The 72,089-nt window shown below is 46.5% G+C and overlaps 1 protein-coding gene and 2 non-coding genes across 4 annotated transcripts; 1 reads left to right on the plus strand and 2 right to left on the minus strand.

The window, feature by feature from the left end:
• Positions 1–17,592: 17,592 nt before the first annotated feature.
• On the plus strand, positions 17,593–23,169 carry LOC125507821 (protein NAR1). Of its 2 annotated transcripts, XM_048672335.2 has the most exons (12): positions 17,593–17,871; positions 18,351–18,737; positions 19,654–19,736; positions 19,829–19,982; positions 20,145–20,331; positions 20,467–20,593; positions 20,988–21,138; positions 21,215–21,264; positions 21,494–21,665; positions 21,762–21,888; positions 21,992–22,083; positions 22,645–23,169. In XM_048672335.2, exons 2-12 carry the CDS (start codon positions 18,621–18,623, stop codon positions 22,795–22,797), a joined length of 1,413 nt encoding a protein of 470 aa, XP_048528292.2. In that variant the 5' UTR covers positions 17,593–17,871; positions 18,351–18,620; the 3' UTR covers positions 22,798–23,169. The 2 variants fall into 2 exon arrangements, with proteins under 2 accessions (XP_048528292.2, XP_087381598.1); XM_087525472.1 differs by lacking the exon at positions 18,351–18,737 and having other exon boundaries at positions 17,594–17,871.
• Positions 23,170–24,278: 1,109 nt separating this feature from the next.
• Positions 24,279–24,350, minus strand: TRNAK-UUU (transfer RNA lysine (anticodon UUU)). Its single transcript has one exon. It is a non-coding gene; the product is annotated as a tRNA-Lys (tRNA).
• A 2,743-nt stretch (positions 24,351–27,093) lies between these two features.
• On the minus strand, positions 27,094–27,165 carry TRNAK-UUU (transfer RNA lysine (anticodon UUU)). The gene has a single exon. It is a non-coding gene; the product is annotated as a tRNA-Lys (tRNA).
• Positions 27,166–72,089: the final 44,924 nt, after the last annotated feature.

Below are 72,089 nucleotides of genomic sequence, written 5' to 3' on the forward strand. Positions count from 1 at the left end.
AAGTTACACCTGAATTCAACCGGGGGTACCCCGTTGAAGATTTTTAGAATCCCCCAAAACCTAACAGAATAAAAGATATAGGGCTTTTAAGATCTAGAGGGGGGAAAATGGAAAAAAATCAAACTTAGTAATGGCGCACCATTTGCTAGGTGCGCCACTAGTAACAGGAAAAAAATTGGTTTCAATTTTTTTTGGAAAAAATGTTCAAAATATGATACGTAATATGACCGGGAAGTTTGAAATATTTTTTCAAAATTTCATCACACTCATGAACATGAACAAACTCCTAGACATCAACAAGGTTTAATAGGATTGATATGATAGATATATCAACAAGTGCCTGTTAAGTGAGCTGGTACTGGGGTTGGATAGAACTCTGAAGTTAAGCGTGTTTGGGCTGGAGTAGTGTGAGGATGGGTGACCTTCTGGGAAATTTGACCACTGAGTGTGATTTGACCTGAGATTAAGCCATAATGACCCGAGATTAAGTAAAAATTGAATATTGTAAAATTATTAGTAATGGCGCACTTCTATGTGTGCGCCATTATTAAGTCAGATAGTAATGACGCACTTCTAGGCATAGTAATGGCGCACTATGTGGTGCGCCACTATTATCTAGGATACTAATGGCGCACCAGAGGTGCGTCATTACTAGTTGTTACTAGTGGCGTGTTAATAGTGGCGCACCTATAGTGCGCCATTAATAGCAAAAACTGGTGCGCCACTAACAACCTTTTTTCTAGTAGTGAATACTAAAGTTAAAATTAATTTATTTGACAACAAAAATAATAATTTGTCAGAGAGGATTTGAGCAACCAACTGAGAGATGAGAGCACAATCATGTAAAAGTACTCATGTCAAAATTAATTTATGTGACACCAACAATCATGTGAGAGAGAGGATTTGAGCAATCATGTGACAGACCATTAACAGTAGAATTACTCTCAGCAATGCTACAATACCTGTTACACCACCATGGAACCCTAACCCTAGAACCCTAACACTAAAATGCCAATCGGGGAAAAGAGACAGAAGGAGGAGGATGAATTACTCCACACCGCCAAATGAGAGGCAAAATGGTGGCTGCCTGTCGGATTGGCCTTCACCGCCTGGGCAAACGTAGTAGCCGCCGCGTATTCCAACAACTTCGGCGGTGTCGGCTGTTGGGGAGGAGACAACGCATTGGAAGGATTTAAGCTCCCGCAGAACTCTGGTGGATCTCCATCACAACTGCCTGGAGCATCCCCACCGGCAACAGCTCTGCCGCCACGATCGACGCTGCCGGGTTTCGCCGTCGCCTTGGATTAGATCTGGAGGGAGAGGAGTCGGCGAATGTGGTGTGGTCAGGCGCGGCCGGTCGGTCTGTCCGCCGCGAGCCAACCGCGTCGTTTACATCAAACAGCTCCGTCCGCGCGACCGTTACGCCACGTCGACAGATTTTGGCCCCACCTGTCAGAAATGCCCTCAACCGCGCCAAATCACATGTTCAGTTCTATCTACAAACTTTTCACTAAATCCGCGGTGCATTTTGCAAAAAACTAGCGACCTGGTCGTTTTTCGCAAATGAAGCCCAAATGTGGTGGTTTTTTGCAATTCACTCTCGGATCAGGCGATGACGGTGCTTCGGTATCCTGTCCTTCTTGTTCTTGAAGGCATCACCTTGGAGTCCATAGGCCGTAGTGATTCAGCTTCATCTCTTCATGGTGGCTCACTCATGGTTGAGAGCTCCATCGACTCCTAGCGGCTCTCAGTTTTCATATTCGTTTGCTTAGGGTTGTATGGAGTGATGTCGTTGTTCAACACTCTTGTATCTTGCCTTAAATGTCTACGTGTTATGGTGGCGTGTTGTATGTGGGATGTTGTATAATGGTACTTGCTTTATTTATAAAATAGAGCGAAAGCCTTAGAGTATGTCATGAGGCAGATCGAGATGAATGTGCGCTGGACAATCACGTGTCTTGCTTGAAGAAACATGTAGTTTAGTTCTCCCAGAGCCAAGATGCAGGCGGTAAGTTGGTTCAGGTAGTTTCACTAGTGCAGAACTGGGCTATAGCACCGGTTCGTAAGGGCCTTTAATGCCGGTTCTGTAACCGGCACTAAAGGGTGGGGACCGACTAAAGGTTCCCCCTTTAGTACCGGTTTCGCACGAACCGCCGCTAATGGGCCACCATGTGGCACGAGCCAGCGCCGGGGGTGGGGAGCCCTTTAGTACCGGTTGGTAACACCAACTTGTACTAAAATGTTGGGGGGGGTTGGATTCATGATTTCTTTTTCCTTTAATTTTGTGTTTTCCATTTAATTCTTTTTCGTTTGGTGGTATTTTACGATACTACATATTGTACACGTTATGCATATATATAAATAGAATTTTTTTGTAGAACCGATTATATATATATACATCATCGAATGTCTCACAAGCACCATTGTTCACACACACACACATATATATATATATATACAATTAGGTATATATATACAATTTCTCCTACATGTTGCCTCGGTGCCTTCGGAGCACGATGACAATTGGGAGTGGTTCATGGGGGCGGTAGCAGGTAATGGTATTCTCCTTTGGGATCTATGACCCGGTCGAGAAAAAATCCCGTTATTTCCTCTTGAAGTGCTCGTATGCACTCCGTTGGTAGGAGCTGCTCCCGCACGTCTTTGAACTGTTAAGAAGGAGATCAATATGCATGTATATTAGTTGTGTGACTAGATATCGATAATCATGTAAAAATTGTGAATAGTGTTCTGGCAAACGTACCCATTGCTCTCTATCAGATTTGCTCCTTTCGGACGCCGTCATGCGAATGTTCTCGCAAACGTAGTATGCTCACACTTCAGTACCCGGCGCCTGCTTCAGGGCCTTTACGAGAATAGAATTTAATCAGATAATAATTAATCAAGCATGATAATTAATTAATGGTATTGAAACAAGAATTAAAGAGATGGTAGCTAGCTAGTACTACTTAATTACTTACCTTGGGTCAAAACCAATACAGCTTTTTTCGCCATTTGCCTGGAGTCACGTTGATGAACTTTGCCCAAGCCCTGCCCACCGGCAAAGAAAATAAATAATGGGGTTATTAAATAGTTGATGTCAGGAAATGACGAACTAAATAGGCCGAGATATAGTTAATAATGATTGAAATTACCTGTCGACTATCCCCTTCAAGATGGTGAAGTCACTTTCTTTTTTAAGTAGTGAGTCCAGTACTTCAACTATTCCTTCTTCAACTTTAATGATTAACAAGATCCAGTGGTAACTGCGTGCGCATATGTTTGCATGTCTTAATTAAGCGGGCATGTGCATAACACTAATCAACTACCCTAAACCCTATACACTTATTTATTAACATCTAGCTAGCTAGTAAGCAAAAATAGAATTTATAGTACAAGACAGTGTGACTCATAGGAAGTTGTAAGGAAGTAGTATATCTTCATTGGTATTGAGGCGCTTCAAGAACTCTAGCATTTTATTCTCTACATCTGCTTTATGCCATTCCAATTTCCATGTGTGTTCATTAATGGTATTTGGGTCAATGAACCCAATGCCATAGCGTCCAGCTTTTTTCATTTCATACATCTTCATCCTGCATAATACCACAGAAAATAATATAGTGAGGATAATTACAGGTAATGATCGATCAATGAGCACTACAGCTAGCTTGAGACTTCAATTACAGAAAGAAATCACTTACAAACAAAGCAACTGATGGGAGATTTGTCGAGTGCTTCTTGATTGAATATCTAAAATAGTTCTGAATACTTAACGGACAGAGCTAGCTTATGGAAGTAATGCTCTTCCTTGATGTTCACCATGAGGGACTCTCGATTGGAACTCTTGGTAATTTTCATGTACCAATCATGCAATTCATACATTCTCGTTGGGAGGTTGTTGACCTCCTCAGGCTCGACCAAAGGTTCGTCGCGAACATATTTCCGTTTTATGTCCTCCTCTCTAAGCGGAGACATGGGCTCGATCTCGAGGAGTTGTCCAACAGTGATACTGAGCATTTCAGCCTGCCTTCTATGCTCGTCGGTTATTACTAGCTGACCGACGCCGGTACTCTCATGTGTTGGTACAACAAGCGGGGGGATCGATTGCGCCGCCTGTTCTCCCAGCTGGGGAACGGTTTTCCCGCATTTTTTGCCAGCTGCTTGGCTCGAGCTCGAGCTCGACTCCTTCTGTAGTCGTGCTCGATGTGCCTTCCTGATTTGGCGCTCACAGTCTGAGTCAATAGGCTTGGGAGTTGGTTTTCTTGCCATATGAATAAAGTGATCAACGACTTTCTCATGCACTTTCTCCTTTGGCGGCGGTGGCGGTTTCGGTCCAAAATGGGCGTCCACTTGGGCCTTCACTATGGCTGTGTTTTGCTCCTCGGTCATGTCGTAAGGCCTCTGAGGAAGAGGAGTGAGGCTTGGACCATATGGATATCGCTTGCCTCTGCCTGTACCTCTTGTACTACCTCGACTCGTACCTCTATGCATCGTAGCTGCGGCGGCTCTCTTCCGCGATTGCTGAGGCGGCGGAGACGACTGACGTGGCTGAGTTGGAGCAGGAGGAGTGGCCTGACGTTGTGCCGGACTTGAAGCAGGAGGAGTGGCATGATGCGGTGTCGGACTTGAAGCAGGAGGAGTGGACTGATGCTGTGCCGGACTTGAAGCAGGAGGAGTGGCATGACGCTATGCCGAACTTGGAGAAGGAGGAGTGGCCTAACGCGTTGGTGGACTTGGAGGGGCGGAAGTCTGCTGACGCGGTGGCGGACTTCAAGGAGGAGTCGGCTGACGCGGTGTCGGTGGCCTTCAAAAGATGATGCAATCCTTTCTCCATAGGATGATACGATGTTTGGCCTCTCCCAGTGTGTGCTCCTCGTCACCTCCAGGAATGTCAAGCTCTAGACCTGAATATTGGTCCACCACCTCATCAACCACGACACGAGCATAGCCAGCTGGAATCGGGTTGCAATGGAAGGTTGCTTCGGGGGGGATTTGTATAAGCAATGGCGTCCGCCACCTTCATGGATATGTTCTTCATTTTGAAGTGTAGCTCATAGTTAGTGTTCTCCATGATGTCATCCACAGGGTATCTATCCAGCAGTGTGTCGCCCGGGGCGGAACCCACGTTGCTTCTCGGCATGGGTGGGACAATGCTATCCAATGTTGGATCATCCGCTAGTTGTTGCCGCCGCTGAGACCCCCTTTCCTAGCTAAGTGAGTCGATCTGCTGTTGTTGCCGCTGGATTTGAGTGCCATGTCCGTGTGCACTGATTCTAGGCCTTGAAGGCGTTCTGGTTCCTGCTTCCTCTACTCCTCCTCCAGTTTCTTCCTTCTCGCACAGCTTCTATAGTCGACGTTCCAGTCCAAAAAGCCCTCATACCAAGGAACAACGCCCTTGCCTCGTGTTCTTCCCGGGTGTTCAGGATTTCCCAGTGCACGCGTAAGCTCGTCGTTCTCTCTGTTGGGCGTGAACACCCCCTTTCAAGCATCTTCTATTGCATCAAGTAACTGATATGTCTCCAACGTATCTATAATTTTTGATTGCTCCATGCTATATTATCTTCTGTTTTGGACTATATTGGGCTTTATTTTCCACTTTTATATTATTTTTGGGACTAACCTATTAACCGGAGGCCCAGCCCAGAATTGCTGTTTTTTTGCCTATTTCCGTGTTTCGGATAAATAGAATATCAAACCGAGTCCAAACGGAATAAAATCTTCGGGACGTGATTTTCTCACCGAACGTGATCCAGGAGACTTGGACCCTACTGCAAGGGATCAAAGAGGAGGTCACGAGGGTGGGGGCCGCCCTAGGGCGCCCCCCCTGCCTCGTGGGCCCCTCGATGCTCCACTGACGTACTCCTTCCTCCTATATATACACATGTACCCCCAAACGATCAGAACAGGAGCCAAAAACCTAATTCCACCGCCGCAACTTTCTGTATCCACGAGATACCATCTTGGGGCTTGTACCGGAGCTCCGCCGGAAAAGGGTCGTCATCACGGAGGGCTTCTACATCATCCTAGCCCCTCCAACGAAGTGTGAGTAGTTTACCTCAGACCTTCGGGTCCATAGTTAGTAGCTAGATGGCTTCTTCTCTCTCTTTGAATCTCAATACAAAGTTCTCCCCCTCTCTTGTGGAGATCTATTCGATGTAATCTTATTTTTGCGGTGTGTTTGTTGAGACCGATGAATTGTGGGTTTATGATCAAGTCTATCTATGAATAATATTTGAATCTTTTCTGAATTCTTTTATGTATGATTGGTTATCTTTGCAAGTCTCTTCGAATTATCCGTTTGGTTTGGCCAACTAGATTGGTAGTTCTTGCCATGGGAGAAGTGCTTAGCTTTGGGTTCGATCTTGCGGTGTCCTTACCCAGTGACAGAAGGGGCAGGAAGGCACATATTGTATTGTTGCCATCGAGGATAACAAGATGGGGTTTATTTCATATTACATGAATTTATCTCTCTACATCATGTCATCTTGCTTAAGGCGTTACTCTGTTTTTAACTTAATACTCTAGATGCATGCTGGATAGCGGTCGATGAGTGGAGTAATAGTAGTAGATGCAGAATCGTTTCGATATACTTGTCACGGACGTGATGCCTATATACATGATCATGCCTAGATATTCTCATAATTATGCTCAATTCTATCAATTGCTCAACAGTAATTTGTTCACCCACCGTAGAATACTTATGCTCTTGAGAGAAGCCACTAGTGAAACCTATGGCCCCCGGGTCTATTCTCATCATATCAATCTCCATCACTTTAATATTGTTTTGCTTTTTACTTTGCCTTTACTTTTTACTTTGCATCTTTATATCAAAAATACCAAAAATATTATATCTATCAGATCTCACTCTCGTAAGTGACCGTGAAGGGCTTGACAACCCCTAATCGCGTTGGTTGCGAGTAGCTATCGCTTTGTGCAGGTACGAGGGACTTGAGCATGGGCTCCTGCTGGATTGATACCTTGGTTCTCAAAAACTGAGGGAAATACTTACGCTACTCTGCTGCATCATCCCTTCCTCTTCGGGGAAAACCAACGCAAGCTCAAGACGTAGCAAGAAGCATTTCTGGCGCCGTTGCTGGGGAGTCTATGCAAAAAGTCAACATACCAAGTACCCATCGCAATCCCTATCTCTTGCATTACATTATTTGCCATTTGCCTCTCGTTTTCCTCTCCCCCACTTCACCCTTGTCGTTTTATTCGCCCTCTCTCTCTCTCTCTATCCTCCCTCTCTATTTGCCTCTTTTTGCCCGCTTGCTTTTCGTTTGCTCGTATGGTTGAAATAGTCATTTATTTATTACTAAACAGAGAACCTAAGATTTATGGATCCTCATCCGCTTGCTAATCTTTTTAAGAGATCCAGTTATGTTGAACCAATTGCTAGTGAGTTTTGTGCACTAGATTATGTTTATGAAGTTTTGCTTGAAATTCGTGAATCTAAAAATTGCAATGAAGTATGTTATGAAGTGATTCACGATAAATCTTTGAATAGAAAGCATGATTGCAATGATTCTATTATAAATTCTATTAATGTCAATTGTGCTAATAATATGCAAAACCCTAAGCTTGGGGATGCTAGTTTGGCTATGTCCTCTACTTGTTGCAATGATCATGATTGGGGTGATTCTTCTTTTGATCTTGAAAATTTATTTAAACCCCATGATGAATATGAGATTGATTATAATGTTTACAATAATATTGAAAGTGGGTTTGGAAGAATGTCAACTTTAGATCCCACATATTTGGGGAATGTTCAATCTTATGAAGTTTATGATAAAAGTGGGTTTGGAAAGGTCATGACTTTAGTTAATGTTAATCCCACTGTTTTGGAAGAGTGTCAACTTTGCATGCATGTGGATCGTGTTGAAAATATTTTATGTGATAGCTATTTTGTTGAATTTTCTTATGATCCTACATGTAATTACTATGAGAAAGGAAAATATGGTGGTAGAAATTTTCATGTTATTAAATTACCTCTCGTTATGTTGAGATTGCTATTGTTTCTTTCCGCTTCCTTGCATACGCTAGTTTTTGCTTGCCTTGGTAATTTGATTGCTTATAAGATGCCTATGCATAGGAAGTATGTTAGACTTATATGTGTTTGGCACGTGTTTTTTGATGCTCTCTTTGTGCTTCAATTCTTGTCTTTCATGTGAGCATCATTGAAATATTATGCCTAGCTATAAGGCTTTAAAGAAAAGCGCTTGTTGGGAGTCAACCCAATATTTATCCTTGCTGTTATTTAATAAATAAATTATTTAGCCTCTGTTTTGGTTGTGTTTTTGTGTTTAATTAGTGTTTGTGCCAAGTAGAACCGTTGAGAAGACTTGGGGAAAATCTTGTTGAACTTGCTGTAAAAAACAGAAACTTTAGCGCTCGCGAGAACTGCTGTCATTTTTATTTGAAGAGTGATATTTAGTTAATTCTCTTTGAATATGATTAATAGATAAATTCGTCACGTCCAGAAATTTATTTTAGAATTTTTGGGGTTCCAGATTTTGCGCTAGCTACAGATTACTACAGACTGTTCTGTTTTTGACAGATTCTGTTTTTCGTGTGTTGTTTGCTTATTTTGATGAATCTATGGCTAGTAAAATAGTTTATAATCCATAGAGAATATAGAATACAGTAGGTTTAACACCAATATAAATAAAGAATGAGTTCATTACAGTACCTTGAAGTGGTCTTTTGTTTTCTTTCGCTAACGGAGCTCACGAGTTTTCTATTTTGAGTTTTGTGTTGTGAAGTTTTCAAGTTTTGGGTGAATTCTTTTGTTGGATCATGGAACAAGGAGCAGCAAGATGCTAAGATTGGGGATGCCCATGGCACCCCCAAGATAATCCAAGTACACCAAAAAGTCAAAGCTTGGGGATGCCCCGGAAGGCACTCCCTCTTTTCGTCCACTTCCATCGGTAATTTACTTGGAGCTATACTTTTATTCACCAACATGATATGTGTTTTTCTTGGAGTGTCTTGTATTATTTGTGTCTTTGTTTGTTAGTATGCCACAATCATACTTGCTGTACACACCTTTTGAGAGAGCCATACATGAATTAAAATTTGATAGAACACTCTATGTGCTTCACTTATATCTTTTGAGCTAGATAATTTTGCTCTATGTGCTTCACTTATATCCTTTGAGCTAGATAATTTTGCTCTATGTGCTTCACTTATATCCTTTGAACTAGATAATTTTGCTCTATGTGCTTCACTTATATCCTTTGAGCTAGATAATTTTGCTCTATGTGCTTCACTTATATCTTTTGAGCTAGGTAATTTTGCTCTATGTGCTTCACTTATATCCTTTGAGCTAGATAATTTTGCTCTATGTGCTTCACTTATATCTTTTGAGCTAGATAATTTTTCTCTATGTGCTTCACTTAGATCTTTTAGAGCACGGTGGTGGATTCGTTTTAAAGAAACTATTGATATCTCATGCTTCACTTAAATTATTTTGAGAGTCTCTTAATAGCATGGTAATTTGCCTAATAATAATATGCTTGGTATTCAAGATTTGTGAAACTTTCTTTTGAGTGTGTTGAATACTAAGAAAAGATTGAAGCATGATAATTGTTTTGAGATATGGAGGTGATAATATTAAAGTTATGCTTGTTGAGTAGTTGTGAATTTAAAGAATACTTGTGTTGAAGTTTGTGATTCCCGTAGCATGCACGTATGGTGAACCGTTATGTGATGAAGTCGGAGCATGATTTATTTATTGATTGTCTTCCTTATGAGTGGCGGTCGGGGACGAGCGATGGTCTTTTCCTACCAATCTATCCCCCTAGGAGCATGCGCGTAATACTTTGCTTTGATAACTTCTAGATTTTTTGCAATAAGTATATGAGTTCTTTATGACTAATGTTGAGTCCATGGATCATACGCACTCCCACCCTTCCACCCTCGCTAGCCTCTCTAATATCGCGCAACCTTCGCCGGTATCATACACCTACCATATACCTTCCTCAAAACAGCCACCATACCTACCTATTATGGCATTTCCATAGCCATTCTGAGATATATTGCCATGCAACTTTCCACCATCTAGTTCATCATGACACATCCATCATTGTCATATTGCTTAGCATGATCATGTAGTTGACATAGTATTTTTGGCAAAGCCACCGTTCATAATTCTTTCATACTTGTCACTCTTGATTCATTGCATATCCCGGTACACCGCCGGAGGCATTCATATAGAGTCATACTTTGTTTTAGTATCGAGTTGTAATCATTGAGTTGTAAATAAATAGAAGTGTGATGATCATCATTCAATAGAGCATTGTCCCAAATAAAAAAAGAGAAAGGCCAAAGAAAAAAAAGAAGGCCCAATAAATAAACAAATAAATAAGGGGCAATGCTACTATCCTTTTTTCCACACTTGTGCTAGCACCATGATATAGCGAGTCTCATATATTGTGCTTCAAAGTAGCACCATGTTCTTCATATAGAGAGCCTCATATGTTGTCACTTTCATATACTAGTGGGAATTTTACGTTATAGAACTTGGCTTGTATATTCCAATGATGGGCTTCCTCAAATTGCCCTAGGTCTTCGTGAGCAAGCAAGTTGGATGCACACCCACTAGTTTCTTTTGTTGAGCTTTCATACATTTATAGCTCTAGTGCATCCGTTGCATGGCAATCCCTACTCACTCACATTGATATCTATTGATGGGCATCTCCATAGCCCATTGATACGCCTAGTTGATGTGAGACTATCTTCTCCTTTTTGTCTTCTCCACAACCACTATTCTATTCCACCTATAGTGCTATATCCATGGCTCACGCTCATGTATTGCGTGAAGATTGAAAGAGTTAGAGTATGAAACAATTGCTTGGCTTGTCATCGGGGTTGTGCATGATTTAAATACTTTGTGTGGGGAAGATGGAGCATAGCCAGACTATATGATTTTGTAGGGATAACTTTGTTTGGCCATGTTATTTTGAGGACATAATTGCTTTGTTACTACGCTTGAAGTATTATTATTTTCTATGTCAATATAAACTTTTGTCTTGAATCTTTCTAATCTGAATATTCATACCACAATTAAGAAGATTTGCATTGAAATTATGCCAAGTAGCACTCCGCATCAGAAATTCTCTTTTTATCATTTACCTACTCGAGGACGAGCATGAATTAAGCTTGGGGATGCCTGATACGTCTCCAACGTATCTATAATTTTTTATTGCTCCATGCTATATTATCTACTGTTTTGGACTATATTGGGCTTTATTTTCCACTTTTATATTATTTTTGGGACTAACCTATTAACCGGAGGCCTAGCCCAGAATTGCTATTTTTTTCCTATTTCAGTGTTTCGGATAAACAAAATATCAAACGGAGTCCAAACGGAATAAAATCTTAGGGAACGTGATTTTCTCACCGAATGTGATCCAGGAGACTTGGACCCTACTGCAAGGGGTCAAATAGGAGGTCACGAGGGTGGGGGCGCCCCCCCAGGGCGCGCCCCCTACCTCGTGGGCCCCTCGGTGCTCCACCGACGTACTCCTTCCTCCTATATATACACACGTACCCCCAAACGATCAGAACAGGAGCCAAAAACCTAATTCCACCGCCGCAACTTTCTGTATCCACGAGATCCCATCTTGGGGCCTGTTCCGGAGCTCCGTCGGAAAACGGCCGTCATCACGGAGGGCTTCTACATCATCCTAGCCCCTCTGATGAAGTGTGAGTAGTTTACCTCAGACCTTCGGGTCCATAGTTAGTAGCTAGATGGCTTCTTCTCTCTCTTTGAATCTCAATACAAAGTTCTCCCCTCTCTTGTGGAGATCTATTCGATGTAATCTTCTTTATGCGGTGTGTTTGTTGAGACCGATGAATTGTGGGTTTATGATCAAGACTATCTATGAATAATGTTTGAATCTTCTCTGAATTCTTTTATGTATGATTGGTTATCTTTGCAAGTCTCTTCGAATTATCCGTTTGGTTTGGCCAACTAGATTGGTAGTTCTTGCCATGGGAGAAGTGCTTAGCTTTGGGTTCGATCTTGCAGTGTCCTTACCCAGTGACAGAAGGGGCAGCAAGGCACGTATTGTATCGTTGCCATCGAGGATAACAAGATGGGGTTTATTTCATATTGCATGAATTTATCTCTCTACATCATGTCATCTTGCTTAAGGCGTTACTCTATTTTTAACTTAATACTCTAGATGCATGCTGGATAGCGGTCGATGAGTGGAGTAATAGTAGTAGATGCAGAATCGTTTCGATATACTTGTCACGGACGTGATGCCTATATACATGATCATGCCTAGATATTCTCATAATTATGCTCAATTCTATCAATTGCTCAACAGTAATTTGTTCACCCACCGTAGAATACTTATGCTCTTGAGAGAAGCCACTAGTGAAACCTATGGCCCCCGGGTCTATTCTCATCATATCAATCTCCATCACTTTAATATTGTTTTGCTTTTTACTTTGCCTTTACTTTTTACTTTGCATCTTTATATCAAAAATACCAAAAATATTATATCTATCAGATCTCATTCTCGTAAGTGACCGTGAAGGGCTTGACAACCCCTAATCGCGTTGGTTGTGAGTAGCTATCGCTTTGTGCAGGTACGAGGGACTTGAGCATGGGCTCCTACTGGATTGATACCTTGGTTCTCAAAAACTGAGGGAAATACTTACGCTACTCTGCTGCATCATCCCTTCCTCTTCAGGGAAAACCAACGCAAGCTCAAGACGTAGCAGTAACTTATCTTCGGCTCCTTTAAGACATGCCTTCTTCGAAACCTGGTCTGTCTCGGGTCCAACGCTCCACCATGCGCATAGAACCAAGTTCTGCATCTGGGGGCCAGCTCTTAGTAACTGGAGTGACCTCTTCATCCAGCATCTCTTGCCCAGACTTATCCCACTTAGGCATTGCCACCGTGCAGCCACCTGGCCCCAGCCTATGGAACTGCTCCTTTTTTGCGGCATTGGACTTGTTTTTCCTCGACCGTTCCTTAGATAGTTCTGATTCCTTGAATTTCACAAAAGCGGGCATGTGTTCTCTTTGCTTCTCCAATTTTCCATTGAATTCTGGAGTCTTCTTTCCTCCTTTGACGTAGTTGGCCCATACAGTCTTATTGTGGGTGTTGAATGCAATTGCCATCTTCCTAAGAGCAGCGTCCTTGACTTTCTGCACATCTGCATCCGTGAAATGATCTAGTAGGGTGAAATGTTCCATGAGTTTTTCCCAAAGCATAGATTTTGCTCTGTCGTCAACAAAAGTAAGATCTGGACGTTTCTTTGATGGCTCTGTCCATTCTTGAAGGGAGATCGGGAGTTGGTCCTTCAGAAGAACTCCACACTGACGAACGCACTTGTTCGCAATGTTCTTAGGCGCTAGTGGTTCGCCATCAAAGGAGCTCAGGGTCGACGACGGGACCCAGGGCCGGGTTCCTCACCAAGCGGCGAGCCCCTAAAGGTAGCACCTCCCAGTGCCAACCCGGCGGAGCCCAGTCCCGGACATGGGTCCTCTGAAGCAGGACATCACGCGAACGGGTCGATGGCGAGGATGCGGGCCGGGCATCGTCAAGAACAAATACTATATGCAAACGTAATTTTTTAAATGATTGGATTGTGATTTCTTATATATATCTAGCTAGCTAACTCATCTAACATTTTGAAAAAAGTATAAAAAACTAATTCATCTAACATTAATTAATATATCTAATTCATCAAACTAAAAGTATAAAAAAACAATTCATCTAACATTAATATATCTAGCTAATTTCATCTAACACTTGACATTAATCTAATTAATTAATTCATCTAAAACCTTTGACATTTGACATTAATCTAATTAATTCATCTAAAACCTTTGTATATAAAAAACAGAAAGAACTAAAAACTAAAAACAGAAAAACACATCTAAGTGTGTGTGTGTGTGTGTGCGCGCGCGGCCGGCCATATGCATGGCGGCTAGGGTTCTTATAGTGGGGCGACGGGCCGGGGCGCGACAAGGCGATGGGGGTGGAGACGGGGGCGGCGGCGTACGGGCGGCGGCGAGGTGGCGACGACGGGGACGGGGGCGGCGACGGCGATGACGCGCGGCGGGACGGCGACGAGCGATGGCGACGGGGACGGGGGCGGCGATGAAGGGGACGACGACGACGATGACGCGCGGCGGGGACGGCGACGGCGACGGCGCGGGATGGGGCGGCGGCGATGTCGAAGCAGAGAGGAGAAGTGGGAGATGAGAAACTGAAATTTTTGAAAGTGTTGTTTATATAGGATTGACCTTTAGTACCGGTTGAAGCCACCAACTGGTACTAAAGTCTTGTTTTGGCCAGGCGGAGCGACGGGAAGGGCACACCTTTAGTACCGGGTGGTGGCTCCAACCGGTACTAAAGACCCCCCTTTAGTACCGGTTGGAGCCACGACCCGGTACTAAAGGTGGTGCGTTGCCAGGCGAGGGGCGCAGAAGTTTTGTCCCACCTCGCTAGCCGAGGGGTGCTCGCACCTGCTTATAAGCCCTGCCGCCGCTGCTGTCTCGAGCTCCTCTCTAAAGCAGGCCTTCTGGGCCTACCTCTGCTGCGATGCCCTATTGGGCCTACTCGACTAGCGGGCCTGCATCCTGACCCAACTGGAGGTTGGGTTTCTAGTCGTATATAGGCCGCTGTGGCCTAGTAGGCGGGCTTTTTTTCATTTAGTTTTCTTCTTCTTTTTCTTTTCTTCTTTATTTATTTTTGAGTTGTTTTTTGCTGTATTTTGAGTTTCTTTGTGAATATTTTTGCTTTAGGTACAAAAAATTATAAACTTTCTGTTAGTGTCGGTAGTTTTCAAATTTGAATAGTTTAAATTTTTAATTATTTGAATTTTGTGTGAATCACTAGTTTGTGAATAACGAAACTATACAACTAGGCGGAACGAGGAGGGCTCACTAGTGAAGGCCAGGCCCACGGGGTATAGGCGGCGGCCCGCTCCGTCAGAGCACGCAACAGGCAGGAAGGAGAAGGCCGAGAAGAAGAGCACAAATTGACATTGACGACTGCTCGCTCGACTCGGCTCGGCTCAACCTCAGCCTCATTCCACACGCGGAGAAGAGAAATCGTCCCAAGCGGATCGGTCCATCGCCGGCCGGGGATCTCTTCCAGCAGGTTCTCGCCGGCGCTGCAGGCGTCGGACCTCAACGACTTCATCGCCCCCTCGCAGGACTGCGTCGTCTCCCTCAACAAGAACTCCGCTGCCAGCCGCCTCCCGGTACCCTGCCCTGCTGCCCCTTCCCCCAAATTGTTTTTTCTGTCCTTTCCCTAGTATTCGGTTCCGGGGCGGGAGCTTTGGCCCGCCCTGCTCTTCGTAGCCGACCCGTGCCACCCCCCTGCAGCTGCGGAGCACGCGGTCTGAGTTCGCGCAGTATTGTAGTATAATTTTTTGCCTTCGGATGGTGATGCGCGCCATTAATCCTTGCAGTATCTTTCTGTAGTTATTTGTGCTTTCCCCAACTGTACTCACCCGTGGGTCATGACTCATTTTTTTTGTTTTTGTTTTTTGAGAATCTCTCACCCATTGTTAGGCTCGTATCTTTCTTTTAGAGAAAAGGCTCATAGGCTCGTTCGCACGCCGGCAGGCACGAGTTTGACCCACGAAAAAAATCTGAGCCCAACCCACCTGATCCCGTAAGCGCTAGGGTTAGCTTCGTCCCCCAATCTGTCCTCTCGTCTCCTCTCCCGCGACCCCTGCCGCCACCTCCCTCATCGTCCCCCGCCCTATCCAGCGACTGAGCACCGCGTCGGACGCCCCCTATTCCTCCCCTCCTTCCCCGCCGCCAGTCAGCTCGCCGTCTTCCCTGTGCGGCACTACCAAGCACCAACGACACCCAGATCGGCCCTGCCCAGGTCGCCGCCACCAAGCACTGGCGACGTCGCCCTAGGATCAGCCTCGCAACACAACAGCTCGCCGCCGTCAAGCACCATCGTGCCATCCCTACTCGCCTCGTTATTTGTAAAAAGCCCCCTTGACTATTGATTTTTTCGAAACGAAACTGTACAACTAGGCGGAACGAGGAGGGACCACCAGTGAGGCCAGGCCAACGGGGTATAGGCGGCGACCCGCTCCGTCAGAGCACGCAGCAAGCAGGAAGGAGGAGGCCGAGAAGAAGAGCACGGATTGACATTGATGACTGCTCGCTCAGCTCGGCTCGGCTCAACCTCAGCCTCATTCCACACGCGGAGAAGAGAAATCGTCCCAGGCAGATCGGTCCGTCGCCGGCCGGGGATGTCTTCCAGCAGGTTCTCGCCGGCGCTGCAGGCGTCGGACCTCAACGACTTCATCGCCCCCTCGCAGGACTGCGTCGTCTCCCTCAACAAGAACTCCGCCGCCAGCCGCCTCCCGGTACCCTGCCCTGCCGCCCCTTCCCCCAAATTGTTTTTTCTATCCTTTGCCCTAGTATTCGGTTCTGGGGCGGGAGCTTTGGCTCGACATGCTCTTCGTAGCCGACCCGTGCCACCCCCCTGCAGCTGCAGAGCACGCGGTCTGAGTTCGCGCAGTATTGTAGTATAATTTTCTGCCTTCGGATGGTGATGCGCGCCATTAATCCTTGTAGTATCTTTCCGTAGTTATTTGTGCTCTCCCCAACTGTACTCACCCATGGGCCATGGCTCATTTTTCTGTTTTTGTTTGTTGATAATCTCTCACCCATGGTCCATAGGCTCGTATCTTCTTTTTTTTTGGAGAAAAGGCTCATAGGCTCATTCGCAGGCCAACAGGCACGAGTTTGACCCACGAAAAAAAATCTGAGCCCAACCCACCTGATCCCGTAAGCGCTAGGGTTAGCTTCATCCCCCAATCTATCCTCTCGTCTCCTCTCCCGCGACCCCTGCCGCCACCTCCCTCATCGTCCCCCGCCCTCTCCAGCGACTGAGCACCGCGTCGGATGCCCCCTATTCCTCCCCTCCTTCCCCGCCGCCAATCAGCTCGCCGTCTTCCCTGTTCGGCACCGCGAAGCACCAACGACGCCCAGATCGGCCCCGTCCCAGGTCGCCGCCACCAAGCACCGACGACGTAGCCCTAGGATCAGGCCCGCAACACAACAGCTCACCGCCGTCAAGCACCACTGGCGCCATCCCAGCTCGCCTCGTTATTTGCAAAAGCCCCCTTGACTATTGATTTCGAGACAAAACTGTGCAAATAGGCGGAATGAGGAGGGCCCACCAGTGAAGTCCAGGCCCACGGGGCCGGGGTATAGTCGGCGGCCCGGTCCATTAAATTAAAGCAGCACGCAGATGCCAAGAAGAAGAGCGATTGAGGTGGCCTTTGTTTGGGTTACAGATTGTGATTCCCGGATTCTAGCCTAGTCAAAATCAGATTCACAAACAAAAAGGCAGATTCGTAGGCCAGCTGCCCAGAATCGATTCTGCAAATTGCACTGGACAGCGGCGGAAGCTGGAATCTGCGATTTTGCTGATTTCCGAGCTGCCACTAACCCCCTTTCAAATATGGGCCAACTTCTCCCCGTTATTACAGTGGAAATGCCACCGCCTCCCCCAGCTCAATTTCTCCATCGACGACTCCTTCCTTCGTCAGTTCGCATCTCATCCACACCGAACAGCCCCCGTTGATGGCTTTTTAGGGTTCGCCCGCCGCCACCTTCGCAAGCCCCGTCGCTGGCCCCGTCTCTCCCCCGCCCCGTTGCCGGCCCGCCCCCGCCCCGTCGCCGACCCTCCCCCACCCCGTCGCCGGCCCCGTAGCCGCCCTGTCGCCGGCCCCTTGGCCAGCCACGTCGTCGGCCCACGCACCACGCCGGAGCTCCAGCTGCACCACGCCGGAGGTCCCCCTTGCCCCCCGTCTCCACGTCCTCCCTGACTGCACCAGCTCTACCCCATCTCCTTCCTGTGAGGAGAAAAGGTAATTGTTCAGTCCCAAAAAATGTAATTGTTCAGATTTAGTAATAGGTTAGTAATTGTTCAGATTAGTAATAGGCCTTGATTCCATGCTGAATGTTCTTTAAATTGCTGATGGATTGATGGCGGATCAAGTATAGTTTCACATATTATTTGATGAGACTATGATGATTGGTGCATATTTTGGATGATATGTGTACGTATGTAAGACTATAATGTTTAGTACATATTTTGGATGATATGTGCACGTATGTAAGACTGATGGTTGGTCCATATATGGATGATATATTTCGTATGGAAGACTACGAGGGTTGATTCTTTTTTTGGATGTTACTTTTCTTATGTTTGTGTCGGATGATATATTCATACCATCATGTCATTTCTCCATAAATATATTCTATATATTGTGTTTTTGTGCTAGTTCTCATTTTATCAAGTCAAAAACATATAACTTGTACTTTGATCTGCATATAAACATCACAGTCAGCAGTCGAGGGCGTTACTGATATTTCACAACACCCACAACTGTTAAAGCTGACAAACAGCAGGGCAAATAAACAACCAGATTCTGATTCTTAGGAATCCAGAGCCACAACTGATTCTCAGGAATCCATAGTAAAGTGATTCTCAGGAATCTGTAGCCCGGGGGCCTGACATTGCCGACTGCTTGCTCGGCTCGGCCTCATTCCACAGGAGGCCAAGAAGAAATCCTCCTCCGAGCAAGTAGGCGGATCGGTCCGTCGCCGGCCGGTGATGTCTTCCAGCAGGTTCTCGCCGGCGCTGCAGGCGTCGGACCTCAACGACTTCATCGCCCCCTCGCAGGACTGCGTCGTCTCCCTCAACAAGAACTCCGCCGCCAGCCGCCTCCCGGTACCCTGCCCTGCCCTGCCCCCCCTTCTCCCCAAATTTTTCGTTGTCTTTTGCCCTAGTATTTGGTTCTGGGGCTGGAGATTCGGCCCGCCCTGCTCTTCGTAGCCGCCCCGTGCCATCCCCCTGCAGCTGCAGAGCACGCGGCCTGAGTTCGCGCATTATATACACTCCATTTTTGCTTTCGGACGGTGATGCAGTATTGATAATAAGAGTAGAAAGGATGAGGACTGGTGAGCGGGTTTGAGCTTTCTGTCCTGTTGTTTGGTTATCTTAGGAACCGATTTGGGGAATTGGAATTCCAGTTCAAATCCCTTCCAGCCTGAAGGGGATTCAATCGAATTAGGTCTTGAGTTCAACACCAGAGACATGGTATTTCATTTTACTTCACAGCAAGGTCGTTTGAACCAAGCTCAAAGTTCAGCATCAGCTATTAAGCACAAACAGAACGGAAGGCAAAGTGTACGGCGATGCTCAATGAGATCATTGGTTTCTCCCAGCTTGTTGCATTATATAACAATGTCCAATAACATCACTTCTTCATAATCAACAGCTGGGCAATAAACCATATGTGCATTGTAGCAGGTGCTTCACTTGATGAACTCCTGGTGCTTATGATTTTCCTCCTTTTACAACTTTCTGTGAGCTTAGTAACAGGCACCACACTTGTGTTAACTTAATCTGTCCTTTAAGGAAAAGTTACTTTTGTATCTCATTTACCGGAACGATCTGTCTGCAATTTGACAACTTGGTCAAACCACTGTGGAAGTCGTAGATGCATTTCTGCACAACTAAACTAATAAATTGACTTTACATTAGCACAAACAGAACTTCATAAATTCATCTTTGTTGCACCTCACCTAACCCATTTCCCTTCCACATGCAATTCCCATATATTCCTGACAGTTCTATTTTACAGATTAAAAAAAAGCAAGTTGTGGTGAGTACAAAACCTCCAGAAGAATCGGTCAAGATTTCTCTCAAGGACTGTTTGGCTTGCAGGTTATTACCAATTTTGTAGCCCTCGCCTCAACTGTAAAAGTAGTGACCTGCCCAAATGTAAATAATGCTGACGGCTTCCTTTGATCTCATAGTGGTTGCATAACATCAGCAGAGACAGTTATGCTTGAGAAGCAAAGCTTGGATGACTTCGTTACTCGCATCAACTCAGGCAAAACCGTCATCGTATCTGTATCTCCCCAGTCAAGAGCATCATTAGCTGCATTCTTTGGTCTTTCTCAGTCACAGGTATTTGTCTGTGCTTCACTTGACCACTACATAATCAAAATTGTCACCATAAACGGTGTTTTGTAATGTTTTCCCTAATTAGTGTCTTTCTGCTTTAGCTGAATGACAAGTGCTCTGTAAATAATGATAACAAACACATAATGCAATTTTTCTTATCTTCAGGTTTTCCGAAAACTAACTGCTCTGTTCAAGTCGATGGGCGTGAAGGCAGTGTATGATACAAGTAGTAGTCGAGATCTGGCCCTAATTGAAGCATGCAATGAATTTATTTCACGCTATAAGCTGAGTCAATTGTCTAGCGACAAAGAAGTTGGAACCAGTCTTCCTGTGCTTTCATCTGCATGTCCAGGTAAAAACATTTACACGAAATATGCATCACTTTTGCTACTATGCAGTTTCCTATGTACTACTGATATTCCCTTGCTGGTTAGTTAGTTATTTACATACCTTCTATAAATATTTGTGAATCTCTTCCTCCTTACAGGCTGGATATGCTATGCTGAAAAGACTCTTGGTTCATATATCTTGCCCTACATCTCATCTGTAAAGAGTCCCCAACAAGTGATTGGTGCAGCTATCAAGCATCACATGGTTGAAAAACTTGGTCTCAAGTGAGTAATTTGCCCTAGTTCTAGATCTAAAGATGTTATTTCAGATCTTTGATCAGACATGAGGAATTTAGTACTTCCTTTTGTCCAAAATTGGACTCCCTTTTTACTTCACAAAGTTTTGTCTTGTATAAGTATAAGATCTTGCAAGTATATTTCATGAAAAATCTGGATATGCAATTTTCTGGTGACCAGTCCAAAATATCTTGAGAGACATATACGATTTTTGACGTTTTCTTGTGATCAAGTGTTTGTGACATTAGGTTTTTCCTGGTCTTTGCAATGTAATATCTACATTTGCTGAATTAGATGATTATTTCAATTAAAAACCACTCTGATTATGAACTATCATTTTGTGATATTTTTGTTTGTAATCATACTTGAACGTATTGTGTAGGCCATATGATGTATATCATGTTACTGTGATGCCCTGTTATGATAAAAAACTTGAAGCTGTCCGGGGTGACTTTGTTTTCTCAGTGGAAGAAAAGGAAGTTACAGAGGTGGACTCGGTATTGACAACTGGTGAAGTGTTGGACTTGATACAGGTTACTAATTTATTTCCTGCAGTTGCTTGTATGTCTTCAAAAACTCCACACTTATATCACTTTCATGGTTTTGCAGTCCAAATCTGTTGATTTCAAGACAATGGAGGAATCTCCTTTGGACAGATTGTAAGCTCCTTGTATGCTCGATATTCCGTCCCTCTGGATAAAATTTGAACGAAATCCAATACAGAAATATATATTTATATGTTCTCTTCAACTAGTACTACTATTTAGAATTTAGCGATGGTTTGATCTAATCAACTGTCGAGAAAAAGAGAGATAAAACTAATTTTATATGGTTACATTTATGCTTCATCTCTTCTGAGAATTCACGTGTACTTTCATTGCAACATAGATTAACAAATGTTGATGATGATGGTCATCTATATGGGGTTTCTGGTGGCTCGGGTGGTTATGCGGAAACCATCTTTCGTTATGCAGCACGTGCGCTCTTTAATGGGGAAATAGAAGGCCCACTTGATTTCAAAATCTTGCGAAATTCAGATTTCCGTGAAGTTACGCTGGAGGTAATTCATGGCCCCCATCCATCCCCATTTGGCCTCGAAATCCACTCTTGCTGTGGCCTTCGCATCATTGTGTATATAACATGTTTATGCTAACAGGTGGAGGGCAGTCCTGTTTTGAAGTTTGCCCTTTGTTATGGGTTCAGAAACCTACAGAACATTGTTAGGAAGGTTAAGATGGGAAAATGTGAATACCAGTTTATTGAAGTTATGGCTTGCCCTTCAGGTATTTCATTTATGACACTGTGCTGCACGGTCGCTTTTAGTAACTTCTTTCTGAGATTTAGGATCTAGATACCCTCTACTATACACTGATTATTGCCGTGCAGGTTGTCTGAATGGGGGAGGCCAAATAAAACCTGCTAAAGGCCAATCTCCCAAGGATCTCATCCAACAACTAGAGAGTGTGTACACGCAAGATGTAAGTTCTAGCATGCTCACTACTTTTCATGTTGGTTTGTAGGGTGTTTGCGATATTTAATTCTATATCCCTTGTGACCCATTCAAGTTTTATATCCAAGTTCTCTGCTATACTTCTGCAGCTTAGGCCGTAGGTTGTCCCCAATGTAGGCCCAGCATGCTACTGATACAGTACTTTTGACCATTTAAGAAGGCAAGAAAAGAAGCATGCTATACAGCAAGTTCTCTTAGTACCTATCACACCTTCTCATTGTAGTTTTGGGAAGCTGTGCGTAATTTCTGAACTCACTAACCATTGATTGTCTTATTATCCTGCTTCAGTTTGCCGACATTGTATATTCCCCTTAGTGAAGTGGAAAACAATAAACTCGAGTTGGTTCCTAGTCCCTCCGTTCCATAATATAAGAGCGTTTTTTGAGTAAAAAACGCTCTTATATTATGGGACGGAGGGAGTATTTTATAATTATCACTTACCATAGAATCTTGCTGCCATCGCCACAAGAACTTTTTACTTGATGCCAGTCATTATATGCTGCCACTGACTTCAGACTTTGTGAACCAGGTATCAATATCCAACCCCTTTGATAACCCGATTGCGAAAAGATTATACGATGATTGGCTCGTCCAACCCGGTTCAGACAATGCAAAGAGGTACTTGCACACGCAGTATCACCCCGTGGTGAAAAGCGTCACTTCGCAGCTGCAAAACTGGTGATGCCGCCAAAGATCGGTTCGCCGCGCCAAGAATTCATCGTCATATGTTCTCGTAAGAAACCAAGAGGGCGCACTGCCGAAACAATGGCAACACTAGAGGATACAGGCATCATTACCAAGGGTGTTTTGCTTGAGGGCAAAAATTGAGTTTTGCTAGGCCATAGGTTTTCCACCTGCTTTTCTTGGTGATCTTGTGTAATATTGCCCCACGGAGAGATAAACAAACAGTGACAGATAGTAAATTGTACTAGTAGCATGTAAGATAGTAAATTTTTTCCCGCGTCAGGAATCAGCAGTTGATCTCTGATGATTTCATGCCGCATTGTCCTGTGATGTCTTGCTCCTTGTTTGACACAATCGTGTCGCAGTACCATCTAACTTTTCAACGCCTTGCAACTACTATTATTGTGGCATTATTCATTTCCTGGAGGACAGCGAGAGGTCCTGCATTACCTTGAGCTCCCCAATCATTGGCCCGTTGCGAAACTTGGACACACCTGGCGTTGGCATTTATCTGATGGGATGAAGACATCAAATTGGACTTTGCAGAGCGGATTATGAATTATACAGAAAAAAATAAGATTTGTACAGAAGACAAACTCCTCATTGTGTCTCCTAGCTAATTTTTTTAAAATAATACATTTTTATATTAAATTTCAGAAATATTACGCCGTAATTATATTTTTTAAAAATATTACCCAATCGGCCTACTGCTGACCGATTGGATCCAGTCGGCCTGCTGCTGGCCGATTGGCCCCCAGTCGGCCCACTACCGGCTGATTGGATCCAGTCGGCCCACTTCTGGCCGATTGGCCTCAGTCGGCCCACTGCTGCAACATTATTCAAATACCTATTCAACAATTTTCAAATATTTGTTTAACATTTTCAAATACTTGTGCAACATTTTTTTAAATGCTTGATTAACATTTTTATATGCATGATCAACATTTTTTCAAATATTTTTTCAATATTTTTCAAATATCTATTCAACAGATAGATGGGTGCATGCACCTGTCGGCCTAAAGGAAGCAGACTGGGTGCCAATCGGCCAGCAGTTGGCCGACTGGGGCCAATCGGCCAGCAGTGGGCCGACTGGATCCAATCAGCCGGCAGTGGGCTGACTGGGGGCCTATCGGCCAGCAGTGGGCCGACTGGATCCAATCAGCCGGCAGTGGGCTGACTGGGGGCCTATCGGCCAGCAGTAGGCCGACTGGATCCAATTGGCCAGCAGTAGGCCAACTGGATAATATTTTTAAAAATATAATTACGACGTAATATTTCTGAAATTTAATATAAAATGTGTATTATTTAAAAAAAATTAGCGTGTCTCCTATACGTGCGTGCAACGGGATTTGTGAGATCAACTGGTTTCGAACATGATAATCGGTAAAAAATATTTTTGGAGAGCAACAGTGAGATCAGCTGCGTTTTCTTTATTTTCCTTTTTAGTTAAATTTTGTTTAGCAGCGCAAAAAAAATGAACGCCGACCGTGGGGATCGAACCCACGGCCACGTGGTTAAAAGCCACGCGCTCTACCACTGAGCTAGGTCGGCTCTCTGGTAAAAATCAGACAAGTCCGTTAATTTGGAATTCTACTACTCCCTCCGTAAATCTTTGTAGAGATTTCACAATGGACCACATACGGATATGTATAAATGCATTTTAGGTATAAATTCATTCATTTTGTTTTATATATAGTCCATAGTAGAATCTCTACAAAGACTTAGACTGTGTTCGGCAATCCTCTGCTCCTTCGCTACGGAGCGGAGGGTGAGCACCCTGCTAGCAGCTTGCCGAAATATAGCTGCATGTCGCTCCGCTCCGCATCGGAGTTGCAGAGCGAAGGGGTCCCGAACAGCTTCTTATACTCCCTCCATTTTAAAATATAGTGAGCCCGTGCTTTCGGAGGTCCAACTTTGATCATAAATTTAACTAATGAGACCAACTGCGGCGGGAAAAAAATTATATAATTGAAAACTTCTTTCAAATACGAATTCACTGATATAATTTTTGCTCCCGCCGTAATCGGTCTTGGTAGTTAAATTTACGGTCAAAGTTAAAGCACGGGGATAAAAAAAGCACTACATTGTGAAATGGAGGAAGTATTTAGGAACAGAGGGACTAGTATATACTTAGCTCAAGAAAACATGACGGCATCACACGGCGGGTCTTGGAGAAAAATTGATGTCAATAAACAAAGTGTAATTTTTTTAGCAACATGTAGGTGCCGTGTTTTCTTAATGCGGCATTGTCTTGTAAGGGCATTTTTAAGGTGGACCCGTAAACCATTTGGACCATGCTATTTGGATTGCGGAAGCCATTCAATACGGGTCTGTATCAGTCCGTGCCGCGGTTTAGACGTAATTTTTCTCGCAAATGGAGACAAGCGTTGGGAACTTTACGGGAGTCCGAACACCAGACACGCAGGACTTCGACACCTCAGGCCCACCCAAAACTCTTCTCGGACTCCTCGCCTCCATCCTTCTTATTTTTTTTCTCCTTCCTTATTTCTCTCTTGCCTTCACCGCCGCTCCACCATTCCGGCCGCCACGTCACACCCCTGCTGAAACTCTGAGTCTCTGTCACCTCCAATGTTCTAACCGGGCTACACCCTGCTTCTCCTCCGTCGCCGTTCAACCCATGTCCTTCGCCCGCCCACTAGGTACCATTCGCTACTGCTATACTCACCATGCCCGGCAACTGTTCGATTAATTGTCAGAACTAAAACAATTTCCCTTTTTTCTTTTTAGCAATGGATTCTGATTTGGAGTACATATACGAGCGCTATGTTGAGTCGCTTGACGCTTCGTCCGACGAGGAGGATTACTCGGATGAGACAGCGATGATGCAGGCGGTCCTTGAAGACGCGGAGCGTGCGAAGGAGCATGTTCTCAACTTTAAGGGATCGATCAAGGCTCATCGGGTGCTCAACCGCAACAGGGCGTGTGGCCATTTGACACCGATGACCGACTATTTTGCCCCGGATGCACTCTTTGCTAACCATTTTCGTCGGTGTTTTCGGATGCGCAAGACTGTCTTCAATCGTTTGTACCATGGCGTTCGGTCCTATGATGACTACTTCGTCTTAAAGAAGAGCGCCATGGGAACGATTGGCTTCTCTGGTTACCATAAGTGCACGGCCACACTATGGATGCTTGTACATGGCACGACCGCTAATTCGTGAGACGAGTACCTACGGATGTCTGAGAGCACATGTGGAGATGCCATGATCAGGTTTACAACTATCGTGGTCGAGGTGTTCGGACCTCAGTACCTAAGAGAACCAACTGTCGCAGACACCGAGAGGCTCTTGGCAATCTTGAAAGCAAGAGGGTGGCTAGGTTTGCTTGGATCTTTTGAGTGCGTGCATTAGAAATGGAAGAACTGGCCAAAGACTTTACAAAGGCAGTATCAGGGTCATGTTAAGAAGCCCACCACCATTGAAGCAGTTGCGTCACATGATATTTGGATTTGGCACGCTTTCCTTGACATGCCTGGGTCTCACAATAACGTCAAGGTGTTGCAACAATCACCGTTGTTTGCGAGGCTGACTGAAAATTTGCAGGTTACGGTAAGATGGCGGCTTCCCGCACCCGTGTTTGCGAACGGATGCGGGAGAAAATTTACAGGTTGCCGTTGGAGATATCCCGATGTCTTCTTCCTTGTTCATGGTAGAAAAATGATTTCATCCTTGTCTGGCACATTGTCCTGTGTGTACTACCATTTTAACCTTTTTTGCGCAAAAAAAGGGTGTTGAAAGGTTTAAAATGGTATTATTTTTTTAAACGGTTAAAATGGTTTTTTTACACCAAAAAAAAGAACGAGAATTGTGAGATAGCTGATTTCCAATGTGAGAAATTGCTTCGGTAAATGCAAAATTCTATTTTTGGAGCAAATGTGAGATCAGCTGATTTACTCTGTTTTTTCTGTGGTGTTTTTTTTAAGCAAAAGAGAGGCCTCCCCCAATTGATTTCATATAAAGATACCAAATGATCTTTTACAAACCACCAAATTCCAAACTCCGAACCAATCTCAAAAGCTACCAAACACCACTGCATCACTTGGATACGAAAGTCACCAGCACAAAGAAGGATCATGCAAGATCCATACGAGGCCAGAACAAGGCTGAAGACCTTCCTTCGGAGTCCAGACAGATTAGCAGTACATATTTTGTCCTAAGAGACACATAAAAAACAAGCTAAGATGCAGCAAGGACAAAAGGAAAAGCCACCAGAAGAGATGTGGTGTGTCTGGTAGACACTTTTTGGTGAATTTTCTCAAGTAAAAAAAGAATGGCGCCGACCGTGGGGATCGAACCCACGGCCACGTGGTTAAAAGCCACGCGCTCTACCACTGAGCTAGGTCGGCCCTTGTGAAAATATTTGATTAAAAAGTTATAGGTAATTGAGTTCTCATATAAGTAGTTGAAGAAAACACCACATATCAAATATGTGTTGGAATTCCGTCCACAGATTGATCACATCAAAAAAAAAAGAAAAAGAAGAAAGAACACGCGCACACGAATAACTTGTAGCCAAGGGCCCTTATTCGTGCTCTTATTTGTACTCTCTATTGCTTTTCTCTTTTCCTCTCCCCGATACAATGATCTCAAGCACCGGTGTGCATGCATATATACACACGCTACCCAGCCCTATTGCTAACATAGACCAAACCTATTCGTACTCGATAGACATAGATGTAGGGCATAGTCCAAACCTGACTAAACTTGCTTTTCTAATCTTTTCACACGGCAAAATTGATCCCTTACCTAGTTGGCTAATAGTTAGCATCAAACACGTAGACTACTGTGAAAGTAATCAACCGGTCACCACCGGACGAGTTCGATTACTTCCAACACATCCTGCGCCGCCGCATCTCCTCTAGGGTTTGGACTGTCCGTTAACAACCGCCGCAATCGGCGGGGATCCTTCTTTGCGAGGGCGATGATGGACGACGACAGCAAGCCATCGCCGCCTGAGAAAACCTACAATGAAGGTGACGTGGTCGACTTTTTCGAAGCCCTACGTTTTTGCCGACCCGGGCCCTCGGTGGAGCTACTGGCCGTGTACCCATACTGCTTCCCCTTCGTCGGCGACATCATCGTCGCCGACGAGAACAGCGGCCAGTACGTCTACCACCAGGAAGAAGGCGAACCTCTCCACAACCTCGACCCCGAGGACAATCTGGTGCTCACGGGGCCATTCCAGACCATCTCGGGATTCGGCAGCGGCGTCATGAGAATCAAGATCCCTGACAGAGATAGGCCTGGCATTTACGACACCGCCGATCTATGGTTTGGCCCAAGTAACACGGAGGATGACAAGCACGAAGACCGCCTCATCACGACACGTTATGGCCGCCACCTCGTCGTGTCATATGTCACGATGAGGGAAGGCCTGGAGGTCAATGTTCGGGTCAGCATCCGCCTCTTTGGTGGCGGTGATGATGCATCTCGTGTTGGAATTATGTGTCCTACAAATATATTCAAATTACTTGGAATTGTTAATATCCGGAATACCTCATTGTGAAATTATAAATGTATTTATGCATGGAATTACTTTACATGATTATCATGGAATTATCACTTGTTGGAATGTACTTAAGCTATATGCTTAAGGAAGCTGGTCGATTATCAGTGGAACACAAGATGCTATATATATATTGAAAAGACTACCTGGGTACACTGATGATTGGAAGGAGCTAGATCGTATAGTTAGATTACAGCCCTAATGTCGATCTACATAATTAGAGGAATTTACACTTTATTATGACGCGTTGCTCACAAGCGCGTGCTCCGGGGACACAACGGGTAGTATCCGTTAACAGACAAATTTGATCGTGGTTGATAATTTGATCTGGACTCTATCCGGAAAACTAGTTGAAAAAATTAAGAATCTTATCTGTATAAGAGGTGGACTCTTTGGAAAGGCAGTATAAGAAGGTCCCTATCCCCTAGTCTCAGAAATGTGAATTATGAGCGGCACCACAAATAAGCATAGAGGAATTAGGGGTAGACCGCAAACTCTAAATTTTCTAACATTGGTATCATGAGCAAGGTTCAGTCGCGGTCGTAACCTGAATCGCTTGCCGTCTCGGCACCGTCGACGATGGAATCCGCTGCCTACTCCTCAGACGCCGACCCGAAGCCACCAGATTCTACAGCGATCGGGGATGAGCAGCGCCGTACGCACGGAATCGCCGCCGCGCCCCATGGCCGCTCGGTCGCAACAAGACTTCCGCAGCTCGTCTCTCGCATCGATCTGGTGATACTATTGCTAATTATGTCGGGGTCTTCAACCATGCGCTACTGTGACCGATCCGTCAGTTACGTGAGCGAGGTTCTGTGTTGATCCCATCTGCCGGATGCACCAGATCGCTGATCTGGGAAATCAATTGGAGTCTGACTCGTATGCAGCAACCCACTCATGCACGTAGGTCAGGGAAGGAATCAGCCAAATCATCACAAATTTCTTGGCACGTGGATCGAGGAAGTAGTGTACTTCGTACAGACATCACCAGGAAACCTTGACTCCTTGTTTCTTTTCTGGCTAAGCTGGGAATTCTTTCTAATCGTGCCCAGTTCATGTGGAGCGGAAATCAACCAGCAGGCCGGCCGCGCCGCAGCCGCAGCGTTCACGTTGCTGGAAGTTTTGCGCGTTGACCACCCCGGAAGCGACACGGGACTGTGGAAGGATGCTTGTAATTCATAGGACTTGCCAGTTTGGACTTCTGAAATTTTCAGGCTTGAAGCAAGGAATTTATTCGTAATATGTGCATATGCACGTCAAATTGTTCCAGTGTATTCTTCGCCGAGTTCTACAAATTGATTTTGGTGGCGCTTTATGTTCACGGTTTGGAAAAGGAAGTAATTTTTTTCTTTCTGCTGGAATAATGATTATGTTATTTACATTCACAAACCGGAAAAGATATATTATATGCCACTGGTGAGGAAACGGAAATATATGTTTAATTATACTATACATTGTTAGCAATTGGCTAGCATATATGTCCGGACCATTTTATTATTGGGCTATTGAAAATCATAGTGTACAAATTGCATAGAAAATCAATGCGATCTGGAATATACATTCTTACTTGCGGCATTTGTCGGGAAATACATAATTGGATATATATTGGTTAACTCTATGTGGAATTTATTGAAATAATTGATTTTTCAATTTAACTTCATTGCGATATGGGATATTATTTGCACTATGGAGGAAGATAGAAACTCTCTGAGGGAAGGATCTGACCAAATTTTATTGGTTACACCTCGAAGAGGAAGATATAATATTTTTTCAATGCAATCGGAAAAGTGGAAGGTATGTCTATAATTTGTATGCACGGAATTTTTTCCATTTACGACTATTCTTTTAAAAAATAGTTATGTTGTGCATTCTGGTTATCATTTACCATGATATAATGCTACACTTCCATGCAAACAATTCCAAGGAAATGCTAAAGTTAATAAACTTGGAATTGAAAATTATGCCCTCAAACATCGTTGTGGAGGAAAATTATTGTTGATGGATACGCTATTGTACTAACATTGCATGAGAAGGAATTCAAAAAAAAGTGTCTATTATGACAATCACTTATTTATGGAGGAAGATGGGAACCACTCCATGGAAATTTAAGGAAATTCACTCTCACTTAACTGTATGCACATTATTAATACTTGCATTAAATAGGTATAAGTCACTATTTTTTTTCAAATAGTTGGATTGTGGGTTTAAGCTTCTATGTATTATATTGCTAGAAAACAATAGCAATTTTATTAGCATGCTAACAGTACCAAAGGAAATTATATATATTGCGTGTTTTGTCATTACTGCCAAATCTTATACACTTTGGAATTGGAATTTTCCCATGAAACTCCATTGTGGAGGAAAAGTATTATTGCTATAGGACACTCTATATGCAACTTCAGTGTGAAGGGATTTAATTTATGGTTCTATCTTGGAACACATTATTTATGAAATACTATTTGAAAAAGGAAGAGTGGAAATATTGCTCAATGATAATATTAGTGCATTACAAAATTTCACACAATGGTCTATTCTTTCTTGATGGTTCATTGGAAGTTAGAAACCTGAATTGTTATTTGGGGAAGGTAACTCCATAGAGAGGAATGCTGATAATAGGAACACATGCTTAGAATTTATTAATTTTGTCATGGACGACTTGGTCACAAAGTTCTGGAATTCAAAACTTTAGTGGGAGGAATTTGGTTTTCTGAAGCATGTATATAATGGGTATTTGACTTGCACACCTTTTCTGAAGGTGGAAGGAGATAAAAAGCTTCACATCATTCTTTTATATATACTTATAGTAATTGTTTTCCACTCCCACTAGAGGTAGGATTGTTTATTTCATTTCGCTCATCAATGATTGCACTTTATATGGTTATATGTTTACTTTTCACTATACAAGTCGGAAGGTACACTGATTGGTGGGGGAAGTACACTTCAGGAATATGCCAATTTAATACGTAAATAGCATGGAACTACTTTCTCCATCGTGATATATTCTATACTTCACAATTGAGTGGAGGAATTGAATATCTTTGATACTCCCTTGTTATTTTTTCTGGAAGAAGCAGAACATATTACAGTTATACTATTTTTATCTAGCACATTCACTCCTTATGGTTTGTAGACTGGAAGGAAGTATTTTGTTTTGGAAGGAAATTCTAAATTACTACAAAACACACACCAGGAATTTGTTATTCTAATGGATCAAGGGTATGTTTTTTGATCTTGAAAAGGAAAACTGGTGGAAAGTGGGAGCACAATATTTTTATGTATAATGGTGGAATTATTGGCAATTACACTAGAATACAATTTTGACACCAAAGGAAACTACAAGTGAAACTCCTGACACTAACATGCTTAGGATAAGTGGGAGGAATTAACCTGGAATATCATGTCAGGATAATTGTTATGTGTTGTTGGAGGAATCTACTCTAAAAAATTTCAAAGGAAGTCTCTTAAAAAGGAAATATACCCACTCTTGCTATTCAATTCTTCACACAAAAGAAAATATACTTTGTGGAAACTCTCTCGCTCTTTCTCATGGATTTAGGGAAAGAGGAACTAAAGAGATGGTTTGCTAATGGAACATATTCATGTATGGTCTTATAACAAGCTCCACATCAATGGAATAGCAGTCACATTGATGGAAGTGAAAGCTTGGTCATGTTTAACTTTCATGTGGAAGGAACGTTTGAAGCTTCCTATAATTTTAGGAGTGGAACAACATAGGGTATTTTTCAAAACGTTTCCTATGGAAAATGACAAACTTGTTAAAGTACCTGGAACCAAACTCAGTGAGGAATTATGTTCGAACTCCCGAGGACAAAGGGATAATAATGGTGTGGAAATTTACTGTATCTTTGTTATACAATCATACCTTAGCTTTCGGAATTTATGCTGCATTCAAGTAGTGGAAGGAATGACGAGCAGCTAAGGGAATCTCACACATCATATAAGATTGTGGAAAGTGCATCGCAACCTGTCACTTGTTCCGGAATTTATATTAAAGGTAAACACATTGAGGAAGGTATTACTATATCTGTGAGATGAGAAATAAGTCCAGGTACGCATATTCAATTATTATTTTCAGTACTAATATGGTGCAGGTTCACTGACTGAAGTCAGGAATTTCTTTCAAAACATGGTTACTGATGGAACTTCATTTACTGATTGGAATGATATTTATGTGGTTTCAAAACTTTATTCAACATGGTTGTCATAAATTTTGACTCAATGTGGAATCATTCAAATTATTGATATATGTGACTGGAAATAATTGATGTGGAATTTCACTTGAGGAAACAAAATACTCAAGGTGCCTATAAAGGTGGAATTACACTCGAGGAAATAATACTCGAGGCGCCGAGGACAGCTATGCTGGAATTATTAGGCGGAAACTAAAGGTCTCTAGAGATCTTAAGTGTCACAACAAGCAAACATATTGACGGAAGGAGGTATTTGGTAAGCATGTTAATATTACGGGCTTACGGATATTTGAATGATCGTTTTGGACAAGTGGGAGATGTTGGAATTATGTGTCCTACAAATATATTCAAATTACTTGGAATTGTTAATATCCGGAATACCTCATTGTGAAATTATAAATGTATTTATGCATGGAATTACTTTACATGATTATCATGGAATTATCACTTGTTGGAATGTACTTAAGCTATATGCTTAAGGAAGCTGGTCGATTATCAGTGGAACAGAATATGCTATATATATTGGAAAGACTACCTGGGTACACTGATGATTGGAAGGAGCTAGATCGTATAGTTAGATTACAGCCCTAATGTCGATCTACATAATTAGAGGAATTTACACTCTATTATGGCGCGTTGCTCACAAGCGCGTGCTCCAGGGACACAACGGGTAGTATCCGTTAACAGACAAATTTGATCGTGGTTGGTAATTTGATCTGGACTCTATCCGGGAAACTAGTTGAAAAAACTAGGAATCTTATCTGTATAAGAGGTGGACTCTTTGGAAAGGCAGTATAAGAAGGTCCCTACCCCCTAGCCTCAGAAATGCGAATTGTGAGCGGCACCACGGATAAGCGCAGAGGAATTAGGGGGTAGACCGCAAACCCTAAATTTTCTAACATCTTGCACCATGGACGTGTACGGTCAGATCACCCCGCATAACCGGATCTTCGAGGACGACAGCGTGCTCCTCTTCTTCTATGCGGAGGAGGAGAAGGTGCAGCTCACCCCCTCCGCTGGTGGTGATGGCAGTGTGCACCTGCGGCAGATGCAGCGGTACGTGGGTTCCAAGACGACTGTAGGCTCCGCCCGGCCCCCGCGTCGCTCCGCTTGGGGCGACTCGGGTGGCGACGAACCCTAGCCGCCGAACCTTCCCTCCCGCCTCCCCCCTCCCTCCCTCGCCGCCGCCCGAGGAGACCTCTGGCGCCGTCCGCGGGGTCGTCAAGGACGGCGGCGGCGAGGATCTGCTGCTCCCGACCGGAGGGCTCCGGACGTCGAGGCGGCGACCTCGGGTGGCAAGGCGGCACTGTCTCTTCTGCAAGTGGCGTCGCAGGTGGTGGCCCTCCGTTTTCCTCGGCTGCGAGGGTGGCGAGGGACGGCGGGAGCCGTCGCCGGTCGCAGCGGGTGTTGCGCCCTCTTCGCTCGCGGCTGGATCTGAAGGCAGTCTCCCTCCCCCACGCAGCACTTTGCCCCCCCGAATCTGGTCGTCGGTGGCCTCTAGCCGCCGGATCCGTTGTCGGGCTGCCTGGAGATGCGGACCGGATCGGGAGAAATCCTTGGCTGGTGTGCTCTAGCCACGACGGCAGCGACACCGGCCGGTGCCGTTCCCCTCCTCGGAGGCACCGTCGAGGTTCGTGCCCTCTCCCTCCCGCTCCATGCCCAGGAGAAATCCCATGTCTTGCTGAGACAGGTCGACAACGGCGCGGCGTGCGCCGCCTCCTTCTTGAACGTGCCGGCTTGGGCAAGGTGGGAGAGTGCTGTGGTGCTGGGCGGTGGTGGCTGGGTTGCTGCGTCTTCGGCAAGGGATTTGGAGCATGGTGCTTTTGTCTCTGAATTAGTGTTGGTCCGTTGTCCTCTCGATTGGTCGTTGGCTGATCTGTGCTTGCTTGATCAACGTCTTTGCCTTGGGCAGGGAGGGGATAGGGATCCTCTCCTTTGTGTTGGCAGCAACCAGATGCGGTTGCAAGGTCACGGAGCTGATTCTGCGAGTTGATCTGATTCCAGTTATGGATGCTCCATTTTCTCCTTGCTGTTTGTTTGTTCAGTGACAGCTCCCTTGTGCAGTTTTTACTCTTCGTACTTGTATCAGTGGGCTGCGGTGTGGACTCTCATCTGGTACCCTTCATGCAGCGGCATGTTGAGCTGAGTATCTCCCTTGGTGCCCAGAATCATGCCCTTTCCTTGCTCTAGGGAGGGCAATTCCATCTTTCGGCAGTCCGGCGCCTTTCGAGCCAAGGCGAGGGGCAGGGGTCCCCTCTGGATTTGGAGAGGAGTGGCAGGGTTTCGATGTGCACCTTCCAGGGTAGATGAGGGCTCGGTTCATCGACGTTGGGCAATGGCTCCGCCCGAAGTTCCCCTCTGTTTGTCCTACTGATTATAGTTCACTTGGAGGACTCCGTCGACTACAAGCTAGTGCTTATTCTGTTTACTTCTATAGGGCGTGTAGTCTTTGGTGCTTGTAAACTGCTTCGGCATCATCGTGTACCTGCAGTTGTTGTTTCTTTTCTGTTCCCAGTTGGTTGTATTGGTGGCCTTGTGTAATCCCTGGCCGGTTGATGGCTTTGTTAATTCAAAGTCGGGCTCTTCTTGAGCCTTCGTTCTAAAAAAAAATGCAGCGGTACAATGTTACGGTGCCCATCAATCCACAACCATTTCTTACGATTAAGGTGAGCCTTCGAGGGCGATGTCGAGTTCCCTCTTGACATGGCCCAACGTGTTCGGGCAATCCGCACGGAGCTTGGCGAGGTTCAAGTCCGTATCTCGTAAAATTGAAACATGGAGAAGTGGAAGCATGAACCAAGCAAGTATTTTGTGTGAGATGTCTCTTCGGGTTATACTACTACACATAAGAGTAAAAATTTGTCTTCCTTCGCGAGTTGTGCTTTGTTCTTTCTTTATGGTTGTTGTTAACTGATGGAAGCTTTTCTTGTATGTTAAAGTTGTTATAACAATATATGAAAATTTCTAACATCGCTGATTTGTTTGCGAAGAAAGAGAAAAGATCATGTGTTCCCCCTGCTCCTTAGTTCTAGAAATCCTATGATCGAAGGAGCCTCTCGTGCGCTTCATTCTCTCTGTTTGTAATGCTGAATTTTCCGCGTCTTCCAATTATTATTGGTCCAACTCTGCATTTGAGGAATCGTTCGTTTTGGAGAACAACCAACTCTGCATTCAGCTAGAATACCAATCCTTTGTTCATCATCATATAGCTGTCTTGGGACATTTATCTGATGCGGTTAATACACCAAATTTTCAGCTGCCCAAATATCGGTAAAGCAGAAGATACTGGCATTGTTTTGCTTGATGAGTTTCAAATAAAATAAGACCAAATCTTATAGGTACCGATGGCTTGCAAGTACACGAGATTTAGTTGTAGCCATTTATAAACAACCGTACTGATCCCACAAGGAGCAAAGGAATTGGACTATCGTCCCTTGTAGGGACTTACAAAAATGTTCCTGCAACTAAATTGTAAACTCAAAGCAAAGTGAGGGCGGAAGTATAATGATTTTTAGTAGAGTGCAGATTATAAGTAAATGACGCAAAAGAATGTAAATGAGCGCAGTGGAACACGTAAAGGGTCGGAACTAGCAGTGGATTAAAGCATCCGGTAATCCAGAATTCCCATTGGTATGTGTCGGTGTCAAAACCGGCGGATCTCGTGTATGGGGTCCCGAACTGTGCGTCTAGGCCGGATGGTAACAGGAGGCAAGGAACACAATGTTTTACCCAGGTTCGGGCCCTCTTGATGGAGGTAAAACCCTACGTCCTGCTTGATTAATATTGATGATATGGGTAGTACAAGAGTAGATCTACCACGAGATCAAGGAGGCTAAACCCTAGAAGCTAGCCTATGGTATGATTGTTGTATGATGAAGTTGTCCTATGGACTAAAACCCTCCGATTTATATAGACACCGGAGAGGGTTAGGGTTACACAAAGTCGGTTACAATGGTAGGAGATCTTGAATATCCGCATCGCCAAGCTTGCCTTCCACGCCAAGGAAAGTCCCATCCGGACACGGGACGAAGTCTTCAATCTTGTATCTTCATAGTCCTGGAGTCCGGCTGAAGGTATAGTCCGGCTACCCGAACACCCCCTAATCCAGGACTCCCTCAGTAGCCCCTGAACCAGGCTTCAATGACGACGAGTCCGGCGCGTAGATTGTCTTCGGCATTGCAAGGCGGGTTCCTCCTCCAAATTCTTCATAAAAGTTTGTAAACACCAAGAGTAGTGTCCAGCTCTGCAAAATAAGTTTCAACGTATTGCCACAGAGAGAATAATATTAACACAAATCTAATCTGCTAATGTATTCCGCAGCGTGACATCACACTACGGCCAAGCCTTTATTCGAATCGTTTTCACTTTTCCACCTCAGCGTGTTTTGCGAGGCGGTTTCCTTGGCACGTCTTGTCAAAGCAGAGATCGTGTCCCCCATTTACGGTATTCTCATCAATACGGACGTGGGTAACCCAACCGTGCCATTTGTCACGGCACTTGGGAGGCAAGTGAGTTTTACTAGGCCGGTGGGGACTCATAGTTGCATCCGCCCATATAAGGGGATAAGGATCCACCTTTTTACCTACGCCTTCTTCCTCCTTTGCCTATCCACCTTCTGCGCACCCGAGCTCTAGCGCCCAAGCCCGCACTTCCTACCTCAACCTTCTCCAACAATGTCCGGAGCGGGAGGCAAGTGGATGGTCTCCTGTGTCACGGAGGGCCATGTCAAAAAGCTAAGGAAGGCCGGATACCTGTCCAAAGACATCGCGCACCGGCTTCCTGAGGAGGGGCAGCTTTTCCCCACCCCAAGGCCCCATGAGAGGGTAGTATTTCTTCCCCACTTCCTTCGCGGACTGAGTTTTCCTCTCCACCCATTTGTCCGCGGGCCCATGTTCTACTATGGCCTAGATTTCCATGATCTGGCCCCGAACTTCATCCTCAATATCTCGGCGTTTATCATCGTGTGCGAGGCTTTCCTCTGCATCCGCCCCCATTTCGGCCTCTGGCTCAGGACCTTCAACGTCAAGCCAAAGGTGGTGCATGGCAACCAGGCGGAGTACGGAGATGCCATGGCGGGCAAAATAGCCAACGTCCTATGGCTCAAGGGCTCCTTTGTGGAGACCTTGAAGGGGTGGCAGTCAGGGTGGTTTGACATCACCGAGCCACACGATCCGAAGTGGATCGCAGCCCCTGAATTCTGATCCGGACCCCCTACGCGGCTCACGTCCTGGAAGGAGACGGGCTTGTCGTGGGGCGACGAAGAAGAGGTGACCGGACTGCAAAAATGCATCCAGTCCCTGGTGAACAAGCAGCTCAAGCTTGTCAACATAGTCCAGGTCATGCTCGTCCGCCGGATCCTTCCGTGTCAAGAACGGGACTTCAATTTGTGGGAGTTCAACCCGGCGCAGCACCGAACTCTGAGCAGGCTCTTCGACACGACGTACGAAGATGTCTGGAGGGGGCTAACCAAAGGCGCCGAGGCTCCCACATGCGCCTCCGAAGACCGCGGATTCAGCTTGCAGCGTCTTGCTAGCGAGGTAAAATATTTTCATCTTTTACAGGATATTAAGTTTTCTTCATAGTTTGACTCTATGCGGGATCTAAACTCCCTCACCTTTGACAGGGTTGGCGGGCGAAGTCCGGACTAATTAACTATCCGGCTCCCTTGCCCGAAGACCCAGCCCCTGTTCTCCTAGTGAAGCTGCTGGTTTCGGCACCTTATGTGGTGCCGGAGAAGAAGGCCAAGAAGAAGAAGGCCACGGGGACTCGAAAGAGTTCCCGGGATATGGTGGTGTCGGACTCGTCGTCCGACGAGTCCGAGACGCACTCCTCCCGTGAAGACGAGGAGGAGGAAGAAGAGACCTCTCCCCCTCCAGCAGGGGGAGGAAAGAAGAGGAAGGCCGCCCCAGTAGGGGAGGCTGAAGGGTCCAAGAAGAGGAAAATCCCTCCGCCGGACTACGCCCCCGACGCCGACGAGGACGAAGAGGAGTGGCCGGACAGGGCCAAGCGTCCGGCGAAATCATAAGTGTTCGGATACCAGAGTAACTCATGATATTCCTTTTGTTGCGCGGCTTTCCCTAATGCCGAATATAATCATGCAGCCCGCCCAAGGACGGGCTCGACGAGTCGTCGAGCGGCTCCCTGGATTCATCGGACGTGAATTCAGTTCCGCCCGCTGCCTCCCCCTGTGCTGCGGATGACGCCGAAGTGGCGTCGCGACAAGCTCCGGGGCAAGAGGAGGTGGTCCAGGAGGAACCGCGAGGCGACCTCCCGGACTCCAGGAGTAAAGGGGACCAGACCCCCCAGGGCTCCAAGTCCGGCTTTAAGCCGGACACCGCGCCAGAATCATCAACGGTTCCGGATCGCGGCAGGCGAACTCCTGCCAAGAGGAGCAAGCCTATTGAGCCGGCGTCCTCCGTCCAACCGGAGGCGCCGGACAATCTGCTGGAGGTGCTTAAGGGCGCCTCCATCGACGAGGAGCACCGTACCATCATGAGTACGGTGGTCTAGAAGGTTCGGTCCGCCAAAAGCGGACTGACTGAAGCTTGTGCTAGCCTTCTAACAGGCTTCGAGGTAAGTAAAAAATATGTAAAAATATTACCGCATAGACAGTAGCCCCTGATGCTCTGTTTGGCGTTCGGAAAGAAAAGCCGAATAGAGGATCTATTAAATATCGCAGGAGTCTAACTAAAAAGGAGTCAATATACGTATGCAGGCTTCGCTGCTGGCCACTGCCGCACTGACTGCGGAGGTGGGTGCCCTGAAGCAGGGCCTCGAGCGGACCGAGCAAGAGCTCGGCCTTGCCAAACGGTAGCTCGAGGAGAAAGAAGGTAAGAGATACCTTATAGAAAAAATGCCTATAAGAAGACGCAATTGCAAAAAATGACAGGAGTACACTGCTTATTGTAGGGGCCACAACTGAGGTGGCGACCCTCAAGCAGGCGCTGTCCGAGGCCGAGAAGAAAGCGGCCACGGAGCGCACCGAGCGGGAGAAATTTGAGGCGCAGGTCGGCGAGGTGCAGCGAGAGCTTCAGGCTCTCATGAAAAAACATGAGAGTTTGGAGCTAGACTCGAAGACGCGAGCGTCCGAGCTTGCCGCGGCCCTTAAAACTGCCAAATCTGCCAAGGCCTAAGCCCAAAAGGCCCTCCAGGAATTGGATGCGGTGAAAAAGATAGCGGCGGGTAAGGCATTCTCTATGCAAAGCAGACATATAAAAGTAAACTACTTGTTACTTACCCGAATCCAGGAGCATTCGCAGATCTTCCCCACAGCGTATCCGATGCCGCCGCATTCTACCGAGTCGAGGAAGGCAGCTCAGCAGAGAAGGTGTTCTGGTCTTAGTACGCTGAGGCCGGACACCCTGTGCCCTTGAGCGACCAGCTGAAGCAGCTGGTCGAGCTCCACAAGGCGGCCGAACAGGCCCTGAAGGGCTTCATAGTTCGGCTGTGGCCTGGAGAGGCCCTGCCCGGGAGCTACTTCGGACTGGTGCGACGGCTGGTGGAGGCTTTTCCAAGGCTCGAGGTCATCAAGTGCTCCGTCTGCATCGAAGGTGCCCGTAGGGCCTTTGCCCGTGCAAAGGTGCACTGGGGTAAGCTGGACGGTGAGAAGCTTGTGAGGGACGGGCCGCCGCCGGGGAAGGAGCATCGCAAGCCCGAGAACTATTACAAGGATGTTCTGGCTGGTGCCCGCCTTATGGAGGATGAATGTACCAATGATGTAATTTTTGAATGAACTCGCTCGTGTTATCCTGTGCGCTGAAAACTTGTTCATATGCGCTAAGCAATGCTTGTTGAATTTAAAATATTACTTTCTGTGCGGCCGTTTATTAAAAAATTGAGAGATGGCCAGTTGTCGGCTTCTGCCCCCATGCCACTAGTGCTGGGGTGTTCGGGATAAACCTGAGCGCTCTTTTTCCCATGATTGGGTCCGTCGAGGGAGGCTATCAGCACAACGAACAAGGCAATCGGACTATAATGCTTGAACACTCTCACTTAGCCATAGAACTCTATAATTTTAAATTTCGGCGAAGCCCCTAGTATTCGGAAGACCGAGTTCGGGGTGCTATCCACGCCTTGGCCGGACAAAGCCGGTTCCTCGCTCGAAGCGGCATAAGTCTTTAAGGACTCGAAAAACCTCTCGAACAGCGACCGGTCTCTCGCTTCATCATGACAGTCGGTTTTAGCTTTCTCTACTGAGGTGCTCAGCCCAGCTCAATTGGGGCACAATCGTAGTAGTTCTCCTAGTGCTACCTTAGCCGATATAGCGGAACGTAACGCACCAAAACATAGGAGCCGGGCAAACCCAACCATTGACCCAAATCATGATTCGGAGCCGATGCATATAGTGCTATAAGTTCGGGGTGCCGCACTTGTGAAAGTGTACGGAATTCTCACGCCATATGGATGGGTACTGAAGCCCCTGGCGTATTTTGCCATACCATAGTGTACGGATGCGACATGTTATTAATAAACATATATATAAAAAGAGGATAATGCAAAAAATAGACAAAAAGCTATGCATTGTTTATAGAAAGGCCGCTATGAAAGCGGAACAATACAAATAGTGCGATAAGCAAAAGAAATTGGACTATTTAACATGTCCTGGCCAGGGGTAGGCTGCGAAATTGTATTAAAAAACAGGTATACTACTCACAATAGAGACCACCTGGGAGTTCCATAATCACTACAGGAATCAGCTACTTTGCCGTCAGCCATGGCGGACGGCAAAGGCATGGATGGCTGACGGCAAAGGTCTTTGCCGTCCGCCGCGGACGGCAAAAGGTGACGGCAAAGTAAGGTTCGGCAAAGAGGTACTTTGCCGTCTGCTTCGGGCGGCTGACGGCAAAGGAGCCTTTGCCATCAGCAGCGGACGGCAAAGAGTGCAGACGGCAATAAGTGCGCTGTTACTCCGTTAGGTGGCTAACGGCAGGCCTTTGCCGTCCGCCGCTGACGGCAAACTTCGGAAGGCCTTTGCCGTCCGCCGCTGACGGCAAACTTCGGAAGGCCTTTGCCGTCCGCCGTGTGATGTCAGCCGACGTCAGTACACGGCAGGCCTTTGCCGTCCGCCGCTGTAGGCAAAGTTTTTGCTCTTTGCCGTCCGCCGCAGACGGCAAAGCCTTTGCCGTCAGCCACTGTAGGCAAACTGACCAAATTGGTCGGCCTCCCAGGAAGCACAGCTGCCTGCCACGTGGCCTCTTTGCCGTCCGCTGCTGATGGCAAAGAGCTCTTTGCCGTCGGTGGCAGACGGCAAAGAGCCTGCATATTGGCTCTTTTTTTCTGTTTTTTTTTTGAATCCAACAATTTTCAGAGCAAATATATATGACATATATAGATATATTTCCATATCAGATATCAATCATATAAGTTTCATATCACATATCACATATCACATAAGTTTCATCCATACACATTGTTCATACCTAAGCAAGTTCCATCCATATACATATTACAATGGAAAGTTTCATCAAGATAGGAAGTTCCATCATAGCAAGCTAGATACAATGCAAAGTTTCATGAAAGGAAAAGCAAGCACTCCATCATAGCAAGCTAGGTTCCATGAAGTGAATGAAATCTGCAAAATGGTAAATAAGAAAGTTAGAAATAGGTGACTAGAACAAGAAGAAGACTAGAACAAGAAGTATATGTCATTTATGAGCTAACTTAGTTGAAATGGATCATATATGAGCTAACTAAGTTGAAATGGGTTGTTTATGAGCTAACTTAGTTGAAATGGATCATTTATGAGCTAACTTAGTTGAAATGGGTCATTTATGAGCTAACTAAGGTGAAGGGCATCGTTTTTGAGCTAACTAAGGTGAAATGAATAGTTTTTGAGCTAACTAAGGTGAAATGGATCATTTATGAGCTAACTTAGGTGAAATGGATCATTTATGAGCTAACTTACTTGAAATGGGTCGTTTATGAGCTAACTAAGGTGAAATGGATCTTTTTGAGCTAACTAAGGTGAAATGGATTGTTTTTGAGCTAACTTAGGTGAAATGGATCATTTATGAGCTAACTTAGTTGAAATGGATCATTTATGAGCTAACTAAGGTGAAATGGATCGTTTTTGAGCTAACTAAGGTGAAATGGATCGTTTTTTAGCTAACTTAGGTGAAATGGATCATTTATGAGCTAACTTAGGTGAAATGGATCATTTATGAGCTAACTAAGGTGTTTTTGAGCTAACTAAGGTGAAATGGATCTTTTTTGAGCAAACTTAGGTGAAATGGATCATTTAAGAGCTAATTTAGGTGAAATGGATCGTTTTTAGCTAACTTAGGTGAAATGGATCGTTTAGGAGCTACTGTAGGTAAATTGGGTCATTTTGGAGCTAACTTGGATAAACTGGATCATTTATAAGCTAACCTAGGTAAGATGGGTCATTTTGGAGCTAACCTAGGTGAAATGGGTCATTTTGGAGCTAACCTAGGTGAAATGGGTCATTTTAAAGCTAACGTAGGTAAAATGGATCATTTAGGAGCTAATCTACGTAAAATGGGTCATTTTAGAGCTAACTTGGATAAATTGGATCACTTATAAGCTAACTAAGGTAAAATGAGTCATTTTAGAGCTAACTTAGGTAAAATGGATCGTTTTATGAGCTAACTAAGTTAATTCTGCAATTTTTGACATAAGTAAGCTAAGTACATATCGTTTTAGAGCTAACTTAGGTAGAATGGATGGTTTATGAGGTCAGTAAGCTTATTAAGTCATTTTGGAGGAAAAGAAGCTAACTCTAGGTCATTATGGTAAGCATATTGGAGGAAATAAAGCTAAGTCTAGGTCTTTATGCATTTGTTAAGCAAAACACTAGAGAAACTTACCGTGATCACGGAGGTGTAGGACCGGGCTGGCTCGCGCCGGTAGCTGGAGAAGGAGCGGGCTGGCTCTCGCCGGTAGCTGGAGAAGGATCGTGCGATACGTTTCTGGAGTTAAGCTGCACCAAAGATCATTTCCAATGTCTCGTTAGCATTATGACACTCAAATGTTAAGACTAGCAAGTAATGTCCATTCAAATTGAACTCACCGTGCTCCCAGGAGCAATCACTGGCATCGGCGGAGCGGTCTGACCGGACTTCTCGCACACAGACTGCACATTTGGTTTTCACAACAGAGTCATACTAGTTAGTAATGAGACTCAAATGTTAAGACTAGCAAGTAATCTGCAGGAGAAACTTACCACAAGGAGCTCGTACATGGCCCTTGCCTGCATGTCATTCCGTGCCCTCTCCTCCTCCAACATATTTGTCGTCCTCTCCTCCAACTCCCGCTGCCTCTCCGCCACCTCTGCCAGAAGTTTCTCCGTTCTATCTCTCTCACTCTATATAGCAGCCTGCAACACCACTCACATGACCATTTGTAATCATTGATGGAAGCGCACACTATGTAATGGAGAAAGATAGCTGAGTACGTATAACTAACCTTGAAGGCGAGTTGTACTGGCCGTTCACGAGGCCTTATCTCAGGAGCGGAGCTCGACTGGCGCGCCTTGATCTCCGGGAGAGTGCTAGGACAACGGATAAGTCCATCTCCCATGGCTATGGAGCCATGGGACCTCCCGCCACCAGATATCATCAGCAGCTCTATATCAATGGGACCCTGGCTCGGGTTAAAGTCCTCCCCTTTCCTCGCCTTCCCCTGATCTCTATATTGCACGAGCTTGTCGTGGGCGGAGATGTTGGTGAAGTTCTTTGGATCATCAAGGTCAGACGCAGAGAATGCCTTGACTTTCTTGTAAGGGCCAGTGTGGACCATGGCATACAGGTCGTACACCTCTGGCACCTTATCCGCCTTATTGTAGCGTGCCTGAAAGAGAGAAACAAAGTAAATTAGTAATTAAAGGGCTAAAGCTAGCATGATGAATGAATTGCATGAATCATGAAGCAAACCACATACCCAGTTCCGCCCGTACTGAAATAAGTTGGAGCTGCCTTGGTGGTGTGGCACACCTTCCATTTGGGCACATTTGTCCTTGGCCTCTTTGTGGGTGGACAGCCATTCTTCTGAGCACCACGCATTGACCAACACCTCCCAACAATCCATCTGATCCGCACACCATCTCGGAGGGGCCTAAGTTAGCAAATAGAAACTTGAGCGCTAAGGCTATGAATTACTAAATGATGGAAGTAAGTACAAGGCCTTAAGAATTACCTTCATGTACTTCTCCTTACTCAAGAACTTATCGCGGCACTCCTGCTTGGGCTTCTTGATACCACGCCCGACGTAGTAGTCTCGAACAGCCTGCACCCGAACCTCATGCCGTAAGTTCTGAAGTAGGCGCTTGCACTCCTTGTGGATAACATGATCCGCCTCCTCCTCGTATCCATCCTCACACCTGTAGAATGTCTGCAATCAAATGAGACGATATTGATTAGTACAATTAATAACTAGCTAGTTGAAGATTTTTAATTGTGTAAAGGAGCAATTACCCAGAACTTTCTGATCACGACGTCTGCCCTCGTCTTGCACAAGACACCGTCGATAATCTCACCTGGCGGGGCCGGGGCAGCCAAGTAGTGCTCCCAAGTCAATCCAACCTCTGGAAGCCGACCCTCACCAGGCAACATGACAAACCCCGGGAAGTTTTGCCGAATCAGAACTCCAAGGACGGAGTTGGGCCGGCGGACACTTTCATGGTGGTCCCAACCCCTGCAGCATGACAAGGCCAACACATCAGTTATTTGAAGAAACGTGAATGCAGAAGGTACAAAAATATTAAATGCACTTACCTCTCCCCATCAGGGAAAATCAACCACCTCTACTCGCGGGTCGCCGGCACGGACGGGAGCCGTGTAGCACCACGCTGGTAGACGTTGCCCCCCTCCTCCCCCTCCTCATCAGTCGGCTCCCCGCCATCATCAGCATGGCCACTCGGCTCCCTGCCATCCTCAGGCTGACCCGACCAGGTACCCCATCCAGACGTGTGCTCCTCCGGGGTCTCGTGGGCCCAAGTCTCGTGGGCCGAAGGCCCGTCGACCCGAGGCTCGTGGGCCGAAGACTCGTGGACCGGAGTCCGTGCAGCCTCCTCCTCAGACGAGTCCACCCTAGCAGTCACGTGCTCGGGTGAAACAGCTGGGGGCGGTGGCGAGGAAGGCGCCATAAGAGTCACCCTACCTCCTCTCCCGCGACCACGTGCTCCACCTCCTCTCTTCTTCTTACCTCGTCCCCTGCTGGGCACCGCGGTCGACGAAGAAGGGCCCGGCGGTGTCGCCATACTGTCCAGCAACGCTCGGCGGATAGGTGCGTGTGGAATGGAAGACCTCACACCACGCGCCGACGAAGAAGGGGCCTCGGTGCGCTCCCGACCAGCGCCCACCATCTTTCAACACCTGCCATGACAAAGAATAAACGAAATTAGTACAACATAGAAAATTACCGACATGAATAATAATATGTATATCACTTAAGTGTATCATCATCAAGTACAACATAAAAAAATTGAATACCTGACACTACTAATAATCTCGATCAGTATCATCAATAAATGCATAATCATCATCATCACTATAATCAATGATGGGCTCATAGGGTTCATTGGCATCAACATGTGCAAGACCACCTTGACGTAATCGGTCAAGCATTGACAGGTCATCCGCAGCAGTAACCTCTTCTTGTTCCGGCTCTTCTTGTTCCTCCTCTGGGGTGATGTCGGATTCATTGTCGCTGTCTACTTCAATGTTTTGGGGTGAAGTATAGCGGTTCTTGAAACGCTTTTTGGAAAGATGTGTCTCTTGGAAGAATTCTCCTTCATATGTGTCTGGGTTAATGTGAGGTTCATAATCCTCTTCCTTTGGGGGAGAAAGTCTAGCACGTGGCGGCACTTCATAAACGACATCCCAACCTTTCAGATTTGGATTAGTTTGGCAGGCCCACGGTAGATAGAATACTTGGGTCGCCTGTTGAGCCATAATATAGACATCAGGAACATCTAAATGAGTACTTTGGTTGATTTCAACTAGCCCTATATGTTCATGAGTCCTTCTAGTCTCCTTCGGCTGAAACCAATAACATTTGAAGACTACGACATTCGGTGGGTTTTCACCATAGAACAGAAGTCCATAAATTGCTTCAACTCTCCCATAATACTCGGTACCTCCTTCACCGATAGCAGATACACAACAATTTGTAGACTTTCGGTCGGCCATAGATAGCTCTTTGCCATAGGTACGAAAGCGATACCCGTTGATGTCGTACTTGTCAAATGAACGGACCTTATAGTCAAAACCATTAGCGACTTGTCTCAATTCGGCGTCCATAGACTCTGAATTAGCCTACAAGTTTAATATGAAAGGATTGTTGCATTATGCACAAATTAGCGAATGAAATGAAATTGTCTAATAGAAATTACCGTTTGTTTGAACCAAGAGATGAAACCGGGATAGCCACCTCCTTGCTTTGCGAGAAGCTCATACTCTTCGACGGAATCCTTTTGGATCTCCGCTCCATACAAGAATATGGTGACGTATCGACTGTGTGACATATCCAGGAATAAGAGTAGTTCAAAGGAAATAGAAGTTGCGAAACAATGTACCGAGAACTTACTCGATGTACGGCCGCACTTCTATCAGGTTGTTGAAGATATACAACGAAATGGTCCGCCATTCTTCGTTATCCAAAGATACTGGATGTGAAACACTAGCTGGTGCAAGATTCCCTTTGAATAGGCTGAGGTTGGATCCACCCTTTTTAGGCTCGTCAGCGTTGTACCGAGGCTTCGGATTATGCAAATGACGATTTTTGGCTTCGTAGTGCGCTGTTACGAAGTTTGCCGCCTCCTCTGTGATGAATGCCTCAGCCATCGATGCTTCAATTCTACGTTTATTTTTACATTTTTCTCGAAGCGTCTTCTGCATCCTCTCAGTTGGGTAGCACCAACGATTTTGCACGCCCCCCCCAATCTTGCCTCGGTCGGGAGATGCAAAATCAAATGCTGCATTGGATTAAAGAAGCCCGGTGGAAAGATCTTCTCTAACTTGCAGATCAACTCCGGCGCCAACTCTTCCATTTCTTCTAGCACGCCATGCGATAGTTCTTTCGCACAAAGAACACGGAACAAATAGCTGAGTTCTGCCAGTACTAGCCATTCATCCTCAGGGATGAAGCCACGCAACATCACCGGCATTACCCGCTCAATCCATATGTGCCAATCATGACTCTTGAGACCAAATATCTTCAGTTTATCAAGATTCGCTCCCCTCTCTAGATTTGCTGCATACCCATCGGGGAACATCAACTGCTGTTGCACCCACAAGAGAATTTCCCTCATAGCTGGCCTTCCAAGATTGAACCATGCCTTTGGCTTCGTCCAGTTCTGCTTTCCTTTCGGTTCTTTCATGTTTTGTAACGGCGTATCACATAGCGCCTCCAGATCGACTCTAGCCTTAGTATTATCCTTTGACTTCCCATCTATGCCGAAAAATGTACCAAAAAGTGCCTCGGCGATATTCTTCTCAGTGTGCATCACGTCGATGTTGTGTGGGCAAAGGAGGTCTTTGAAGTAAGGCAGATCCCATAAGCATGTTTTGTGAGTCCACGCGTGCTTAGTATTATACCCCTTGAAGTACCCTGGACGTTGTGGATCTGGCTCGAGAGCGTTTAACTGATCCAGGGTCTGTTGGCCTGTCAATGCAGGTGGTGTAGTGTTTTTGACAACTCTACCCCTGATGAAGTTCTTCTTGTCTTTCCTGAACTTATGGCGAGGATCCAGGAACTGTCTATGCATGTCGAAGCAAGAAAACTTGCGACCGGCCTGAAGCCAACGAAACTCAAGAGCTCCCTTGCATGTGGGGCACGGGAACCTTCCATGCACACACCAGCCAACGAATAGCGCATACGTCGGCAAGTCATGCGTCGAGTACATGTACCAGACACGCATTATGAAGTTCCATTTGCTAAAGGCGTCGCATGTCTTGAACCAATTATCCCAGGCTTCTTGCAATTCGTCCTTAAGCGGCTGCATGTACACATTCATATTTTTGCCCGGATAGTTGGGTCCTGGAATTATCAACGTCAGGAAAATGTTCTTTCTTTGCATAATCTGTCCGGGGGGAGATTGAGTGGAAAGACAAATACGGGCCAACGACTGTATTGGGCTGCCGTCATACCAAACACACTGAACCCATCCGTGCTGATGCCGACTCGAGGATGCCTCGGATCTACCGCTTTGTCAGCATGTAATTCATCAAACTTTTTCCACGCAACACCATCCGATGTGTGTACCATCATCAGATTCCCATCTGCATCTAGTTTGGTTCTTTTGCCTGTTTTGTGCCATGTCATCTGTCTGGCCGTCTCTTCGACCATGAAAAGACGTTGAAGTCTTGGTACGATTGGCATATACCGAAGAACACTGACGGGGATTTTGGTCTGTGTCTTCTCACCCATACCGTTGTCTACCACAATATACCTGGAAGACTTGCAAATGGGACAATAGTTCAAGTCCGCATAGTCAAGCCTAAATAAGGCACATCCTTTCTCACAGGCATGTATCTTCTCATAGGGCATCTTCAGTGCATGGAGGATTTTGTCCGACTGGTACAGGTTTGCAGGCATTACATGGCCTTTGGGTAGAAAGCGTCCAAATACTATCATAATTGCGTCATAGCATTGTCTGCCCAAGTTGAACTGAGCCTTCAGAGCCATTACTTGTGAGATGGCATCCAACTGACAAAGCTCAGTGTGCTCGTGGAGCGGACATTTCGAAGACTCCAACATTTCATTGAAGGCCTTTGCAGATTCCTCCATCTCCTTGTTCGAATCCCGAGCATCATCATAGCCTTGCACCATGTTTTCCATCCCAGTACCATGCTCGTCGGTGCGACGACGATCCACCTCAGCTCGGTCACGTTGGGCAGACTCACCATGAAATGTCCACACCGTATAATCGGGCGTAAAACCACTCTTCTGCAGGTGTTTGCCCATTTCAGCCTCTGTCTTCTTTTCCCAATTGCTGCACCGGAAATAGGGGCACCAGGTTTTCTTTTGGCCATTTGCAAATGCGGCTTGCACAAACCCCTTAGTTTTTGTGAACCATTCAGCGCTCCATTTGTTCTGACCAGTGTGACCGGTATACATCCACGCACGGTCACTCATCTTGACTTTCAGAGCTACTGGACACACAACAATTATATATGTAATTCACCATGTATATATTCATCAGTTGATCTACTTTGTCAATTTTATTACGTCCATGCAACCTACACTCTAATAGGTAATGATAGGTCCTAATCCCACCCGTGTATGTGTAGATTGGGTTCATTTTCCTATGCTATGCTCCGGATCCGACGCAAAATTTCGGCAGCACCTCCCCGCTATTCTCCTGATACACGTCTCTGCAATAATCAGAGAGGATGTGTACCCGGAGAACAACAGGGGAGGCACTGACGAAATATATGCGTCGGATCCGGAGCAAAGCAAATGGGAAAACGAACCCAATCTACACATACTCGGGCTGTCCATGGATAGCGTTGGACAATTCGAAAGAATCAAGGTTATAAATATGCAAATGCATGCATATTTATAACTATGACGCTTTCGAACGGGAGACACATATTGGTTACGCATACTGATGATTCAAGACACATATATAGCTAGCTGTCAAGTTTCATCAGAATAGATCAAATAATTAATGGGGGAGGAGGACTTGTCATTTGTGCTCACCCACGAACGAAGGGGCAGAGCTCGTCAAACGCACGGCGAGGTCGTCGAACACCAAACCTGGCAGTGATGAAACAACTGCACATTTAAAACTACACGATCAACATAATTATATATGATGTTTTTCATAACAAAATCGAAAAATATATGACCTAACTAATAATTCACAAATATATGACCCCGTCGGCCTCTGGAAGGCCAAAGAACACCTTTTCGGGAGGTGTCGGTGGTCGGGGTGTCCTGTCGGTGTCGGGGTGCCGTGTTAGGGTCGAGGTGCTGTTTCGGGGTCGGGGGGTCGGGGTCAGGGGGTCAGGGGGTCGGTTGTCGGGGTGTGGTGTCGGGATCGGGGTGTCGGGGTCGGGGTGTCGTGTTGGGGTCGGGTGTCGGGGTATCGGGGTGTCGTGTCGGGGTCGGGGTGTGGTGTCAGGGTGTCGGGGGTCGGGGGTCGGGGTCGGGGTGTCGGGCCGGGGTGTCGGGGTGTCGGGGGTCGGGGTCGGGGTGTCGGGCCGGGGTGTCGGGGTGTCGGGGGTCGGGGTCGGGGTGTCGGGGGTCGGGGGTCGGGGTCAGGGTGTTGGGGTGGCGCGTCGGGGTCTTCTTCTTCTTATTCTTTCTTCTTCTTTTCTTTCTTCTTCTCCCTCCTCCTCTTCCTCCTCCTCCTCCTCCTCCTCCTCCTCCTCCTCTTCTTTCTTCTTCTTTCTTCTTCTTCTTCTTCTTCTTCTTCTTCTTCTTCTTCTTCTCCTTTTTCCTCTTCTATATTGTTCTGTTTTTCAACTTTCTTCTTATTCTTCTTCCTTTTTTTCCTTTTTCCTTTTTCCTCTTCTTCTACTTCTTCTTTTTTTTCAACTTTCTTCTTCTTCTAATAATCTAAACCTATATCTAGCACTAACCTAAACCAACCACTAACCTAAACCTATCAATAACCTAATTAAACCTAAACAGCAAAGAAAAACAGTAGAAAAAACAAAAAAAATGCTCACCTTGGCTCCTCTCGATGAAGGATGGAGGGGGCGGCGCGGGCGCAGGGGCGGCGGCGAGCCTGGCTCCGGGGCGGGGGGGGGGGGGGCGAGGCAGACGCAGGCCTAGGGGCGAGCCTGGCTCCGGGGGCGGCGCGGGCGCAGGGGTGGCGGCGAGCCTAGCTCCGGGACGGGGGGGCGCGAGGCCGACGCAGGGTGCCCGCGGTGAGCCTGGCTCCGGCGCGGGCGATGGGACGCCGGGGCGGTGGCGTGTGGTGGGGGCGACGGGGCGAGGGGCGGTGGGGCCAGGGGGCGGCGGCGGGTGGCGGCGGCGAGTGCTTGGGACGGTGGGGCGACGGGGCGAGGGGAGGTGGGGCAAGGGGGCGGCGGTGGGTGGCGGGGGCGGCGGCGGGTGGCGGTGGTCGTCGGGGAGGAGAGGGGGACAGATCGAACAGAGAGATGGGAGGGGTGGGGCGCTGTTAGTAACCTAAACGTTTGCCGTCCGCCCCCCTTTGCCGTCCGCTTACTTGCTCTTTGCCGTCGGCTAGCAGACGGCAAAGAGGGGGGCCGTTAAGTTTTTTTAAACCAGCTCGTCAGTGGGGCCCCCTCCCTCTTTGCCGTCCGCTAGCCGACGACAAAGCTTCTTTGCCGTCTGCTAGCGGACGGCAAAGAACTGGCTGATGGAAAAGAAGTACTTTGCCATCAGCCAGTTCTTTGCCGTCTGCTTTTGGGTAGCTGATGGCAAAGAGCTTCTTTGCCGTCCGCTAGCAGACAGCAAAGAGCTGGCAGATGGCAAAGTAGCTGATTCCAGTAGTGAATGCGGCGTGGCTTGTCTGCTTTCCTGGATCTTGCATCGTTTGTGCGGTAGTTGAATTGCCGAACGGGTCATCCGAAGTATGGAGTCCTGAGAGTAAGAGAAAAAAAGGAATCCGGCAGCCCCTGGTGTGGTTTAAGCCGTTTTTCGGGTGTGCCGTGATAGTGCCCCTTCCCCTGTGCCCATGGTATTTCAAGAGCGTAGTTATGTACGCGAAGCGCTGGTTTCGCTATATCGCGAGGGCTAGGGTTGGGGCCGCATTGCTATGCTAGCTCAGAACGTGCCAGGCGGTCTTGTTGTAGGGTACTCCGGGCGCGCTTGACAGTGTCCGGCTTTTTGAAGGCCGAACTGGAGAACTGCCTAGAGAGGCTGCTTTGTACTTCTGCTGCGAGCGCTGCCGTGTGCTCCTCTGTTCAGAGGGAGCGTTCAGTGTTCCATTGACCGTGATTACTCCTCTAGGGCCTGGCATCTTGAGCTTGAGGTATGCATAGTGCGGTACCGCGTTGAATTTTGCGAATGCGGTTCGCCCGAGCAGTGCGTGATAGCCACTACGGAACGGGACTATGTCGAAGATTAACTCCTCGCTTCGGAAGTTATCCGAAGATCCGAAGACCACTTCCAGTGTAACTGAGCCTGTACAGTTGGCTTCTACACCTGGTATGACGCCTTTAAAGGTCGTTTTGGTGGGCTTGATCCTCGAGGGATCTATGCCCATTTTTCGCACTGTATCCTGGTAAAGCAGGTTCAGGCTGCTGCCGCTGTCCATGAGGACTCTTGTGAGATGAAATCCGTCAATGATTGGGTCTAGAACCAGTGCGGTGGAGCTGCCGTGACGGATGCTAGTGGGGTGGTCCCTTCGATCAAAGGTGATCGGGCAGGAGGACCATGGGTTGAACTTTGGGGCGACTGGTCCATCGCATATACGTCCCGTAACGCACGCTTCCGCTCCCTCTTGGGGATGTGGGTTGCGTATATCATGTTCACCGTCCGCACTTGCAGGGGAAATCCCTTCTGTCCACTGTTGTTCGGCGGCCTGGGCTCCTCCTCATCGTCGCTATGCAGCCCCTTGTCTTTGTTTTCGGCTCTTAACTTGCCTGCCTGCTTGAACACCCAACAATCCCTGTTGGTGTGATTGGCTGGCTTTTCGGGGGTGCCATGTATCTGGCACAAGCGGTCGAGTATTCGGTCCAAACTGGACGGGCCCTGAGTATTTCTTTTGAATGGCTTTTTCCGTTGACCGGATTTGTAGCCTCGCAATCCAGCATTAACTGCCGTATCCTCGTTGCTGTCGCTGTTAACACGACGCTTTTGTTTGTTCCGACGCGACCTGTCACTTTTGTCCTTGGTATTGGAATTACCAGGGTTCTTGGTTAAGTTGTTGCTGCGAGCTAGCCAGCTGTCTTCTCCCACGCAAAAGCGGGTCATGAGTGTCATGAGGGCTGCCATAGATTTCGGCTTTTCCTGTCCCAGGTGCCGGGCAAGCCACTCGTCATGGATATTATGCTTGAAGGCCGCTAAGGCCTCTGCGTCCGGATAGTCGACTATCTGGTTTTTCTTTGTTAGGAACCGTGTCCAGAATTGCCTGGCCGATTCCTCTGGCTGCTGAATTATGTGGCTTAGGTCATCGGTGTCCGGTGGTCGCACATAAGTGCCCTGGAAGTTGTCAAGGAATGCGACTTCCAGGTCCTCCCAAGAACCGATTGAGTCTGCTGGCAAGCTGTTGAGCCAATGCCGGGCCGGTCCCTTAAGTTTGAGTGGGAGGTATTTGATGGCATGTAGATCATCACCGCGGGCCATGTGGATATGAAGGAGATAATCCTCGATCCATACCGCAGGATCTATTGTGGCATCGTACGATTCGATGTTTACGGGTTTGAAGCCCTCAGGGATTTTATGATCCATTACTTCATCTGTGAAGCATAGTGGGTGTGTGGCACCTCTGTATTGGGCTATATCACGACGCAGCTCGAAGGAGCTTTGTCTGTTGAGTTCGGCCCGGCCGGATTTATTGCATCCGGAGTGACGATCACCGTCACGTGCCGTGGGGCGCCTGCGCGATCCGTAGATCGATCTTGTTTGCCTTGCTTTGTCCTCCAGTATGTCGCGCAGGTCGGGCGCATTTTCCCGTGCCTTAGTATGCTTGACGCGGCGTCGGGGCATGGCTTTAGTGGAGGGCCAAGAGGCCTCTCTGTCGCGGCCACGAGGTGGCCGGTCGGCCATGTCATGCGCTGGTGATGTAGGTGCTTCCTCCTCTAGTCGGGGGTAGCAGCCTGCGCTTTGGGTAACTCTTGGAGGGGCGTTCGTGTTCATACTCTTTGGCCGCAAGGACTTCAGTCCATCTGTCAGCTAGCAAATCCTGATCAGCTCTAAGCTGTTGCTGCTTTTTCTTGAGGCTGCTTGCCGTGGCCATAAGGCTGCGTTTAAAACGCTCTTGTTCGGCGGGATCCTTTGGCACGACGAACTCATCGTCGTCGAGGCTTGCCTCGTCTTCGGAGGGAGGCGTATAATTATCGTCCTCAACCTCTTGGTCCGCCGCCCTCTCGTGAGGGCTGGCTTCTCTGTCCTCCTGTGCTGAATCTTGCTGGAGGGGGTGTTCTTTGGCGCTATCCGGAGTAGTATTATCTCCCGTGCCGGAATCACCGTTTTTTGCTTTGGCGGGATTTAGAGCGACGCCGCTGACACCGGCGCTTGGGCTGTTTCTTAGAGGTATCGTCCCCCGCTGTTTCATCGCCATCTCCATCCTTTGGAGTGTCCACCATATATATGTCATATGACGAGGTGGCCTTCCAGCGCCCTACAGGTGCTGGTTCTTGTTCGTCTTCTGCATCGTTGTCCATGCCGTCGATGTCTTCGGAGTCGAAGTGAAGCATGTCGGCTAAGTCATCGATAGTGGCTACGAAGTGGGTGGTGGGTGGGTTTTGAATTTCTTCATCGTCCGTATCCCAACCTTGCTGACCGTAGTCCGGCCAGGGCTCTCCTGATAAAGAGAGAGACTTTAGGGAATTCAGGATGTCGCCGAAGGGCGAGTGCTGAAAGATGTCCGCGGTAGTGAACTCCATTATCGGCGCCCAATCGGATTCGATCGGTAGGGGCGCGGGGGGCTCGGAGTTCGGAGAGGAATCCGGCTCCTTGGAGTCACGGGCCATGCGGGGTGCGGGGCTGGAGTTCGGCTCGATCGCCTCTGAGATCGTAGCCCCTGAGGCAGCGTCCAACCGCTGATCCTCGATCGGCGCAGTAGGCTCCGAATCAATGGTCGGAACCGGTGCGTGTGCGGCCTCCAAAGCACTGTTCGGCGGCAGAGCTATATCATGCCCATCGAGACAGTGCGGCGCGCTTGGCTGTGGCTCGAATCCGTCGAAGATCAAGTCCCTGCGGATGTCAGCCGTGTAGTTTAGGCTTCCAAACCTGACCTGATGGCCAGGGGCATAGCTTTCGATCTGCTCAAGGTGGCCAAGCAAATTGGCCCGCAGTGCGAAGCCGCCGAAGACGAAGATCTGTCCGGGGAGAAAAGTCTCACCCTGGACTGCATCGTTGTTGATGATCGAAGGAGCCATCGGGCCTAAAGGCGACGACACAGAGGAACTCTCAATGAAAGCACCAATGTCGATGTCAAAACCAGCGGATCTCGGGTAGGGGGTCCCGAACTATGCGTCTAGGCCGGATGGTAACAGGAGGCAAGGAACACGATGTTTTACCCAGGTTCGGGCCCTCTTGATGGAGGTAAAACCCTACGTCCTGCTTGATTAATATTGATGATATGGGTAGTACAAGAGTAGATCTACCACGAGATCAAGGAGGCTAAACCCTAGAAGCTAGCCTATGGTATGATTGTTGTATGATGAAGTTGTCCTACGGACTAAAACCCTCCGGTTTATATAGACCCCGGAGAGGGTTAGGGTTACACAAAGTCGGTTACAATGGTAGGAGATCTTGAATATCCGCATCGCCAAGCTTGCCTTCCACGCCAAGGAAAGTCCCATCCGGACACGGGACGAAGTCTTCAATCTTGTATCTTCATAGTCCTGGAGTCCGGCTGAAGGTATAGTCCGGCTACCCGAACACCCCCTAATCCAGGACTCCCTCAGTATGTTTCTATCGCAACATATGTCGTAGCATAGTCATAGATGGACACTTAAGTCACACTGATGTTTGTGATGGACAGATCTGAGTATAGAATACGTTCTACTCAAGGTAGACTTTGTACCACACACGCCACTAGCATAGTTTCCCCGCATCGGGTTTCTCCGTGGATGCGGACTCGCTAAGTGTTATATGTTATTTCCTAATCAATTGCAAAGGCACAGAATTGAGGATTTTACTGTCACCTCGAATTACCTCGACATCTTAACCTTTACAACAACAATAATATGCCTCGTGGCCTTATGGCGGAAATGTTGAGTAGGGCCCCTTCACAACATTCGTGAAGGATATTCAACCAAACATTCAACAGAGAAACTCATATCCTTATTTAACATTTCATCCCCTATATATACCAAAGTTCATCCATATCCCCGGGAACAAGGGGAGCTACTCGCACATGGATACAATGAAAATCGTATGAATAGTGGTCGTAAACATGAATGGAAAAAACGAGTAATACACGTTGTTGGTGTCTAAGAACCTGACATTGGATTATATGTAGCAACCATTTGTGACTTTGGCCAGGGACTAAACGCGTTAGGTTCCCTAAGTCATCGACCGCTGGGGATGGGCGACAGAAAGCAAGCTACACCAGAGCTATCCAGATTTAGGCCACCATTGTGGTGTAATACCCTACTCCTACCTTAGCATGATATTGCTTTGTTTACTATGGATTGGTTACAGTGCCCCCTTGTTGGGTTGCATCCCTCCTCTATTTATACCACCCTAGCTCTTCCCTCATCTCCAAGGAGGGTTGCCATTGGCGCATCATAGACAAAGGAAAAGGTGAGGGCCGTCTGTACTGACCCGATGTGACCGGACGTGGCACAATCGCCCGTACCGAGATTTGGTAGCTGTCGGCGCTCCTATAGCTGAGTGTCGGGTAGGTGAATTTTAGTTGCCACTCTAGATGATCTTGGGGAATGGCACGCCTCTTCGGAGCCCATAACCAGAAAGGAGGGGCTCACTGCATCCCATCTTAGCTACTGACGAGGGTCATAGTGGCGGGGTAGTGCACTTTTAATGCCTCTATTGTAGTCATACCAGGAAGCGATCTCCTTCATCTTGGGAAACATAGTAGAAAACAAAAAGAATTTGCACCTATGATCAACCAAGATAAATATGAAGATGCATAAAGGCTTGGGATCACGATCGTTATCTCACCGAGTTGCAGCAGAAGAAGACCATGTTGGTGTAGATCGTACTTGGAGTCCTCGAACCGTCCATGAACGATCCCTCGAACCAAAGATGGAAAGCACAATGAAAGCACAACTGCTCCCTGGGTGATTTTGGTAATTAATGCCAACATATCTCTTGTTGGACTAATAGTTTCATCTAGTGTATTTCACGCAAGTCCAACAATGGCGTGGCAAGGACGAGAGGATGTGGAACCCCTTCAAAATGCTAAGGACAAATATTGGCAAAAGCTCAAGACTCTTCATCTTTATTTTAGTGATCCAAGATCACATTAAGTCCATAGGAAAGCCAATACTATTAAAAGGGGATGAGGTGTTGCTTAATGGCTTGCTTGCTCAAATGCTTAGTGATACTGCTCCAAAACCCTCAGCCACTTTCTCCATCCAAATATGTCAAAACCCTAAACTCCAACTCGGCCCCAACGATTCTTTCTACCCTGTACCACCGAGTTCATATGACATAGCCACAGCCAGAACGCTAACAATTCAGTCTCACCGATACGGATCTCGGTCTCACCAAGATGGCATTGCCAACGCTCTGTTGCATGTTGCAATTATTTCGGTCTCACCGAAATAGCAATCGGTCTCACCAAGATGGCTTGACCAACTCTCTGTTGCCTTATTGCTTCACTTCGGTCTCACCGAGTTGATGCAATCAGTGCCACCGAGATGCGGTTTGCCCTAAACCCTAGCACATCGGTCCCACTGAGTTGTTCCATTCGGTCCCACCGAGATTCCTAACGTTCACATTTTTGAACTAATCAGCGCCACCGAGTTTAACCATTCGGTCCCTCCGAGATGAGTCAAATGTGTGTAATGGTTGGATATATACCCCTCCACCCCCTTCTTCATTTGTGAGAGAGCCATAAGAACGTTCCTACACTTCCACCATACATTTTCTGAGAGAGAACAACCTACTCATGTGTTGAGATCAAGATATTCCAATCCTACCACAAGAATCTTGATTTCTAGCCTACCCCAAGTTGCTTTCCACTCAAATCATCTTTCCACCATAGCCAAATCAGAGAAAGAGAGAGAGAGTTGAGTGTTGGGGTGACTATCATTTGAAGCACAATAGCAAGGAGTTCATCATCAACACACCATCTATTACCTTTTGGAGAGTGGGGTCTCCTAGATTGGTCAGGTGTCTCTTGGGAGCCTCCGTCAAGATGTGGAGTTGAACCAAGAAGCTCGTAAGGGCAAGGAGATCGCCTACTACACGTGAAGATCTAGCCGACTGAGGCAAGTCCTTCGTGGGCGATGGCCATGGTGGGATAGACAAGGTTGATTCTTCATGGAGCCTTTGTGGGTGGAGCCCTCCATGGACTCGCGCAGCTGTTACCCTTCGTGGGTTGAAGTCTCCATCAACGTGGACGTACGTTAGCACCACCTATCGGAACCACGCCAAAAATCCTTGTGTCTCCATTGCGTTTGCAAACTCCAATCCCATCCCTTTACTTTCTTTCAAGTTGCATGCTTTACTATTTCCGCTGCATATACTCTTGTCATGCTTGCTTGAAATGTATCGGGAGTGCCTTAACTTGTGTTAAACTCAACCTTAGCTTGAAGAATTTAAAAACTACCACTTTTGCTTGTTAAGGGTCTAATCACCCTCCCCCCTCTAGACCCATCTTCTAGATCCTCTCACACAGCCTCTCTACTTGGTTGCAAGCGTGCAACCTTCACGATCCGGCAGCGCTTCGCCGTCCAGAGCTAATCATCATCGGAGACTTAGAGAGAGGAGATTAGAACCACATTGGACTTTTAATTATGAGGACAATATGATTAGACTGGATCTAATTAGTCAACTAGGACCTAGTAGAACTAGAACTAGAAGAACAAGAGGAGGTCCTAAAACATGTATATATATTTGTGGCCAATACCTCAAGTATATATAGGTTGGAGGGGAAGAGGATGGTTGCCACCAAGGAGGAAAAGCCTCCTTAGGGCGTCGGCCCCCTTCCTTAGGGAAGGGAGGCACTTTCCTACTTGGGCCTTTTTGGCCCAAGTTTCCTTCCATCTCTTGGCCTTTTTAGGCCCGTTGATATTTAAATTAAATATAAAATGTCCTAAATATTTAAATACCATTATATATACACACATATATATATATATAAACATCTCTAGAAACTTTCTCCACCTATATATAATTTATCGGTAATACCCAGTATTACCCGATACTCACCGAACCCTTCATGTGACCACGAAACACTTCCAGATCCTCTCGGAACTATTCTGAATATTGATGAAATAATTCCACAAATATATTCGCATGACTCTCATCCTACTAACACTCAACAGATCGTGATTTCCTTAAGCTTGTGACCCCGTAGGTTCGGTAACTCACATTGTAGGATCGAAAGTATGTCTAGAGGGGGGGGTGATTAGAATACTTGACCAAATAAAAACCCAACCTTTTCCCAATTTTAGTTCTTGGTAGATTTTAGCTATTTTAGGACAAGTCAAGCAATCATTACACAATTCAAGCAAGCACGCAAAGAGTATATTGGCAGCAGAAAGTAAAGCATGCAACTTGCAAGAATGTAAAGGGAAGGGTTTGGAGAATTCAAACGCAATTGGAGACACGGATGTTTTTCCCGTGGTTCGGATAGGTGGTGCTATCCTACATCCACGTTGATGGAGACTTCAACCCACGAAGGGTAACGGTTGCGCGAGTCCACGGAGGGCTCCACCCACGAAGGGTCCACGAAGAAGCAACCTTGTCTATCCCACCATGGCCATCGCCCACGAAGGACTTGCCTCACTAGCAGTAGATCTTCACGAAGTAGGCGATCTCCTTGCTCTTACAAACTCCTTGGTTCAACTCCACAATCTTGTCGGAGGCTCCCAAGTGACACCTAGCCAATCTAGGAGACACCACTCTCCAAGAAGTAACAAATGTTGTGTTGATGATGAACTCCTTGCTCTTGTGCTTCAAATGATAGTCTCCCCAACACTCAACTCTCTCTCACAGGATTTGGATTTGGTGGAAAGAAGATTTGAGTGGAAAGCAACTTGGGGAAGGCTAGAGATCAAGATTCATATGGTAGGAATGGAATATCTTGGCCTCAACACATGAGTAGGTGGTTCTCTCTCAGAACATATGAGTTGGAAGTGTAGATGTGTTCTGATGGCTCTCTCCACGAGTGAAGAGGAGGTGGAGGGGTATATATAGCCTCCACACAAAATCCAACCATTACACACAATTTACCAATCTCGGTGGGACCGAATCAACAAACTCGGTCGGACCGAAATAGTAAACCTAGTGACCGTTAGAGATTTTCGGTGGGACTGACATGCAACTTGGTAGGACCGATATGGTTAGGGTTAGGGCATAATGTAATCTCGGTGAGACCGATTACACAAACTCGGTGAGACCGATTTGGTAATAAGCTAACCAGAGGGTTGGTCAGGCAAACTCGGTGGGACCGATTCGCTCTTCTCGGTGAGACCGAAATGTTATGAAAAGGAAACAGTGAGTTTACATTGCAATCTCGGTGGGACCGATCCGCTCTTTCGGTGAGACCGAAAAGTTACGATAGGGAAACAGAGAAATTGCAATCCCATCTCGGTGAGACCGAGATCCCTATCGGTAGAACCGATTTGCTTAGGGTTTGGCAATGGCTATGACAAGTGAAACTCGGTGGCGCCGGGTTGAAAGAATCAGTAGGGCCGAGTTTGGCTTTGGGTTTAGGTCAAATGTGGATATGGGAAAGTAGCTGAGGATTTTGGAGCATATCATTAAGCACATGAAGCAAGAGGCTCATTAAGCAACACCTCATCCCTCCTTGATAGTATTGGCTTTTCCTATGGACTCAATGTGATCTTGGACCACTAAAATGTAAAATGAAGAGTCTTGAGCATATGAGCTAGAGCCAATCCTTTGTCCTTAGCATTTTGAGGGTTCCACTCTCACCATCCATGCCATGCCATGCCAATCATTGAGCTTTCCTGAAATGATCATCTTGGAATAGCATTAGATCAATGAGCTATATGTTGTTATGAATTACCAAAACTACCTAGGGATAGTTGCACTTTCAATCTCCCCCTTTTTGGTAATTGATGACAACATATAGATCAAAGCTTCGACAAATAATAATAAGAATGAAATATATCGTTGCTTTGAGAAGTATGTGATAAGTAAGAGCTCCCCCTAAATTTGTGCATATTTAAAATTTGCTTTGGAATGCAAATGCACAAAGAGTTAGAGTCATGGGTTATCTTCCATGTCACATACATCTTGGTGGAGCGCTCAAAAAGATAAGAATGAAATACATGCACTCATCACCAAAGAAAGTGAATGATCACATAAGGTTGTCTCTTTAACAGCCCAAAGATTCATCAAGCAAATAACAAAAAATTCTGGGGTCATCTTCATCAAAATTATTTATACTCTCATTGATAACCCCGGTAGGTATTTCCATAGCATCATTATTTATGAGCTTAGAAATGATAGAGGGATTATCCAAAGTATTAAAACCCGTGAAACCCTTAGCCCCTTTTGGTTCGGCCATAGCAATAGAAAGGCAAGCTTAAGCAAACAAGAGTATAGCGAGACAAGGCAAAGGTGAAGTGGGGGAGAGGAAAACGAGAGGCAAATGGCAAACAATGTAATGCGAGGGAGAAGAGTTTGTGATGGGTACTTGGTATGTCTTGACTTGAGCATAGATCTCCCCGGCAACAGCACCAGAAATCCTTCTTGCTACCTCCTGAGCATGCGTTGGTTTTCCCTTGAAGAGGAAAGGGTGATGCAGCAAAGTAGCGTAAGTATTTCCCTCAGTTTTTGAGAACCAAGGTATCAATCCAGTAGGAGACTACACACAAGTCGCCTAGTACCTGCACAAACAATCAAGAACCCTGCAACCAACGCGATAAAGGGGTTGTCAATCCCTTCAAGGCCACTTGCAAAAGTGAGATATGATAAAGATAATAAGATAAATCTTTTTGGTATTTTTGTTGTATAGATTGAAAATTAAAGATTGCAAAATAAAATAAATAGTAAACTAGAATTGCAAATCGGAAACTTATATGATATAGAATAGACCCGAGGGCCATAGGTTTCACTAGTGGCTTCTCTCATGATAGCATGTATTACGGTTGGTGAACAAATTACTACCGAGCAATTGATAGAAGAACGCATAGTTATGAGAATATCTAGGCAATGATTATGAAATATAGGCATCACGTCCGTGTTAAGTAGACCGAAATGATTCTTCATCTACTACTATTACTCTACACATCGACCGCTATCCAGCATGCATATAGAGTATTAAGTTCATAAGATGAGAGTAATGCTTTAGGCAAGATGACATGATGTAGAGGGATAAACTCAAGCAATATGATATAAACCCCATCTTTTTATCCTCGATGGCAACAATACAATCATATCTCACTTTATTTTGCAATCTCTTTATTTTCCAATCTATACAACAAAAATACCAAAAATATTTATCTTATTATCTCTATTAGATCTCACTTTCGTAAGTGACCGTGAAGGGATTGACAACCCCTTTATCGCGCTGGTTGCGAGGTTCTTGTTTGTTTGTGCAGGTACTAGGTGACTTGCGTGTTACCTCCTACTGGATTGATACCTTGGTTCTCAAAACTAAGGGAAATACTTAAGCTACTTTGCTGCATCACCCTTTCCTCTTCAAGGGAAAACCAACGCATGCTCAAGAGGTAGCAAGAAGGATTTCTGGCGCCGTTGCCGGGGAGATCTACGCACAACTCAAGACATACCAAGTACCCATCACAAAATCTTATCCCTCGCATTACATTATTTTCCATTTGCCTCTCGTTTTCCTCTCCCCCACTTCACCCTTGCCGTTTTATTCGCCCTCTTTTCCGCTCGCCTCTTTTTCGTTCATCTCTTTTTGCTTGCCTCTTGTTTGCTTGTGTGTTGGATTGTTTGTCACATTGGCTTTACCAAAAAGTGTTGACCCTCACCTTAGAAGGTGGTATGAAATTGAACAATGTTAGAAGTTTTATGTCCTTGTAGTTTGAGCATAATAATTTCTTCAGAAACGAGCTTAAAGAACCAAAAAGTTTTATGGGGTACATGAATAAAGAGCTTGATGATATGTCTAAAGAATTTTATGGTTTGAAATCTCAGTTCGCTCATCTTGAAAACTTAATAGCCCAAATTTCGGATAAGCAAGCCACCTTAGTTAATAAGATGGCCGCCAAACCGGAAGAACTAGACGATAATAAGGATGAAGATCTAAAAGTGACTGATGTGTCTCCTATTAGATCTTTGTTTTGCAATATGAATCTTGATAATGATGAGACTAGAGATGAGTCAACTTTAGCTAAAAGGCGTTCCAATGATTCGGAGTTTTTAGATCTTGATGCAAAAATTGGTAAAAGTGGGAATGAAGAGGTCAAAACTTTACATATCAATGAACCCGCTATTTTGGATTTCAAGGAATTTAATTATGATAATTGCTCTTTGATAGATTGTATTTCCTTGTTGCAATCCGTGCTAAATTCTCCTCATGCTTATAGTGAAAATAAAGCTTTTACCAAGCACATCGTTGATGCTTTAATGCAATCTTATGAAGAAAAGCTTGAATTAGATGTTTCTATCCCTAGAAAACTTTATGATGAGTGGGAACCTACTATTAAAATTAAAATTAAAGATCATGAATGCTATACTTTATGTGATTTGGGTGCTAGTGTTTCCACGATTCCAATAACTTTGTTTGATATGTTAGGTTTCCGTGAATTTGATGATTGTTCTTTAAATTTGCATCTTGCGGATTCCACTATTAAGAAACCTATGGGAAGGATTAATGATGTTCTCATTGTTGCAAATATGAATCATGTACCCATAGATTTCATTGTTCTTGATTAAGAAAATCTTGAACAGGATTCAAGACAAAAGTTAATCTTAAAAGTCAAAATTCAAATTTGTAAATTTTCCCAACAACTCGACCACATATCACATGGGAAAGTTATTTTCTTTTATTTTTTGACATTTCCATCATTTTCTTTTATTTTTTTAAACTGAAAAGGCGGTCCACGGGGGAGGGGGTGCATTTGGTTAGCAGTGGCGCACCAGGGCATAGTGCGCCATTACTAGTTGACATAGTAATGGCGCACCTTCACAAAGTGTGCCATTACTATGTGTATGACTTGGTCAAACCTTGCTCAAAGTTAGTAGTGGCGCACCTTGTGTAGGTGCACCACATACATGGTGCGCCATTAATGTCCATATTAGCTATAGCCCTTTTCCTAGTAGTGGATGTAAGACTATCTTCTCCTTTTTGTCTTCTCCACAATCACCATTCTATTCCACCTATAGTGCTATGTCCATGGCTCAAGCTCATGTATTGCGTGAAGTTTGAAAAAGTTTGAGAACATCAAAAGTATGAAACAATTGCTTGGCTTGCCGTCGGGGTTGTGCATGATTTAAATATTTGTCTGGTGAAGATGGAGCATAGCCAGACTATATGATTTTGTAGGGAGAACTCTCTTTGGCCATGTTATTTTGAGAAGACATGATTGCTTTGCTAGTATGCTTGAAGTATTATTATTTTTATGTCAATATTAAACTTTTTTCTTGAATCTTTCGTATCTGAACATTCATGCCACAATAAAGAAAATTACATTGAGAATTATGCTAGGTAGCATTCCACATCAAAAATTCTGTTTTTATCACTTACCTACTCGAGGGCGAGCAGGAATTAATCTTGGGGATGCTTGATACATCTCCAATGTATCTATAATTTTTGATTGTTCGATGCTATTATATTATCTGTTTTGGATGTTTAATGGGCTTTAATATACCTTTTTATATTATTTTTGGGACTAACCTATTAACCAATGGCCCAGTGCAAATTGCAGTTTTTTTACCTATTTCAGTGTTTCGCAGAAAAGGAATATCAAACGGAATGAAACCTTTGAGAGAGTTATTTTTGGAACAAACGTGATCCAGGAGACTTGGAGTGGACGTCAAGAAAGAAGCGAGGAGGCCACAAGGCAGGAGGGCGCCCTTAGGGGGTAGGCGCGCCCCCACCCTCGTGGGCCCCTCGCAGCTCCACCGACATACTTCTTCCTCCTATATATACCCATATACCCCGAAAACATCCAGGAGCACCACGAAACCCTATTTCCACCTCCACAACCTTCTGTACCTGTGAGATCCCATCTTAGGGCCTTTTCCGGCGCTCTGTCGGAGGGGGAATCGATCACGGAGGGCTTCTACATCAACACCATAGCATCTCCGATGATGTGTGAGTAGTTTACCACAGACCTTTGGGTCCATAGTTATTAGCTAGATGGCTTCTTCTCTCTCTTTGGATCTCAATACAAAGTTCTCCTCGATTCTCTTGGAGATCTATTCGATGTAATTCTTTTTGCGGTGTGTTTGTCGAGATCTAATAAATTGTGGGTTTATGATCAAGATTATCTATGAACAATATTTGATTCTTCTCTGAAACCTTTTATGCATGATTTAAATATCTTTGCAAGTCTCTTTGAATTATCAATTTGGTTTGGCCTACTAGATTGATCTTTCTTGCAATCGGGAAGTGCTTAGCTTTGGGTTCAATCTTGCGGTGTCCTTTCCCAGTGACAGCAGGGGCAGCAAGGCACGTATTGTATTGTTGCCATCGAGGATAAAAAGATGGGGTTTATATCGTATTGCTTGAGTTTATCCCTCTACATCATGTCATCTTGCCTAATGTGTTACTCTATTCTTATGAACCTAATACTCTAGATGCATGCTGATTAGCGGTCGATGTGTGGAGTAATAGTAGTAGATGTAGAATCATTTCGGTCTACTTGTCGCAGACGTGATGCCTATATGCATGATCATGCCTAGATATTCTCATAACTATGCGCTTTTCTATCAATTGCTCGACAGTAATTTGTTCACCCATCGTAGAATTTGCTATCTTGAGAGAAGCTACTAGTGAAACCTATGGCCCCCAGGTCTATCTTTCATCATATTATTTTCCCATCAACTTGTTATTTCTATTTTGCAATCTTTATTTTCCAATCTATACAACAAAAATACCAAAAATATTTATCTTATTATCTCTATCAGATCTCACTTTCGTAAGTGACCATGAAGGGATTGACAACCCCTTTATCGTGTTGGTTGTGAGGTTCTTGTTTGTTTGTGCAGGTACTAGGTGACTTGCGTGTTACCTCCTACTGGATTGATACCTTGGTTCTCAAAACTGGGGGAAATACTTACGCTACTTTGCTGCATCACCCTTTCCTCTTCAAGGGAAAACCAACGCATGCTCAAGAGGTAGCACGCCTCAATCTGGTCAATTGTTTTGATCTTGTCGGGATTTGCTTCGATCCCACGTTGAGACACAAAGAACCCAAGGAGTTTGTCGGATGGTACACTGAACACACACTTCTCTGGGTTGAGTTTGAGGTTGATCTTGCGCAGATTTGCAAATATTTCTTATAAATCTTGCACAAGCGTGGCCCTGTCCTTGATTTTGACCACTATGTCGTCCATATAAGCTTCCATATTTCTGCGTAGTTGGGGCTCAAAACCAATCTGGACCGCTTGGGCAAACATTGACCTAGCGCTCTTCAACCCGAAAGTCATTCGTACAAAATAGTACGTACCACATGGGGTGATGAACATGGTTTTTTCTTCGTCTTCCTTCATCATGAAGATCTGGTGGTATCCTGAATAAGCGTCGAGGAATGACAGTAGATCACACCCGGCAGTGGAGTCCACAATTTGGTCGATGCGTGGCAGAGGGAAAGGATCCTTTGGATAGGCTTTGTTGACATCTATGTAGTCAATACAGAGCCTCCATTTCTCATTTTCCTTATGCACCACCACTGGATTGGCTAACCACGTAGGGTGGAGCACTCCTCTAACTAGGCCTGCCACCTCCAACTTCCTGATCTCCTCGACGATGAACCCTTGTCGCTCCAAAGCTTGCTTCCTGACCTTCCGCTTGATGGGCCACACATGAGGACAGACAGCAAGATGGTGCTCAATCACCTCCCTAGGAACGCCGGGGATGTCGGATGCTTGCCATGCAAACACATCGACATTCCCCCATAGGAAGGCGACGAGTGCGCTTTCCTATTTGCTGTCAAGGGTGGAGCTTATAGTGAAAGCCCCGCCCGTGTCGTCATCCTTGATGGACACCTTCTTGGTTTCTGGTGGTGCAACCTTGGACTTCTTTCTCTTGCCGGTGGAGCTCTCTGGCACGTCTTCAACGGGAGCGCGGCACTCCGAAGAGGCGCGCTTGGCGGAGTGGGTGCAAGAGGTCTTGCCAGACGAGGTTTCGCCGGAAGGGGTCTTGCTGGCCTTCTTCCTTCCCGGGGCTTCAGCGGTAAGAGCAAGTGCCTTGGCAGCAGTTGCTGCAACTGCCTCTCGGTAGAGTTAGTCGGCACAGATGAGCGCGTCTTTCTTGTCAGAGGGGACAGTGATGATGGTTAGCGGCCCCGGCATCTTCATCGTGTTGTGGGCGTAGTGTGACGCCGCCATGAACTTGGCCAGTGCTGGGCGGCCAACGATCCCGTTGTACGGCAAGGGGATCTCGGCGACATAAAAAATGATCTTCTCCGTCCTATAGTTCAGCTCGCCCCCAAACGTAACGGGTAGTGTGATATTACCTTTCGGCTGACTCCTTCCCGGGTTGACCCCTTGAAACAGCGGGCGAGATCAAATTCAAACTGGCCCCACCATCAACCAACACTTTTGTCACCTTGAGGTTGCATATTGTTGGTGAAACCAACAACGAAAACACCCGACCACAGTTGTGCTATCAGGGTGATCCTCGGTGTCAAAAATGATGGGCGTGCAGGACCACTTCAGTGGCTTCTAGGCATCGAACGATGGCTCTGCCGCAGTGACCTCATGCGCCCACTGCTTCAGTTGGCGGTGAGAGGTGTGAGCGAGGCGCCACCATCGTGCACATGGCCTCTGTAGCTTTCTGGAATTCGTGCTCGCCGGATTCGTCGTCCTCGTCATGATCATCATCTTCTTCCTTCTTGTCGCGGCCCCGAGCGGGCTTCTCTTGTTGATTATCTTTGCTGCAGCGACCTCCTTGCCCGCCACGCTTCTTGCCGGACCCCTCAACACCATCCTAACCCTTCTCCTTGTCTCACCTTTCATATTCAGATTTCTGCTTTTCTGCAAGCAGCTCAACCTGTCGGCAGTTCTGGAGGTCATGGCCCTTGGTGCGGCGGATCTTGCAGTACTGCTTGTCGGAGCCTCCTGGCTTGTCGGCGGCCGCCAAGGCCCGGCAGGCGGCGCACCTGACAACCTCCTTGCCGGGGTCGTCAGCTTTGGCCTTCTTGGCGGCACCGGGCTCGCCGGATCCCTCAACGGCAAGCACAGTCTTTCCCTTACGTTTCCTATTGCGGCGTCGACCCTTCTTTGCCGGGGTGGCGGCGTCTTCATCCGTGGAGTCGGTCTCTACGCCGGTGTCCTTGCCGACTTCCTTCCTTCCTCAGCCCGAGCACATCTATCAGCCAGAACATAAATTTTGGCTACATCCTTGACCTTGTTCATCGTCTTGCATATGTTCTGATGAAACGCACTGATGATAGCGGCGGGATGAACGTCGGGGATGGTGTACTACACACTGCTGAATCTTTGTATGTACTTACGCAGGGACTCGCCATGCAAGTCACTTGCCTGGCCAGGAGCTTGGTGGCCTCCGGTAAAGGAGCCAACAAACTCGTGGCACAGATCCGACCAGGAAGAGATGGAATCTACCGGCAGGTGCATCAACCACGACATGATGTTGGGCTTAAGCGCCAACGGAAAGTAGTTGGCGAGCACCTTGTCATCGCGAGCCCAAGCGACTTGCATCGCGATTGTGTAGATGTTGAGGAACTCCGACGGGTGAGTCTTGCCGTTGTACTTTTCCGCAACATCAGGCTTGAACATGCGATGGGAGGGCTACTAGAACTGTCGCAGCTCTCGGGTAAAGGCCGGATAACCCACCTCGTAAGGCAGGTCGCCACAGAGCTGGGTGGTCCATAGCAAGCCCCGCACGCCGATCTGACTGATGGTGTGCCTCCCGTTGTCGCTCGATGGTAGTTCGAGCATCTTCCTAAGCTCACTCTCGAAGAACTCGATGTTGGTCATAGCGGGTTCGCGGGTCAGACGATGCTGTGGAAACGCTGTCATAGGTGTCGTCCCGACGAGCCGATGGCTGCTGTCGCGGCCGTGGGGGAGGAGAGTGCACCATGGTCGCAACATCTCCGGTCCTCCCACTTCCGACATGCTCTGGCTCAACAAAACGCCGGCATGAGGGTCCCACTGGGAGCGGCTTGTCTTTATTGGCGAAGCTGATGAGGCTTCGGATGGTGGCCCTCAACTCGTCGAGCTTCTCCGCAGCAGGGGGGAAGTCGAGGAGCAGTTGCACGTGCGCCAGCGCTTCTGCTGGCGTGGGAGGTGGAAAAAGCCGCGTGGACCGCGACGCGCTCCGACTTCTAACCAAGGTAGAAGGAGCTCTATCATGGTCTCGCGGTCGCACGCCGCTTTTTCCAGCATCTGGGCGCGTACGCCGGCCTGGTGCGTCCTGAGAGTGGCGCACAGGGCTCTTCCTGCGGTGGTGCCTGGGAGTTCCGGCGTCGCGGTGTCGCTCATCACGCGCGGCCTTGGAAGGCTGTGGCGAGGGTGCCATCTAGGGCACCATAGAGGTTGCCGCGCCGCCTGTGGGTAGCACGGCACCGCCCCCGGACCCAGCGGCGTGCGGCTTGTCGTCTCGGACTCGAACGACACCACTCGCCTGGCTCCGATTGCTAGAGCGTCGTGGATGCTTGCGGGCCACGTCCCCGACACCATCCATGGCCACTCGGTCGCCTGCTCGCGCTGGCACAGATGGGCCAGCTCCGGACGACCCGATTGCTGTGATCCCCTTTTTCTTGGGGGCCATGGTGATGATGAAGTCGATGCGCTAACTTCCAAATCGATTTTCACAGCTTGCGCCCCCTACCTGGCACACCAAAGATGTCGGTGAGAACAACACCTATGGGATCATAGGGAATCCCTTCTGTGGTTGGTGGGCACGGGGCTGTGGAAAGAGCGGGTTTAGAAGATCAACACGGGGGAATTTATCCAGGTTCGGGCCGCAAGTGATGCGTAATACCCTACTCCTGCTGGTTTGTGTTTATCTGGTGTTCTTGGACTAGCTACAAAGCGTGTAGGGTCCAAAAAGTCCGAATCCTTCTCTAGTATGCCTCGGGCCTCCTTTTATAGCCAAAGGGGTCGCCAAAGTGGCACACAGAAGGTGGAAAGTTCGTACTGTATACAAGTCTATCGCCTGGTACCGTAGGACAAACTCATTTAATGCATTGCCGACGTGCCCCCTCACTTTATCGGGGACGACAAGGAAACTCGTCTCGCCCGTCACCGCCTCGCCTCGCTCTGACGCGCGTCCAAGCTGACTAGGCGTGCAGCGCCACGCTGGCTGGCTGACTTCTGAGTTGGTGCGGTGGCGGAGTCTTCACGAAGATCTGCATGCCACCATGCAGGTGCTCGCTGAGTTGGCCTGGAAGCTACACGTCGCCATGCAGGTGTCTGCCTCGTTGGCGGGTTGACTGCTCTGTTGGAATGGCAGTGGAGCCTTGACAGGTGGGGGCCTGGCTGCGGCCCCGTAGATGTCCCTGGCAAGGGTCTTGCCGGGGTCTCACAGGTGTCCCCGGCAAGGGTCTTGCCGGGGGTCTCGTGAGCATCCCCGGCAAGGATCTTGCCGGGGGGATTTCTGTCTTCTGGTCCTCATCTAGTCTTGTATGTTCTTGGTCTTTACAAAGATCCGCATGCCACCATGCAAGCGCCTCCCGAGCCTTGCTTCCAATGTTGTCGACGGTGTTGGAACTCTTGGGCTCAAGGGTGCCGATTCAAGGGTGTTGGGCAAGTTGCCCCGGCAAGACTCTTGCGGGGGCTACATAAGCTCCCCCGGCAAGGCTCCTGCCGAGGAAAGCCCACCTTGTCCCGCTGCTTCTCGCGCCTTTGGCTTGGCACTGCTCTGGTAGTATTTTGTCTTTGCTTCCTCCGCTCCGCCAAGCATGGCCGCAGGCGTGTGGCTGCGACTGCCCGCGGACAAGTAAAGGGGTACAAAAAGGACCCCTACTTTTGTACACCGACACAGACGGTAATATTACTGTCTACAAAGCTCGACTTGTTGCAAAAGGTTTTCGACAAGTTCAAGGAGTTGTCTACGATGAGACCTTCTCACCCGTAGCGATTCTTAAGTCCGTCTGAATCATGTTAGCAATTGCCACATTTTATGATTATGAAATTTGGCAAATGGATGTCAAAACTGCATTCCTTAATGGATATCTTAAAGAAGAGTTGTATATGATGCAACCAGAAGGTTTTGTCGACCCAAAAGGTGCTAACAAAGTGTGCAAGCTCCAGTGATCCATTTATGGACTGGTGCAAGCCTCTCGGAGTTGGAATATACATTTTGATAGTGTGATCAAAGCATATCGTTTTATACAGACTTTTGGAGAAGCCTGTATTTACAAGAAAGTGAGTGGGACCTCTGTAGCATTTCTAATATTATATGTAGATGACATATTGTTAATCAGAAATGATACTAATTTCTGAATAGCATAAAAGGATACTTGACTAAGAATTTTTTTAATGAAAGACCTCGGTGAATCTGCTTATATATTGGGCATCAAGATCTATAGAGATAGATCAAGACGCTTAATTGGACTTTCACAAAGCACATACCTTGATAAAGTTTTGAAGAAGTTCAAAATGGATCAAGCAAAGAAAGGGTTCTTGCCTGTGTTACAAGGTGTGAAGTTGAGTCAGACTCAATGCCCGACCATTGCAGAAGATA

The sequence above is a fragment of the Triticum urartu genome, chromosome 5A (genome assembly GCF_056163025.1).
Source record: "Triticum urartu cultivar PI428250 chromosome 5A, HENAU_Tu73, whole genome shotgun sequence".
Lineage (NCBI taxonomy): Eukaryota > Viridiplantae > Streptophyta > Magnoliopsida > Poales > Poaceae > Triticum > Triticum urartu.

Bases quoted from the DNA above. Each gene is read 5' to 3' on its own strand.
- LOC125507821 (XM_048672335.2), top strand. From the start codon at position 18,621: ATGTCTTCCAGCAGGTTCTCGCCGGCGCTGCAGGCGTCGGACCTCAAC. The intron at 20,332-20,466 runs GTAAAAACATTT...TCCTCCTTACAG, and splicing joins GCTTTCATCTGCATGTCCAG to GCTGGATATGCTATGCTGAA. The intron at 21,666-21,761 runs GTAATTCATGGC...TTATGCTAACAG, and splicing joins TCCGTGAAGTTACGCTGGAG to GTGGAGGGCAGTCCTGTTTT.